The 72,089-nt window shown below is 47.8% G+C and overlaps 1 protein-coding gene across 2 annotated transcripts; it reads left to right on the top strand.

Annotated features, from left to right (window-relative positions):
- The first annotated feature begins 13,392 nt into the window (after positions 1-13,392).
- On the top strand, positions 13,393-55,398 carry LOC138295251 (zinc finger protein 420-like). 2 transcript variants are annotated; one of them, XM_069233443.1, is made up of 2 exons: positions 13,393-13,563; positions 51,688-55,398. In XM_069233443.1, exon 2 carries the CDS (start codon positions 52,109-52,111, stop codon positions 53,825-53,827), a length of 1,719 nt encoding a protein of 572 aa, XP_069089544.1. In that variant the 5' UTR covers positions 13,393-13,563; positions 51,688-52,108; the 3' UTR covers positions 53,828-55,398. The 2 variants fall into 2 exon arrangements, with proteins under 2 accessions (XP_069089544.1, XP_069089543.1); XM_069233442.1 differs by lacking the exon at positions 13,393-13,563 and adding an exon at positions 13,889-14,301.
- Positions 55,399-72,089: the final 16,691 nt, after the last annotated feature.

Genomic DNA, 72,089 nt, shown 5'->3' with positions numbered 1-72,089 from the left:
CGCTGATCCTGCCACCTTCTCGAATGTTTTCCTGGTGGTGCATGCTGTGGGGGTAGTCTGCCTCCTCTCTGCACTAGAAGCTCTGAAGAAATCTCCCGTGGGACGACGGAATCCTCCCCCTGCAACCGCAGGCACCAAAAGAACTGCATCACCGGTCCTCTGGGTCCCCTCTCAGCACGACGAGCATGGTCCCTGGAACTCAGCAGCTCTGTCCAAGTGACTCCCACAGTCCAGTGACTCTTCAGTCCAAGTTTGGTGGAGGTAAGTCCTTGCCTCCCCACGCTTGACTGCATTGCTGGGTACCGCATGATTTGCAGCTGCTCCGGCTCCTGTGCACTCTTCCAGGATTTCATTGTGCACAGCCAAGCCTGGGTCCCCGACACTTTAACCTGCAGTGCACAACCTCCTGAGTTGTCCTCCGGCGTCGTGGGATCTCCTTTTGTGACTTCGGGTGAGCTCCGGTTCACTCTTCTTCGTAGTGCCTGTTCCGGCACTTCTGCGGGTGCTGCCTGCTTCTGTGAGGGCTCCCTATCTTGCTGGGTGCCCCCTCTGTCTCCTCACGCAATTGGCGACATCCTGGTCCCTCCTGGGCCACAGCAGCATCCAAAAATCCTACCCACCACCCTTGCAGCTAGCAAGGCTTGTTTGCGGTCTTTCTGCGTGGGAACACCTCTGCAAACTTCTTCACGATGTGGGACATCCATCCTCCAAAGGGGAAGTTTCTAGCCCTCTTCGTTCTTGCATAATCCGCAGCTTCTACCATCCGGTGGCAGGTTCTTTGCATCCTCAGCTGGCCTTTCCTGGGCATCTGCCCAATCTCGACTTTGTCGTGACTCTTGGACTTGGTCCCCTTGTTCCACAGGTACTCTTGTCTGGAAATCCACCTTTGTTGCATTGCTGGTGTTGGTCTTCCTTGCAGAATTCCCCTATCACGACTTCTGTGCTCTCTGGGGAATATAGGGGCACTTTACACCTACTTTTCAGGGTCTTGGGGTGGGCTATTTTTCTAACCCTCACTCTTTTCTTACAGTCCCTGCGACCCTCCACTTTTGGAGTATATGGTTTGTGTTGCCCCTATACCTATGTGCTCCTATTGCAATCTAATGTGACTGTACATTGCTTGCATTACTTCCTTTTGCTATTACTGCATATTTTTGGTATTGTGTACATATATCTTGTGTATATTTGCTATCCTCATACTGAGGGTACTCACTGAGATACTTTGGCATATTGTCATAAAAATAAAGTACCTTTATTTTTAGTATATCTGTGTATTGTGTTTTCTTATGATATTGTGCATATGACACCAGTGGTATAGTAGGAGCTTTGCATGTCTCCTAGTTCAGCCTAAGCTGCTCAGCTATAACTACCTTCTATCAGCCTAAGCTGCTAGAAACACCTCTTCTACACTAATAAGCGATAACTGGACCTGGTGCAGAGTGTAAGTACCCCTTGGTACCCACTACAAACCAGGCCAGCCTCCTACATTGGTGGCAGAGGTGGGATTGTCAGAGCTCCCTATGGGTGGCAAAAGAAATGCTGCAGCCCATAGGGATCTCCTGGAACCCCAATACCCTGGGTACCTCAGTACCATATACTAGGGAATTATAAGGGTGTTCCAGTATGCCAATGCGAATTGGTGAAATTGGTCACTAGCCTGTTAGTGACAATTTGGAAAACAAAGAGAGAGCATAACCACTGAGGTTCTGGTTAGCAGAGCCTCAGTGAGACAGTTAGTCATCACAGAGGGAACACATACAGGGCACACTTATGAGCACTGAGGCCCTGGCTGGCAGGGTCCCAGTGACACATTCAACTAAAACAACATATATACAGTGAAATATGGGGGTAACATGCCAGGCAAGATGGTACTTTCCTACAGACTACTAGTGACATTGTAGCACCTAATCCTGACAGCTTTCTCGACCGTTTCCTTGTGGTGCATGCTTTGGGGGCTGTCTGCCTTCATCCTGCACTGGAAGCCATGAAGAAACCTCCCGTGGGTTGACGGAATCTTCCCCCTGCTCCAGCAGGCATCAAACTTCAACATCACCGGTACTCTGGGACCCCTCTCATCCCTGGAACACAGGTGGTGGACCCAAGTGACCCAGAATGTCCAGTGGTCCAACTGTCCAAATTTGGAGGAGGTAAGTCCTTGCCTTCCCTCTCTAGACAGTAATCCTGAGCACCGCGTGAACTGCAGCTGCTAGGGCATCTGTGCACTTTTGCAAGGAATCGTTCGTGCACAGCCTAGCCCAGGTCCACCGCACTTTGTCTTGCATTGCTCAACTCCCTGAGTTGACCTCCAGCTTCGTGGGACCCTCTTTTGTAGTGTTGAGATGACCACAGAGTTCAGTCTTCTTGAACCTGTGTTCAAGGACTTGTGCGGGTGCTACCTTCTTTTGCATAGGCTCTCTGTGTTGCTGAGGGCCCCCTCTGTCTCCTCTCCCATGTGGCAACATCCTGGTCCTTACCGGGACCAAGTAGCACCCTTTTTCTTCAACCGCGACCTTTGCAGCTAGCAAGGCTTGTTTGCGGTCTTTTTCCAAAGCTGCATCCTCCAGCACTCTGTGGGACATCTTCTGCACGAAGGAGAAGTTCCTAGCACCTTTCGTTGTTGCAGAATCTTCAGCTTCTTCCATTCAGAGGCAGCAATTTTGCACCTTCATCCGGGGTTTAGGGGGCTCCTGCCCCCCCGGACACTTTCACGACTCTTAGACTTGGTCCCCTTCCTTTGCAGGTCCTCAGGTCCAGGATTCCGTCTTCAGTGCTTTGCAGTCTGTTGTGGTCTTTGCAGAATCCTCTATCAAGAGTTTAGTGTGTTTCTGGGGAAATAGTAGTACTTTACTCCTACTTTTCAGGGTCATGGGGTGGGGTATCTTGGACACCCTTAGTGTTTTCTGACACTCTCAGGGACCCTCTACATGCTACACTACCCTAGGGGTCCATTTGTGGTTCGCATTCCACTTTCTTAGTATATGGTTTGTGTTACCCCTAGGCCTATTATATCCTATTGTATTCTAGTGTTTGCACCACTTTCTGACTGTTTTACTTACCTGATTTTGGTTTGTGTGTATGTTTTGTGTATTTTACTTACCTCCTAAGGGAGTATATCCTCTGAGATATTTTTGGCACATTGTCACTAAAATAAAGTACCTGTGTCAGAGAATTCCCAAGCCTCCCACCCTGAAGACAACACCCTCAACAGGGAACTCAGAAAGCTGAGGTTGGAAGAGGCCAGACTGAAGCTGAGATAGCAGCAGTTGGCCTTTGACAGGGAATCTCTAGATGTAGAGAGGGAAAGACAGACGTTGGGGTTAGTTCCCCATGATGGCAGCAGCAGTGTTCTTGATAGTCATCCTGTAAGAGAAACAGATTCAAGAAACCCGACATAATTGTCCCCCCTTACAAGGAGGGGGATGACATAAACAAGTGATTTGCTGCACTTGAGAGGGCTTGTATGGTACAGATGGTCCCTCAAAGGCAGCGGGCTGCTATCTTGTGGCTATCTTTCACTGGCAAAGGTAGGGATGGGCTCCTTACTGTCAGAGAGAGTGATGCCAACAACTACAAAGTTTTCAAAGATGCTCTCTTAGATGGATTTGGCTTAACCGCTGATCAATACAGGATAAAGTTCAGAGATACCAGAAAAGAGTCCTCTCAAGACTGGAGAGACTTTGTAGACTGTTCAGTGAAGGCGTTGGAGGGATGGTTACATGGCAGTAAGGTGAATCACTATGAAAGCCTATAGAATCTTATTTTGAGAGAGCATATTTTGAATAATTGTGTGTCTGTATTGTTACATCAGTACTTGGTAGACTCAGATCTGACCTCTCCCCAAGAATTGGGAAAGAAGGCAGACAAATGGGTCAGAACAAGAGTGAACAGAAAAGCTCCTACAGGTGGTGACGAGGATGGCAAGAAGAAGGATAGTAAGTCTTCTGACAAGGGTGTGGACAAAGATAAAAAGCGTTCTGAGTCTTCATCAGGCCCACAAAAATCCTCTGGGGGAGGAGGGTCCGAATCCTCTTCTAACAATCAAAAGAAGCCATGGTGTTATTTATGTAAAAGTAAAGGCCATTGGGCAAGTGATTCCACTTGTCCAAAGAAAAACACCAAGGCTCCCACTACCACAACCCCAACTGCGTCCTCTAGGGCCCTAGTAATAGCAGTGGTGGTTGGAAGTCTACTTCAAATAGCCAATCAAAGGGTGTAGCTGGGCTCACCATTGGTAATGTAGTTGGTCTTGTTAGGGAGACCACAGAGGTTGTTTTAGTCTCTGATGGTGGTATTGACTTTGCCACCTTGGTTGCTTGTCTCCTTAATATGGGTAAGTACAAGCAACTTGCTCAATATACTCATGGTACTCAATGAAGTCTTTATTCGATATTTCATCATAAAAGACATGCTACACGTCATAATACATATAAAATTATCAGTACTAACGATAAAACAATAAATACAATATTTCATAAAAACTACTAAGAACGTATTAAATCTACTAATGCTTCTTTTCTTAAATATTTAAACATATTAAAAAGAAAAAAAGGTACATTACTTTGAGGACTCAGTTCTAAAGTTCAAGATAATTTACTTATCTAAAACATGTAGCTGTTTTAATAGTTCAGAACGAATTATCCATGCCCACCCCAGGAATTTGGCCACCCCTATTGCTATAGTAGGTGAAAGATCAGTTTTAAGAATCCTACAAGCAGTCTCAGCCGATTGTGTGCCCAGACTTTTACATAGGGGAACCAACCACTTCTTCCTTGGGGCAGCATATAATGGACAGACAAAGAACAAATGGCTCACATTTTCCCGCATTTCAGTACACAATGGGCATTTATCTGGACCTCCAGTGCCCCAGGTTGAGGTTAGACACCTTAATGGTATTGAGCCCACTCTAACTTGGTGATATAATTTGCGGTCCATAGGTTTTGTAATAACATCCCAGTACTTTTCAATTGCAGAGACGTCTTTCACATGTACAAATGTTGTTGTCAGGGAACTACCTATAAGGGATGAGTGTCTTATGCCTACCACCCATTCCCAATATAGTTGTTTCAGCTCTTTTTTTGAAGGAAAAGTAGCTGAGTCTGGGTTGTGCCAAAGGGCACCTAGACCCATGGCACAAAGAGTGGTTCTAACACCCTTAAACCAACCAATCTTATCGGATCCTAGGGTGTCCCTTACCTCAAGACATGCTTTCGCATATAATAACAGCTCTGGGGTAGACCACAACCTCCGCCAGAAGGCCAAGGGCCGAAATCTGGCTTGGTCTTCCACCGGTTGGAGCCCAAGGTCATAAAGGAGCGGAATACGTGGAGATGACCTCGGAAGACCAACCGCCCCTCTTATAAATCTGTTTTGGGCCAGCATCAGTCGGTCCAGATTACTATAACCCCAAAGCTCAGCCCCATACAAGACTGAGGGAAGAATTTTTGACCCATAGATTTCCATAAGTGGGGACATCGGGCGGGTAAATGATCTTTTATATTCCTTAAGAAGGGCACCACCTAATTGAACATGTTTAAGTGCTTGGATATCTATCTGGGGTTTCCAACTAAAATTATCACTGAAATGCACACCCAGATATGTAAATTCGTTAGTTTGCTCAAGAAAAGCACCACCCATTTTAACCCTTGCCACAATTTGCGTTCGACCTCTTAGTACCATGAATTTTGTTTTAGAAACATTTACTTCTAGCTCATGCTCGGCACAAAATAACTCAAATCTGAGTAGGGCCTGCTGGAGCCCTTGCCTTGTCTTTGATAATAACAAGGTATCATCCACGAACATGAGCAATGGTACTTTCATTCCCGCTATCTGTGGAGCATCCGTGGGATGTGTTGCAAAATATTTGGTAACCCCGTTAATAAACAGGGAAAACAAAGTGGGAGCCAGGACACATCCTTGTCTAACACCTTTCAAAACATGGAACCTATCTGTAACCTCGCCAGGCTTACCCCAGCGGACTTGGGCATAAGTGTATGCATGAAGATTCATTAAGAGTCGCACTAGGGCCCTGGGCATTCCCTGTTCCAGTATGCAATCCCATAATTTGGACCTAGGGACCAAGTCGAATGCAGATCTTAGATCCACAAAAGCTGCATACAACTTGCCCTTACCCAAAAAAACTGTTTTCCAATATAAAAGGGCAAAGCGAAAGGCTTGGTCAAGGGTGCTTACATGAGGTCTAAAACCCGCCTGCAACGGAGTCAAAATATCTGAGTCTGTTAGCCATTCCTGTATCCTCCCTAAAATGAGGCGCGCTATGATTTTTTGGATCGCATCAATAAGGCTGATAGGCCGGTAATTTGAGGGTACTGAGCGATCGCCTTTCTTGTATATAGGAAGGATTTCTGCCCCATACCATGAGTCAGGAATTTTAGCGCCAGCTGCAACTGCAACTGCATTTGCCAGGTGGAATATATAAGGTACCCACAGGTCCTGGTCTTCCAAAAAAATGTCAGCTGGGATACCATCGGGGCCAGGGGCCCTCCCTTTGGGAAGCAACTTGCCCTAATAAATGGTATTGAGGCCTACAGGGATACAGGAGCCAGTGTCACTATGGTGATTGAGAAACTGGTTCACCCTGATCAACACCTACTTGGTCAGCAGTACCAAGTGACTGATGCTCATAACAACACTCTAAGCCACCCCATGGCTGTTGTGAATCTCAACTGGGGGGGTGTTACTGGTCCAAGGAAAGTTGTGGTAACCACTCATTTACCTGTAGACCGCTTACTAGGCAATGGTTTGGAGACATCAGCTTGGGCTGAAGTGGAGTTGGAGGCACATGCAACAATGCTGGGCATTCCAGGGCATATCTTTGCTGTCAAAAGGGCTCAGGGCCAGAAGCAAAGAGGACAGGGAAACTTGGATCCTGGGACAATGGACCAAGTGCTCCCAAAATCTAGGGGTAGAAATGGTAAATCCTTGCCCACTATCCTTCCCTCTCCAGAAGATTCCCCTTTTGAGGAAGAGGAATCCTCTCGCTGTGCAGAAACTACACCAGATGAGCTGGCAGCAGACACTGCTGAACTTTTGTGTGCAGGGGGTCTGCTAGGGAAGAGCTGAGTGTGGCACAGCAGACCTGTCCCACACTAGAGCGTTTAAGACAGCAAGCTGTCAAACAGCAGAATGGGGATATCACTGATAGCCATGAAATCTATTGGGAAGATAACCTCCTCTACACTGACTCAAGGGAACCTAAACCTGGAGCTCCCAGGAGATTGGTCATCCCTTTGCAGTATAGGGAGTTTCTTCTGACTTTGGCACATGATATTCCTTTGGCTGGGCATTTGGGCCAGAGTAAAACTTGGGGCAGACTTGTTCCATTGTCTCACTGGCCTCATATGTCAAAGAACACCAAGGAGTTTTTTCGCTCCTGTGTGACCTTCCAAGTCAGTGGCAAGACTGGTGGCACACCTAAGCCCCCCTTAATTCCACTCCCAGTGGTTGGGGTGCCCTTTGAAAGGGTAGGGGTTGACATAGTTGGCCACCTGGACCCTCCAACAGCTTCAGGCAATAGATTCATCCTTGCGGTGGTAGACCATGCTACTAGATATCCTGAAGCTATTCCCTTAAGGACCACTACAGCTCCTGCAGTGGCAAAAGACCTTCTGGGAATATTTTCCATAGTGGGTTTCCCTAAGGACGTGGTGGTGTCAGACAGAGGTAGTAACTTCATGTCTGCATATTTCAAAGCTATGTGGAAGGAGTGTGGTGTAACTTGCAAGTTCACTACTCCTTATCATCCACAAACAAATGGTCTGGTTGAGAGGTTTAATAAAACTCTCAAGGGCATGATCATGGGACTCCCTGAAAAACTCAGAAGGAGATGGGATGTCCTGTTGCCATGTCTCCCTTTGCTTTTAGGGAGGTACCCCAAAAAGGAGTGGGTTTTAGCCCCTTTGAACTCCTCTTTGGGCACCCTGTAAGAAGTCCCCTTGCTCTTGTGTAGGAGGGTTGGGAACAACCTTTAAATGTTCTCAAACAAGACATTGTGGATTATGTGGTTGGCCTAAGATCCAGAATGGCTGAGTACATGAACAAGGCCAGTAAACACATTCAGGCCAGCCAAGAGTTCTAAAAGCAATGGCATGACTAGAAGGCTGTTCTGACTCAGTACTACCCAGGACAGAAGGTGTGGGTATTTGAGCCTGTGGCCTCAAGAGCACTCCAAGTGGAGTGGACCCCATCTCATAGTAGAAAAGAAAGGTGCAGTCACCTATTTGGTAGACCTGGGCACTGCCAGGAGTCCCCTTAGGGTGCTCCATGTCAATCACCTTAAACCTTACTATGACAGGGCTAACTTAACCCTGCTCATGGCAACTGATGAGGGGCAGGAAAGCGAGAGTGACCCTCTCCCTGACCTCTTCTCCACCACTGAAGCTGATGGCTTAGTGGAGGGAGTTGTGCTTGCAGACTGCCTTACTGCTGAGCAGAAGGACAAATGCCTACATCTCCTAGACCAGTTCTCTGAATTCTTCTCACTGATCCCAGGTACAACTACCTGGTGTGAGCACACAGTCAACACTGGAGACAGTTTGCCTGTCAAAAGTAAGATTTATAGGCAGCCTGACCATGTCAGAGATTGCATAAAACAAGAGGTACAGAAAATGTTAGATCTGGGAGTGATTGAACCTTCTGAAAGCCCACAGGCTAGCCCAGTGGTGCTTGTCCCCAAACCTCATAGTAAAAATGGTAAAAAGGAAATTAGGTTTTGTGTTGACTATAGAGGTTTCAATCAATTAACCAAAACTGATGCTCACCCTATACCCAGGGCAGATGGGTTCATAGATACACTGGCTTCTGCCAAGTATCTAAGCACTTTTGACTTAACTGCAGGGTGTTGGCAGATTAAGTTGTCAGAAGGTGCCAAACCCAAGACAGCATTTTCAACCATTAGAGGGCACTATCAGTTCACTGTTATGCCCTTTGGATTGAAAAATGCTCCTGCCACTTTTCAAAGGGTGGTGAATACATTCCTGCAAGGATTGGAAGCCTTTAGTGCAGCATATCTAGATGATATAGCTGTCTTTAGCACCACCTGGGATGATCACTTGGTCCACCCATGGAAAGTTTTGGAGGCCCTGCAAAAGGCAGGCCTCACTATCAAGGCTTTAAAGTGCCAGATAGGGCAGGGGAAAGTGGTTTATATGTGCCACCTGGTAGGTGGGGAACAGATTGCATCACTGCAGGGGAAGATCCAAACCATTATGGAATGGGCTCACTGTACAACTCAAACCCAGGTGAGAGCCTTCCTATGGGGGGTTGATTAAGAATTATGGCTCCATTGCAGCCCCTCTTAATGACCTCACCCGCAAAAAATATGCCTAAAAGGTATTGTGGACAGCTCGCTGTCACAAGGCTTTTGATGAGCTCAAACAGTCCATGTGCTCTGCATCTGTCCTAAAAAGCCCTTGTTATTCCAAGAAATTCATAGTCCAGACTGAAGCTTCTGAATTAGGGGTAGGGACAGTTTTATCACAGCTTAACACTGAGGGCCAGGATCAACCTGTTGCCTTTATCAGCAAGAGGTTGACCCCTAAAGAAAAGTGTTGGTCTGCCATAGAGAGGGAGGCCTTTGCTGTGGGCCCTGAAAAAGTTGAGACCATACTTGTTTGGTACTCACTTTATTGTTCAGACAGACAACAAACCTCTGTTATGGCTTAAACAAATGAAAGGTGAAACCCCTAAATTGTTGAGGTGGTCCATCTCCCTACGGGGAATGGACCATACAATGGAACATAGACCTGGGAGTACCCACTCCAATGCAGATGCACTCTCCAGATATTTCCATTTAGACAATGAAGACTCATCTGGGCAAGGTTAGCCTTATTGTCCCTTGTTGGGGGGGGGGGGGGTTTGTGTAGGAAAGTACCATTTTGCCTGGCATGTTACCCCCATGTTTACATGTATGTCAGTTGGTTTTTGCCTGTCTCACTGGGATCCTGCTAGCCAGGACCCCAGTGCTCATACTCTGTGGCCTGAATGTGTGTACCTGTGTAGTGACTATCTGTGTCACTGAGGCTCTGCTAATCAGAACCTCAGTGCTTATGCTCTCTCTGCCTTTAAAATTGCCACTATAGGCTAGTGACCATTTTCACCAATTCTAATTGACACACTGGAACACCCTTATAACTCCCTAGTATATGGTACCTAGGTACCCAGGGTATTGGGGTTCCAGGAGATCCCTATGGGCTGCAGCATTTCTTTTGCCACTCATAGGGAGCACAGACAAATCTTACACAGGACTGCCACTCCAGCCTGAGTGAAATAAAGCACACGTTATTTCACAGCCATTTTACACTGCACTTAAGTAAATTATAAGTTTTCTATGTGTCTAACCCTCACTTAGTGAAGGCTAGGTGCAAAGTTACTAAGTGTGAGGGCACCCTTGCACTAGCAAAGGTGCCTCAACATAGTTCAGGGCCATTTCCCTGGAATTTGTGAGTGCTGGGACACCATTACACGTGTGCACTACATATAGGTCAATACCTATATGTAGCTTCACAATAGTAACTCTGAATATGGCCATGTAACATGTCTAAGATCATGGAATTGTCCCCCCATGCAAAATCTGGTATTGGGATGCCAATCCCATGCATCCCCAGGGCTCCACTATGGACCCGAGGAACTGCCAAACCAGCTCTCTGGGGTTTTCTCTGCAGCTACCGCTGCTGCCACCCAACAGACAGGGTTCTGCCCTCCTGGGGTCTGAGCAGCCTAGTCTCAGGAAGGCAGAACAAAGGATTTCCTCTGAGAGAGGGTGTTACACCCTCTCCCTTTGGGACTAGGTGTTAAAGGCTGGGGAGGGGTAGCCTCTCCCAGCCTCTGGAAATGCTTTGAAAGGCACAGATGGTGCCCTCCTTGCATAAGCCAGTCTACACCGGTTCAGGGAACCCCCAGTCCCTGCTCTGGTGCGAAATTGGACAAAGGAAAGGGGAGTGACCACTCCCCTGTCCATCACCACCCCAGGGGTGGTGTCCAGAGCTCCTCCAGTGTGTCCCAGACCACTGCTATCTTGAATCCAGAGGTGTGAGGGCACTCGGGAAGTCTCTGAGTGGCCAGTGCCAGCAGGTGACGTCAGAGACCCCTCCTGATATGTGCTCACCTCACTAGGTGGCCAATCCTCCTCTGAGGGCTATTTAGGGTCTCTCCTGTGGGTTCCTCTTCAGATAATGAATGCAAGAGCTCACCAGAGTTTCTCTGCATCTCTCTCTTTGACTTCTGCCAAGGATTGACCGTTGACTGCTCTAGGACGCCTGCTAAACTGCAACAAAGTAGCAAGAAAACTACCAGCAACATTGTAGCACCTAATCCTGCCGGCTTTCTCGACTGTTTGCTGGTGGTGCATGCTCTGAGAGCTGTCTGTCTTCACCCTGCACTGGAAGCCAAGAAAAAATCTCCCGTGGGTCGACGGAATCTTCCCCCTGCTAACGCAGGCACCAAACTTATGCATCACCGGTCCTCTGGGTCCCCTCTCATCTTAACAAGCGTGGCCCCTGGAACACAGGAGCTGGATCCAAGTGACCCCGACAGTCCAGTGGTCCTTCTGTCCAAATTTGGTGGAGGTAAGTCCTTGCCTGCCCATGCCAGACAGTAATCCTGTGTACTCCGTGAACTGCAGCTGCTAGGGCTTCTGTGCACTTTTGCAAGACTTCCTTCCCGCACAGCACAGCCCAGGTCCCCAGCACTCCGTCATGCATTGCTCAACTCGCTGAGTTGACCACCGGCTTCGTGGGACCCTCTTTTGTTGTGCTGAGACGACTGCTGTGCTCAGATTTCTTGAATGCCTGTTCAAGTGCTTCTGCGGGTGCTGCCTGCTTCTGCGTGGGCTTTCTCTGTTGGTGAGCGCCCCCCACTGTCTCCTCCTCCAAGGGGCGACCTCCTGGTCCTTCCTGGGCCCTGGCAGCACCCATTATCTTCAACCGCGACTCTTGCAGCTAGCAAGGCTTGTTTGTGGTCTTTCTACGTGGAAACAACTCTGCATCATCCAGCACGCTGTGGGACATCTTCTGACCAAAGGAGAAGTTCCTGGCACCTTTCGTTGTTGCAGAATCTTCGGTTTCTTCCACCCGGAGGCAGCCCTTTTGCACCTTCATCTAGGGTTTAGTGGGCTCGTTCCCCCCCCCGGACACTTGCGTTACTCTAAGACTTGGTCCCCTTCGTTTGTAGGTCCTCAGGTCCAGGAAACCGTCTTCAGTGCTTTGCAGTCAGTTGTTGCCTTTGCAGAATCCCCTATATCGGCTTTACTGTCTTTCTGGGGTAGTAGGGTAACTTTACTCCTACTTTTCAGGGTCTTGGGGTGGGGTATCTTGGACACCCTTAGTGTTTTCTTACACTCCCAGTGACCCTCTACACGCTACACTAGCCTAGGGGTCCATTCGTTGTTCGCATTCCACTTTCTTAGTATATGGTTTGTGTTGCCCCTAGGCCTATTGCGTACTATTGTATTCTACAGTGTTTGCACTACTTTCTGACTGTTTTACTTACCTGATTTTGGTTTGTGTGTATATTTTGCATATTTTACTTACTTCCTAAGGGAGTATATCCTCTGAGATAGTTTTGGCACATTTTCACTAAAATAAAGTACCTTTATTTTTAGCAGCTCTGAGTATTGTGATTCTTATGATATAGTGCTATATGATGTAAGTGGTATAGTAGGAGCTTTGCATTTCTCCTAGTTCAGCCTAAACTAGTCTGCTATAGCTACCTCTATCAGCCTAAGCTGGTAGAACACTACTGATCTACTAGTAAATGATAACTGAATCTGGCACAAGGTGTAAGGACCATTAGGTACCCACTATAAGCCAGGCCAGCCTCCTACAGTATTACTTTTCATTTTCAATTTATGTGGCATGAAATGTCCTAATAGCTCTAACTCGAGCAAACGCGAGACCCATTGCATTGCCAATGCTTGTTTGTCTCTTGTCATGAAGCCAATAAAAAACCGCCCATCACATGAACACTCACAGGACAGTGATTACAAACTCAGTGCAGGGCAAGCCAGGAGTTTTGTCTCCACTGGTTTTTATCTGCGGCTGAGTTAGTTTGCTCACAATATCCACATAGATCTGGTATTAAATAAATGCAGCGCATTGTGCAGTGTGCTCTGGGGTTGGAGGCCACATACTCCCCTCTGCCCCCTTTCCCCCCGTCTCTTACGTCCAAGGGAGCCCCCACCCGCAACTCATCACTCCCCATCTTCAGTCAGCCTTCGCTGTCCGTAGGTCTTCAAAAATACACGCACAACACTGTATGATTTGTACTGCACCCTTCACATTTAAAGTTGCATTGTGGGACTTGTAGTTTCATCTACCATTCGTCTATGTGCTTACGAATGGCAGCAACGGAGCCGGGGGTGGTTCCAAGAGACCCCCATGCAGACACGGGTAGCCAGGCCTCAGTGGGGGCTCCTGCCCCCTCCCAGGCCCTCTAGATGGCCCCTCCCACAGCAGAGCGCTGCGAAGCACTACATATGAAGAGAGGAGCCCCTGGGGAACGATAACTATAAAAGCCCCCATCTGAAGCATTCGTGGAGGGGGCAGGAGGGTGAGTCCGCAGGGGGCACGAATGGGGGCGGCCAGAAGAGTTACAGGGATTTTTTTTAATTTATACATTTTTGCACAATCATATAGCGCTGACATTATCCAAAGGTGCTGAAGCGCTTTACAAGAGGAATAGTTCATCAGAGGGGGAGGGTTTACATGGCCGTGGGGCGAGGCTGTGTCAGATTTGGGGGTGACGAGGTCCAGATTTTGGACTGTGCTAAGAGGGAGGGAGGGAGAGAGGGGGAGAAAAGAATAACAGCCCCTCCCGCAGGAATTTGTGGGAGAGGGAGGAGTCTGCAGTGAGGGGGCAGGAAAGAGGCGTCGGGAGAAGGGAAGGACCCAGGGTTGGTGGGCAGAGTTGTCTGTAGTCCGAGGGGTGCAGCCTGGACAGGGGGGGCAAGGACCAGGTGAGGGGGTGCAGCCAGGACAGGGGTGCAAACCCCAGGTGTGGGGGGTCCTTCACTCATCTCTCAGGCTGCACCATAGATCTCACGGGGGTCACATTTATCGTGTAAGGAGAGAGAGAGGATAGCGCCCCATATCCCTCCATCCTTTCACCATCCCTCGGGTGGGGGTGATTGTGGGGTGCTGACCACCCCCACTGGACGAAGCACTTCCGCAGTCCCTCCTAATGGCAGAAGTGAGGGGCCACCACACAAGCCCTGGATGGACACAGACAGTTAATTATTATCACCCAGAAGTGCCGTGTGAAGGGAGCGCGCCGTGTGATCTGCTGCAGGTGAGTGAGTTGTCGCAGTGTGATCTGCTGCAGGTGGGTTGTGGCCGTGTGATGTGCTGCAGGTGAGTGAGTTGTCGCCGTGTGATCTGCTGCAGGTGAGTTGTCGCCGTGTGATCTGCTGCAGGTGAGTGAGTTGTCGCCATGTGATGTGCTGCAGGTGAATGAGTTGTGGCCGTGTGATCTGCTGCAGGTGAGGAAGTTGTGGCTGTGTGATCTGCTGCAGGCGAGTGAGTTGTGGTCCTGTGATCCGCTGCGGGCGAGTGAGTTGTGGCCGTGTGATCTGCACCAGGTGAGTGAGCAGTCGCTGTGTGATCTGCACCAGGTGAGTGAGTTGTCGCCGTGTGATCTGCTGCAGGTGAGTGAGTTGTCGCCGTGTGATCTGCTGCAGGTGAGTGAGTTGTGGTCGTGTGATCTGCTGCGGGTGAGTTGTCGCCGTGTGATCTGCTGCGGGTGAGTTGTCGCCGTGTGATCTGCTGCGGGTGAGTTGTCGCCGTGTGATCTGCTGCGGGTGAGTTGTCGCCGTGTGATCTGCTGCGGGTGAGTGAGTTGTCGCTGTGTGATCTGCTGCAGGTGAGTGAGTTGTCGCCGTGTGATCTGCTGCGGGTGAGTTATCGGGGTGGGAGGGTTGGAGCCGGGAAGTCACTGAGTGAGGGGCTTTGCTCCCTCCTCCTGTTTACAGTGTAATTAGTGGAATAAAAACGGTGAATGGTTTCCTTCTCCCCGACCCCTCCCGGGGGTCTCAGGCCTGTGACCCCTGACACTGGTCTATATTGGTATAAAAGTGACCTCTGTCCTGGGAAGGGGCCAGGTTGGTCCACATCACGCACAGTGGGGCCACATTTTCCCCGGTGTTGTGGATTGGTAAATATTGGTCTGTTTTATAAATGACTTTCTGCTATTTTTAGCATATTGGGCTGGAATTTAGAAATGTGTGTGGGTTACAGGATCAGTCTTTTGTGGGTTGTACCCCTGAGCTCGGAGCCCCTGTAAGGTGAGAAGTGAAGAAACTTTAGAAGTGCAGCCGAGTCACCTGCATTTCAGTCCCCCCTCACCCCACCCCCCCTCCCCCCTCACATCTGCACTTCCAGAAGCTTCCCTAAACAATGGGAGTTTAACAACATAAATCTTTATTATACAGAGCGGGAGATAGCGCCTCGACGCCATTTAAATCCCCTTTGTGGGCGCAGGACCCTGTGATTTGCCTGCATGAAAGCCCTGCTTGTTTAATCCACAGTTTGTTGGACAGTTTCCCAGGTGGGAGGAAGGTAACCGAGTCCATGGAAAGAAATCTCAGCTCCTCACATTATCAATCTCCTTTGACAACTGTCCTGTAATGTGTCCTTGTGTAATGTAACTGGTGTCAAGTAAAGCCCCCCAGTACCCCCGGGTCGAGCTTCAGCTCCCTGAAAATGCCCCCCCCCCATGAGGACTCGGAGAGAAAGTAAGCAGTTAGCAGGAGCAGACATTCTGCGCCCACCCCCTCTGCGGAAGGGTCCGGGCACAAATCTCCATTTACTGCCTGCTTGACTCCGCCCCTGCCCCTCCTTCCTAGGAGTAGCAGCATTGGGCTACATAGGCCCCCGTCCCTATGCCCCTTCTGCTCCCTCTGCCTCCCACTGCCCCCTCTGTTCCCCTCTGCCCCCTCCCTCCCCTCTGTTCTCCTCTGCCTTCCTCTACCACCTTTGCACATTCTGCCCCCTCTCTCCCTCTCTGTTCCCCTCTCTCTCCCCCTCTCTGTTCCCCCCTCTCTCTCTCCCTCTCTGTTCCCCTCTCTCTCTCCCTCTCTGTTCCCCTCTCTCTCCCCCTCTCCCTCTCTGTTCCCCTCCCTCTCTGTTCCCCTCTGCCCCCTTCTCTCCCATCTGTTCCCCTCTGTTCTCTGTTCCCCTCTCTCTCCCTCTCTGTTCCCCTCTGCCCCCTCTCTCCCCTCTCTCACTCTCTGTTCCCCTCTGTCCCCCCCTCTGCCCCCCTCTCTGTTCCCCTCTGCCCCCCTCTCTGTTCCCCTCTGCCCCCTCTCTCCCCTCTGTTCCCCTTTGTCTCTCTCTCGGTTCCCCTCTGTATCCCCCTCCCTCCCCTCTGCCCTCCTCTCTGTTCCCTGTCCCCTCTCTCCCTCTCTGTTCCCCTCTGTCTCCCCCTCTGCCCCCTCTCTCCCCTCTGCCCCCTCTCTCCCCTCTGCCCCCTCTCTCCCCTCTGCCTTCCTCTACCCCCTCTGTCCCTTCTGCTCCCATTTGCCTCCCACTGCTCCCTCTCCCCCTCTGTTCCTCCTGCCCTTCTCTCTCTTCCTCCTCTCCCCCGCACTTCCTCTCATCCATCTCCACGCTTTCCCCCCTCGCTACCCTCTGCCTCCCCCTGTCTCCCTTTGCCCCTTCCTCCCCCTTCTGTTTCCCCCTCTGCCTCCCAATAGCTGATACTACAATACTCACTGCACTCGGGGAAACTCTGCCCATAATACCTTGCAAGGTTACTTTTAGAAACCATTTTTGCCCATAACTCAGCCGGTGGTGGTCCTAGGACAATGGGACCACTCCCAAACCATTCATCACGACCTGGTCTTTCTGTCTCGGTCATCTCTGGGCCTCCACACTAAGTTAGTGGGGAGTCAAAATAATAACCCCTCCCACCATTCTGTGTCTTTTTAAGCTCTCTCATGGCTGGAAGTTTTGTTTTACAGCTGAAAGTAGATTCTGTATTAAGGGTCTTATTCGTAGTATCCTTGCAGTAGGCCTGCTAGCCCTGAAAATGTGTAATGCACTACGCTCTCTAGGGCTAAATATGTGGCTGCTCTGCATTATTTTTTACTATACTGTTTTCATGTGATAATGCCCTCTTTTTTGTTCTTTAGGGGCTGTTCTGAGCATTACAGTCAACATACCATTTTTCATCATATCTCAGCCTGTGATGGGTCTGGGATAATGGGACCACCACCAAAACATTCAGCACAACACACTCTTTCTGTCTAGGTCAACTGTGAGTCCCCACACTAGGTTAGTGGGGACCTCCAAAATAACCCCTCTCACATTCAGTGTTTATTTAAGCTCTCTCATGGCTGGAACTTTTGTTTTACATCTGAGACTCGTTTCTGTATTAAGAGTCTTGTTTGTAATATCATTGCGGTAGGCCTGCAATCCTTGAAAATGTGCAATGTACTATGCCTTCTAGGGGCTAATTATATGGTTCCACTGCCTTCGTTGCTGCCATTCTGTTTTTATGTGGTTATGCTCTCTAGGTGCTAACTGTATGGTAACAGGGCCATCTTTCTTACAAATGCTATTTTTATTATGCTGTCATCTAGCGGCTGTTATAAGCATTATAGTCGCCATACTAAAATATTCACAGCATTCAGAAGCACTTGTTTTTTTTTGTTTTTTTTTAAATGGGGGTAAAGGGATGCAGACAAAAGCTTTTTTTTTTTTTTTTTTCCTGAAAATGGCATTGTAGGAAAATGCCACTGTTGGCATGATTACTCCCTAACCTTTTGCCTTTTGTTGATACCAGTTTGATTGGTAGTGTGCTAGGACCCTGCTAACCAGGCCCCAGCACCAGTGTTCTTTCCCTAAAACTGTACCTTTGTCTCCACACTTTGCATAGCCCTGACACACAGATAAGTCCCTTATAACTGGTACCAAGGGTGCTGTGGCAATGGAAGGTCTCTAAGGGCTGCAGCATGTATTATGCCACCTTGGGGACCCCTCATTCAGCATATGCACACTGCCTCTCAGAGCGCCATGCCCACAACCCACAGCCTGTTGCATAGGTAAGTCACCCCTCTAGCAGGCCTTACAGCCCTAAGGCAGGGTGCACTATATCACAGGTGAGGGCATAGCTGCACGAGCACTATGACCCTACAGTGTCTAAGTCGATTCTTAGACATTGTAAGTGCAGGGTAGCCATACTGAGTATATGGTCTGGGAGTTTGTGAAAAACTAACTCCACATTTCCATAATGGCTACACTGAATGCTGAGAAGTTTGGTATCAAACTTCTTAGCACAATAAACCCACACCGCGTCACAGCAAGGAAAGCGGAGGGGCAGGAGCCCTTTAAATTATCCTCGCGCTCCCGCCGTCGCGGGAAGCGCGTCACAGCAAGGAAAGCGGAGGGGCAGGAGCCCTTTAAATTATCCTCGCGCTCCCGCCGCGCGGGACGCGCCCGGGCGGTGCCCGGGCGAAGGGCGGGCCCGTCCTTGCCCGTCCTTGCCCGTCCTTGCCCGTCCTTGCCCGTCCTTGCCCGTCCTTGCCCGTCATTGCCAGGAAGAGCCAGGGCAGGGCCACCCCCCTGACATTTTTGGAATAGGCAAAGGCTGCCTGAAGGAAGCACCATATGGTGCTGTGGGTGGAGCAAGGTACCCAGAAAGATCTCCAACAGTTCGGAACTACAACGCCCTAAACAGGTTCCACAGATGCAGGACCTGGGCAGTGGCTGACAACTATCTACCCACCCGGACACCTTCCCAAATATAGGTGAACAGCCCTCCATGCCTTTTAGGCATCTTAGCACTCCCTAACATAAACCTCAGCAGAACTAAATAGGGTGAGGAAAAGAGAGGGAGAGTGCTCACAGGAAATAGATTGTTAAACTTTTGGACAGGATCTGAGTGTCTTACCAAAACAAGATGGGTAGACGGAAGGGAGGGATACCTTTGGAAGAAGCAGGCCAAAACAAGACTTTAGACGGCTTCCTCCAAAAAGCGGTAGGGGCTCTAGAAAAAGAAATTGAACTGGTCGAGCGCCGTCTAACTGCTCCCCCATCTTTCCTTTCACCAGCTTCCCAGTCCCCCTCTGCAGAACTACCAGCACCAATCACTCTCACAACTCGAACACTTAACGCAGAGCCCTTGGACAGAACCATATATTCTTCGGGATCTACCCAGCCTATGCCAAACAGGCCTACACCCTCCCCAAATCATAGCACAAAGGGCAAAAGGAAACGGGGGGAGACGAATTTAAAGAATAAACGGGCCCGTGTCCTGGACCCCTCTCTCCATGCCGTGCCTACCAGATCTAAGGATCATGTACCTGCCCAAACTACCAACTGTGGCAATCTGGATATTACTTCTATCATAGACTTTATTAAAGATGAGTTTCTAAAACAACTACATCCTATAACAACCCGTCTATCAGCCATCGAGGAGAAACTCAATGCTCTCATCAAACTCAGCCAGCCAATCCCCCCTTCCCCATCGGGCTTGCACTGCCCGTGACAACACCCTATTTTAGGCCCCCCTGTCAACAATGCCAGTAGTCCTCTTCCCCCACCATCTATGGTTCATAAGCCAAAACCACCTCGCTCTGACCCACTACATCAACCAGCGAAGCTCTCTACACCTAGTCTGGCTAATCTCCCCAAAACGTGGTACCCAAAGAGCGATTCCTTTCACCTAAGGCGGACTGGTGAAATTGCCCCTCCCATAAACACGGGCGCTAAACTCCATAGAACTCACCCAAATATCCCAGAAGATCGGATGCGCAGGGACCCAGGAACTAATATGAGAACTCTACACCTACCACCAGAAGCCTGTCCCTACGTGCTTGTTATTACGAATGTCCCTAAGCTCAAGCCCAACATCCCAGAATCATTCACAGAACTGAAAAACAAGGTTATTCATTGGTTGAATAAACACGCTAGATTTGCATTCCATATGATACCCTCAATACTAATGGTGAGGAGGGTGGGATGGGTGGGTCCACTCAAAAACCCTGGCACTGGGGACTGTATTGTTATTAACTTTGATGCGCCTTCCCTTGTTGAACAGCTTTCCCTAAATGCATGTCATCCCAACCCCCTAGGGGGGGCCACTTCACTTCACAGGCTTCAGGCCTTTTACCCCCATAAAGCTGCACCAGGCTTCAAGGGGGTGACAATGACACCCAGAGATTTTCCTAGGGCACAGATGCCAACTAATCCCCAGCCAAGTTGCAACGCTACCTCGCCCACACTTTCCGAAAACGATTGACTATTATACATGACTTTTCCCAATTCCCGAGGTTCAAGCAACTGGAACAAAAAATATCCTATAGCTGGGAAAAATGAAACTTATGAAGCAGGGCAAAGCAACTGTGGGGCCGAATATACTCCCATTAGCAACACTAGTGAGTCTATTCTAACTCCCGCTCTTGCTCAGTCAGGCCATCTTAAATGTCCTGAAATCCACATTGGGGGAACAGATAAGGAGCGCAGGGTGATTGAGATTAACTTAGCTACAGACTCACTAGATCACAGCAAACCCGCAGACCCACCTCTACTCCAGGTATTTGAATGGCTTAGGCCACCCCCCGACCTAGATGGGGCTGGAAGCATCCCAGACACGACTGAGAAGGGCACAATGCTTCCCCACGGGACCCTAGCTCCAAGAGAGAATTCTGTGGCTGAAGCTCCCCATAACAAACTAGATGGTTTAGATACCATCCTCAGCTGGAACATTGCCGGGTTGGAGAGTAAATTGAACAACCCTGAATGGGGAAAATTTATAGACAAATATAAAATATGTCTCTTCCAAGAAACATGGGCGCTGGAGCCTAAATACAGAATTGGTTACAAAAGCTACTGGGTTCCAGCAAATAAGGCGAATTCAGGGAGACCCTCAGGTGGCCTGTTAATATGGCTTAGCTGTTCTCTCAAATGTCAAATTGAATCAATTGACTTGGGCTGCCCCGATCTAATGGGTTTATCAATACCATCCCTTAGAGAGAAACCACTTTTAATAATTAACATCTATAATAGGAGCCTGGGCAATAAATATGAGTCCAACGCACTGACTATTTTAGACAATTTTCTCACCGATAAATCACCCTCTCATTTTATTCTCATTGCTGGAGATTTTAACACCACTTTTGAACCATACTCGCTGGCCCAGGAATTATATAAAGATGAAGATGCTTACTGGGGCATCCCTCAGCTGGTGTCAAGCAAAAGACCAAAAATCAACAGACTATCACACCAGCTCATGGACATTACATTGGCACACGGCCTCCGGGCTTGCAATGGCCGTTCCCGCTCAGATCTTAACCTCCACCCCACATTTAGGCGTGGGTTGCAGAAGAGCCAGATAGATTACATCTTGCTCGATATCCGCCTTTGGGGCCACATGGTCGATATGAACATCACAGAACATGAGGAAAGCGACCACGGACCACTGATTTTATCTCTTAGGAACTTACTACCCCTACTTGAAGCCTCCTGCCCCAAGTCCTATGGACAGCAGCTCGCACTGACCAACAACAGGCGAAATGTTAGATGGGAATCCCTGAACACTGACACAATCACTTTGGCAAAAGTGTACAGGCAGTTGGCGGATCATATGGAATATATTCTTCAACCAACGAAAGATAGTGGTGGGGTTATAGCAGCCCACACACTGTTTTTTAACTCTCTAAAAATCCTACTTACCAAAGAGTCGGCAACAGAGCCTAAACAAAACTCTAACGCAAGATGGTTCAACACTGCATGCAGAGAAGCACAGCATAAGTTGCTGAGAGCCCTAAGAGGTGGCCAGATGGATTATATAAGGGAAGCTAGAAAAGACTACAAAAAGGAACAAGGTAGAGCCCGTAGGAAATGGGATGAATCAAGATGGGTCCTCCTCCTGGAATCTGCTAAAACAAACGACACCACGAAATTCTGGAAATTGGTAGCTGATGCCAGCAATGAACCACACCGTTCGCCTGGTGCCTCAATACTCCCTGCGGAATGGTCCGACCATTTTTCCCAATTATACCTGGGGACCACCGATGTTGCTTCCCGGGATCTGATTCATATCATGACCACCGAGACCCCCAAAATTGAATTCACTTTGGCAGATACCAAGGCTGCGATTGCCTCAATGAAATGGGGAAAGGCCCCCGGCCTTGATAAAATACCAGGAGATCTTTACAAGACAAATCCAGATGTATGGGCACCATACTTAAACCTCATTTCCAATGAGATAGCTGCTGGAGCACCTGTCCCGAGCTCCTCGTTGGGAGCAGAGATAGTCCCCATTTTTAAGAAAGGCGACCCCTCTAACCCTGCCAACTATCGTCCAAGCTCCTTACTCGACAACTTCCAAAAAATCTTTGCAAAGCAAATTTTGTCCTGTCTAGAAGACTGGATTTTAGAAACAAATGCCATCTCTGATCTACAAGCAGGGTTCAGACCAGCAGTCAGTACTATAGATCAGGTGCTAAGATTTTTAACAATAAAATGGAAAACTGTAGAAATAGGAAGGGGTAACCTTTATGTAGTTTTTATCGATCTCAGAGCCGCGTTCGACCTGGTCCCCAGAAACCAGTTATGGCTGACGCTAGCCAATATGGGTGTCCCACATGGCCTTCTGAAACTCATTACCCGTCTACATGAAAATACCTACGCCCAAATCAGGAATGGCAAGAAGGGCGATCTCACAGAACCAGTGGCCATTGAGAGGGGAGTTAGACAGGGGTACGTCCTGGCCCCAACTCTTTTTCTATTATACATAAACAACTGTATCAAGTATTTAGTAAACTGCACAAATGATTCTCCCAAGCAGGCTGGAACCAAAGTCCCCTGCCTACTTTACGCAGATGACACTATTCTTTTGTCTAAATCACCCATGGGAATTCAAAACTTGGTAAACCAGTTCGGTGTATATGGGTTAGACATAAACCATAAGAAAACTAAACTCATGATATACAGCGCCCCGAACAAGAAGCTCAGCGCAAACATAAAGATGGACCTAACTCCCCTGGAGAGAGTAATGGAATATGACTACTTGGGCATTAGACTATCTGACAAGGGCAGCTGGGAGCCAGCTATAAGGAAAGGGGCATTAACAATTAGCCAAAGATGTGGAGTTATAGGACGCAAAGCTAGTACTGCCACAAGCCCCCCTCTGATCCTTATCTCTGAAATATATAAAGCACAAATCCGTGCTGCGGCCCTATATGGAGCAGAACTTTGGGGATTACACAGACAGATGGACACTCTTCAAACTAAAGAAAATAACTTCCTTAGACACATATCTAGACTAGGGAGGGGCACGCCAATGCTCCCCCTTAGACTGGACCTGGGCTTAAATAGTATCAAAGACACAGCATATCTAAGACCACTCCTGTATTGGGTCAGATTATGGAAAACAGATGAACTCGAACCCTACAGGGCAGCAGTCAAAGAACTATTACCACCTCATCACGGATGGGAAAAAGTACGGTGGCTTAGGGAGATGAAAGCGGCATGGGCCAAATTGAGTCTATCCCGGTACTGGGAGAACCCCGAGATGATTCCTGGCAGTGCTAAACGCCTGATCAAAGACCATTATTGGGCAAAAATCAACGAGGAATCTCTCGGTTCAAATGGGTCAGGTCGGCTGACAGCAGAATTCCTGCTGGTCAAACACGTTCCCTTCCCTGAAAGCTCCCTGGATCTACCTATACCAGCCCGTGCTCGCTCTCTATTACTCCAGTTCAGGTACGGGACATTGGCGGTCAATAGCTACACGGCTGGTTGGTCGACTAACAGTTCCCCATCGGACAAATGCATAAATTGCCACCTATGCAAGGAAACTGCTGAACACGTCCTATTTTTCTGCCCTCTGTACAAAGGTCCCCGAGGGAAGTGGATTACTCCCTTGTGCAGAACACTGCTACCACTATCCCGCAACAGTCTATTCAGAATATGTAAATACGACACTTCCATACTGATAGTCAGCGCTGTTTCTAAATATCTGGCATCAGCATGGAAAATTCGTAATAGGATTATTTTAGATCTTAACCCACTGTTTGAAGAGCTGTCTAGAAAATAGTAAATTAACATCCTGTTATATTAGCCTTGGGCCCTAATTGTAAACCGCGACTTATTGAGCACAAAAGACTGTATCTCTGAACAAGTGCTACATTGAGTTACTTTAACTAAAGTGTCTTATAATTTAAATCCATACATAATTTTATAATTGCCAAGATGCAATTTTTTGGATTAATTAATCCAAAAGAATTAATTAATCTAGAGCATCATCTACCACTGTCTGACTTCTTAAATTTTTAATCGGTTTTATTGTCTGGAGTTTTAATGTCTGATTTTATATAGAGACTTGCTACACAACAGTTTTTACGTTATTATTATTTTAGTGTTTAGTGTTATGTATAGGGTAAGATCCAGAGACTATTTCGAGCATCTCCTTCCCCCCACCTATTTATGAAATCTTTTTCAGGCAGCTAATGGACCCCTACTTTTTTACTATTGTTCTTTTTACTGTGGAATGGCTTATGGTTTCTATTTTTCTGTATGTATGTACATATTTTTAACTTTTTAAATGGCCCAAATTTGGACCGAATAAACTATTGATTGATTGAATAAACCCACACTGATGCCAGTGTGGGATTTATTGAAAAACGCACACAGAGGGCATCTTAGAGATGCCCCATGAATGTTAGCCAAACTACTAGTACTAGGCTGACCAGTTTCTGCCAACCTGCCACCTCCAGACGGGTTTCTGGCCACATGGGGTGAGTGCCTTTGTGCACTCTGTGACCAGAAACAAAGCCTGCACTGGGTGGAGGTGCTTCACACCTCCCCCTGCAGGAACTGTAACACCTGGCGGTGAGCCTCAAAGGCTCAAGCCTGGTGTTACAGTGACCCAGGGCACTCCAGCTAGTGGAGATGCCCCTCCCCCCGGACACAGCCCCCACGTTTGGTGCCAAGTCTGGGGAGATAATGACAAAAACAAGGAGGAGTCACTCTCTCAGCCAGGTCCACCCCTAAGGTGACCAGAGCTGAAGTGACTCCTGTAGGAGGCTGGACTGGCTTGTAGTGAGTACCAAGGGGTACTTACACCTTGCACCAGGCCCAGGTATCCCTTATTAGTGTAGAGGGTGTCTAGCAGCTTAGGCTGATAGATAATGGTAGCTTAGCAGAGCAGCTTAGGCTGAACTAGGAGACGTGTGAAGCTACTACAGTACCACAAATGATTATGCACAATATCATAAGAAAACACAATACACAGTTATACTAAAAATAAAGGTACTTTATTTTTATGACAATATGCCAAAAGTATCTCAGTGAGTACCCTCAGTATGAGGATAAGAAATATACACAAGATATATGTACACAATACCAAAAATAAGCAGTATAGTCTTAGAAAACAGTGCATACAGTGTAAAATTACAATAGGATGCAAAGGGAGCACATAAGGATAGGGGCAACAAAAACCATATACTCCAAAAGTGGAATGTGAATCACGAATGGACCCCAAACCTATGTGACCTTGTAGAGGGTCGCTAGGACTATTAGAAAATAGCAAGGGTTAGAAAAATACCCCACCCCAAGACCCTGAAAAGTGAGTGCAAAGTGCACTGAAGTTCCCCTAAAGACACAGAAGTCGTGATAGAGGGAAAATGCAAGGAAAACACAAATCAGCAGTGCAACAACGATGGATTCCTGACTGAGGGTACCTGTGGAACAAGGGGACCAAGTCCAAAAGTCACAAGCAAGTCGGAGATGGGCAGATGCCCAAGAAATGCCAGCTGTTGGTGCAAAGAAGCTCTTACTAGGCTGAAGAACTGTGAATACTGCAGCAACGACAAGGGCTAGAGACTTCCCCTTTGGAGGATGGATCCCCCACGCCTTGGAGAGTCGTGCAGAAGTATTTTCCCGCCGGATGGACGCCAACAAGCCTTGCTAGCTGCAAATTGTGCGGTTGGCGTTTTTGGATGCTGCTGTGGCCCAGGATGGACCAGGACGGTGCAAATTGGACCAGGAGGTAGAGGGGACGTCGAGCAAGACAAGGAGCCCTCACAGCAGCAGATAGCACCCGGAGAAGTGCCTGAAACAGGCACTACGAGGATGCATGAAATGGTGCTCACCTGCAGCCACACAAAGGAGTCCCACGTCGCCGGAGAACAACTTAGGAAGTCGTGCAATGCAGGTTAGAGTGCCGGGGATGCCAGCTTCCGGGTGCACAAAGGATTTCCGCCGGAAGTGCACGGGAGCTGGAGAAGTTGCAAAAGTCGCGAAAACCAACAATGCAGTCTGGCGTGGGGAGGCAAGGACTTACCTCCACCAAACTTGGACTGAAGAGTCACTGGACCGTGGGGGTCACTTGGACAGTCTTGCTGGATTCGTGGGACCTCGCTCGTCGTCGTGAGAGGAGACCCAAGGGACTGTGATGCAGCTTTTTGGTGCCTGCTTTAGCAGGGGGAAGATTCCGTCGACCCACGGGAGATTTCTTCGCAGCTTCTGATGCAGAGAGGAGGCAGACTACCCCCACAGGATGCACACCAAGAAAAACAGTCGAGAAGGCAGCAGGAGTGGCGTTACAATGTTGCAGTAGTCGTCTAAACTACTTTGTTGCAGTTTTGCAGGCTTCCAGCGCAATCAGCAGTCGATTTCTTGGCAGAAGGTGAAGAGGGAGATGCAGAGGAACTCTGATGAGCTCTTGCATTCGTTATCTGAGGAATCCCCAAAGAAAGAGACCCTAAATAGCCAGAAAAGAGGGTTTGGCTACTTAGGAGAGAGGATAGGCTAGCAACACCTGCAGGAGCCTATCAAAAGGAGTCTCTGACATCAGCTGAGGGCACTGGCCACTCAGAGCAGTCCAGTGTGCCAGCAGCACCTCTGTTTTCAAGATGGCAGAGGTCTGGAGCACACTGGAGGAGCTCTGGGCACCTCCCAGGGGAGGTGCAGGTCAGGGGAGAGGTCACTCCCCTTTCCTTTGTTCAGTTTCGCGCCCAGGCAGGGGCTGAGGGGTCCCTGAACCGGTGTAAACTGGCTTATGCAGAATTGGGCACCTCTGTGCCCAACAAAGCATTTCCAGAGGCTGGGGGAGGCTACTCCTCCCCTGCCTTCACACCATTTTCCAAAGGGAGAGGGTGTAACACCCCCTCTCTGAGGAAGTCCTTTGTTCTGCCATCCTGGGCCAGGCCTGGCTGGACCCCAGGAGGGCAGAAGCCTGTCTGTGGGGTTGGCAGCAGCAGCAGCTGCAGTGTAACCCCAGAAAAGGCAGTTTGGCAGTACCAGGGTCTGTGCTACAGACCACTGGGAGCATGGAATTGTGCCAACTATGCCAGGATGGTATAGAGGGGGCAATTCCATGATCTTAGACATGTTACATGGCCATATTCGGAGTTACCATTGTGAAGCTACACATAGGTAGTGACCTATGTGTAGTGCACGCATATAATGGTGTCTCCAGCACTCACAAAGTCGGGGAATTTGCCCTGAACAATGTGAGGGCACCTTGGCTAGTGCCAGGGTGCCCACACACTAAGTAACTTTGCACCTAACCTTTACCAGGTAAAGGTTAGACATATAGGTGACTTATAAGTTACTTAAGTGCAGTGAAAATGGCTGTGAAATAATGTGTCCATTATTTCACTCAGGCTGCAGTGGCAGGCCTGTGTAAGAATTGTCAGAGCTCCCTATGGGTGGCAAAAGAAATGCTGCAGCCCATAGGGATCTCCTGGAACCCCAATACCCTGGGTACCTCAGTACCATATACTAGGGAATTATAAGGGTGTTCCAGTAAGCCAATGTGAATTGGTAAAATTGGTCACTAGCCTGTTAGTGACAATTTGAAAGTAATGAGAGAGCATAACCACTGGGGTTCTGGTTAGCAGAGCCTCAGTGAGACAGTTAGGCACCACACAGGGAACACATACATGCACACCTATGAGCACTGGGGCCCTGTGTGACAGGGTCCCAGTGACACATACATATAGGCCACAAACTTATGAGCACTGGGGTCCTGACCAGCAGGGTCCCAGTGACACAAAACAAACACACTGAAAACAGTGTTTTCACTATGAGCACTGGGGCCTAGCCATCAGGATCCCAGTGAGACAGTGAAAACAGTGACAAACACCCTGACATACACTCACAAACAGGCCAAAAGTGGGGGTAACAAGGCTAGAAAGAGGCTACTTTCTCACAACTCCCTTCTCAGAAAATCCTCCATCTTGTTTTGGAGGATTTAGCCCAATAGGGATGTGCTCCCCTCTCAATAGGGAGTGAGCACAAGGAGGGTGTAGCCACCCTCAAGGACAGTAGCCACTGGCTAATGCTCTGTTGCCCTAACACACCCCTAAATTCAGTATTTAGGGGAGACCCTGAACCCAGGAAATCAGATTCCTGATGACCTACAAAGAAGGACTGCCTAGCTGAAAACCCCGCAGAGAAGAATGAAGACAACTGCTTGGGCCCCAGCCCTACCGGCCTGTCTCCTACTTCAGAGAACCTGCACCTGCGATGCATCCTGCGGGCCCAGTGACCTCTGCGACTCAGAGGACTACTCTGCACCCAAGAAGGATCAAGAACTCCTGTGGACAGAGGACCTGTCCAACCAAGAAAGAAGAAACCATCTTTAAGGGGACTCTCACCTCACTCCAGAAGCGTGAGTCCCCATCACTATGCACCCGACGTCCATGGTCCGTTTCCAGAGAAACCAACGACCCAGAGAGGACCCCCAGGTGACTCCGATGTGTCCATCCTGGCCTGACCTCTCTGCACCCCCACGACAACGTCTGTACAACGAATCCCGAGGACCCACCCCGACCGCGACTGCCTGGGACGAAGATATCCAACACCTGGAGAAGCACTGCATCTGCAGCCCCCAGGCCCATGAGAAACCGACCACTGGTGCTGCAGTGACCAGCAGACAGCCCTCACCCTTGCCCAGTTGGTGGCTGGCCCGAGAAGCCCCACTGTGCAATGTCTGAGTGACGCCCGGGTCCCTCTATTAAATTCTTATGCAAACCCGGAGCCCTATTTGCCCACTGCACCCGGCTGCCCTTGTGCGGGTGAGGGTGTGGTTTGTGTGCCTACTTGGGGACCCCTCAGTGCTCTACCAAACCCCCCTGGTCTGCCCCCCGAGGACGCAGGTATTCACCTGCCAGAAGACCAGAACCGGAGCACCTCTCCTGTCTCCATAGGCGCCCATGTTTGACCTCTGCACCTGACCGGCCCTTTGTTGATGGTGGTGGGTGTTTTGGGTTGACTTGAATCCCCATCGGTGGGCTACCTATTCCCTGGAGACTGATCTTGTAAGTGCTTTACTTACTGTAATAACTAAACTGTACCTACCTCCCCCAGGAACTGTTGAAAATTGCAGTGTCCACTTTTAAAATAGCATATTGCCATTTTATGAAAAACGGTGTACATTACTGCTATAGTTCAAAGTTCTAACTATACCTATACGTAGTACCTTTCATCTAATGTACTTACCTGAAATCTGAATCTTGTGGTTCTAGAAATAAATTAACAAAATATATTATTCTATATAAAAACCTATTGGTCTGGAGTTAAGTCTTTGAGTGTGTGTTTTCACTTATTGCTTGTGTGTATGTGTACAACAAATGCTTAACAATATCCTCTGATAAGCCTACTGCTTGACCACACCACTGTTTCAGGGTCAGGAATAAAAGAACAACACAACTCTGTTTGGCAAATAATATGAAGATTTATGAATAACGGCCGGGAGGGCAGCACAGCTCTGTGACTGATACCGCACTCAGCTCTGTCAGTACAAACAGCCTTTTTTATATGTTCACGACACCTTGAAGTCTTATCACTTATCATACATTTTGATTGAAGTTCCTTCTTGGTGCAGGGTGTCTCTACCTACGTTGGCATGAAGCACGTTTATTCTTGAGAAAGCATCTACTTACGCACTTGCAAAAAAGCGAAGGTTACACATCTGCCATGAGCTCGTTTTGTTAATAAACCACACTTTCTTTTATCTTACATTCCGAAGCCTATTGGTACTGTCTCCTTCGACTAATTTCAGACTTGGAAGCATTTCTGTCTTGCCTCCCTTGCACAGCTGCTGCCCTTCAACAGCAAAGCTTATCATGTTCCCTTTCTAGAACCACAATGGTGTATCTTCCCTTGTGAACGTGGATTGGAATGCGTGCCCTCCCTGTGTGTGTGTTATCAGGTTATGACTCAAGCTTTCTATGGCTGTCTACATGCAGCTGCATTCTGAATACATGTTTCTGTTTGTTCTTGGCTTGCCTCCATGCCTCCTGTCCTGAACTCTATTGGGATGCCATGAGCACTCTGGGCCTGTATTCTTCTCTGATCATGTACGACTCTGCACATCTTGCTTCTAATTCATGCATTAGCAAAAGTGGGCCTTCTCCTTTTTCTATATTTTCAGTAACACTCCCCCCTTTAGTTGAACTTTCAACTACTTCTTCACCTTCCCTGCCACATACATTCATTAGTGTATATATATTGTCCTCGTCCTCCTGCACTTTCCTGGCTACCCTAATAGTGAACATCCCACCTAACTTCTGGCTAACCCTCTTGCAGAATCCTACCACTATTTGAAAGATACAAAACATCAATAAGATCACCACAATATCGGGAATAACCCCTTAACCAGTCCTGACAACCAGGATGGCATCCATACAAACCACCCTGAAAACCATTCATCGGGGGCGCCCCCCTTGTCTGCCGTCTTCTTCTGTAGGTTATGTAGAGTCTGTATGGCCTCCGTTATTGTTTCATTGGCTGCACGTATGTGCAACAGGTAGTTCCGATGTTGGCACAAACCCCACCCTCCATTACCGTCATCAAATCTAGCACATACCTATGTTGCATCAGCATCACCCTCACAGCCAGCATCTCTTCCTTGACTGCATTGAACCCATCTTCAGTCGCGTTAATGGTCTTCATCAGATCCCATTAGGTTATTTGCAGCCAGCGGGCAGTTGCCTTTGCTTGGACAAATGGGAAGATGCTTCCGAAGAACAATTGGGCATCTTTGAACAACCTGTACTCTTGTGGAACGTCTTCCCAGGTTGTAGGACCCATATAATCTGCATACCTCTTCTTCTGATGATGTAGCAACGTTGTTGGACGGCTCATGGGGTGTGTAGGAGGCTGGCCTGGCTTGTAGTGGGTACCAAGAGGTACTTACACTCTGTACCAGGTCCAGTTATCCCTTATTAGTGTAGAAGAGGTGTTTCTAGCAGCTTAGGCTGATAGAAGGTATCTATAGCAGAGCAGCTTAGGCTGAGCTAGGAGACATGCAAAGCTCCTACTATACCACTGGTGTCATATGCACAATATCATAAGAAAACACAATACACAGATATACTAAAAATAAAGGTACTTTATTTTTATGACAATATGCCAAAGTATCTCAGTGAGTACCCTCAGTATGAGGATAGCAAATATACACAAGATATATGTACACAATACCAAAAATATGCAGTATAGTATTAGAAAACAGTGCAAACAATGTATAGTTACAATAGGATGCAATGGGGACACATAGGGATAGGGGCAACACAAACCATATACTCCAAAAGTGGAATGCGAACCACGAATGGACCCCAAACCTATGTGACCTTGTAGAGGGTTGCTGGGACTGTAAGAAAACAGTGAGGGTTAGAAAAATAGCCCACCCCAAGACCCTGAAAAGTGAGTGGAAAGTGCACTAAAGTTCCCCAAAGAGCACAGAAGTCGTGATAGGGGAATTCTGCAGGAAAGACCAACACCAGCAATGCAACAACGATGGATTTCCAGACTAGAGTACCTGTGGAACAAGGGGACCAAGTCCAAGAGTCACGATCAAGTCGAGAGTGGGCAGATGCCCAGGAAATGCCAGCTGTGGGTGCAAAGAAGCTGCTACTAGGCAGTAGAAGCTGAGGATTCTGCAGGAACGACAAGGGCTAGAAACTTCCCCTTTGGAGGATGGATGTCCCACGTCGAGAAGAGTCGTGCAGAAGTGTTTTCCTGAAGAAAGACTGCAAACAAGCCTTGCTAGCTGCAAATCGTGCGGTTAGGGTTTTTGAATGCTGCTGTGGCCCAGGAGGGACCAGGATGTCGCCAATTGCGTCAGGGGACAGAGGGGGCGCCCAGCAGGACAAGGAGCCCTCTCATAAGCAAGCAGCATCCGGAGAAGTGCCGGAACAGGCACTACGAAGAGGAGTTAAACGGTGCTCACCCGAAGTTGCACAAAAGAGTCCCACGACGCCGGAGGACAACTTAGGAGGTCGTGCAATGCAGGTTAGAGTGCCGTGGGCCCAGGCTTGGCTGTGCACAAAGGATTTCCGCCGGAAGTGCACAGAAGCCAGAGTAGCTGCAAAAGACGCGGTTCCAAGCAATGCAGTCTGGCGTGGGGAGGCAAGGACTTACCTCCACCAAACTTGGACTGAAGAGTCACTGGACTGTGGGAGTCGAGTTGCTGGATTCAAGGGACCTCGCTCGTCGTGCTGAGAGGAGACCCAGGGGACCGGTGATGCAGTTCTTTGGTGCCTGCGGTTTGCAGGGGGACGATTCCGTCGACCCACGGGAGATTTCTTCGCAGCTTCTAGTGCAGAGAGGAGGCAGACTACCCCAACAGCATGCACCACCAGGAAAACAGTCGAGAAGGCGGCAGGATCAGCGTTAGAGTTGCAGTAGTCGTCTTTGCTACTTTGTTGCAGTTTTGCAGGCTTCCAGCGCGGTCAGCAGTCGATTCCTTGGCAGAAGGTGAAGAGAGAGATGCAGAGGAACTCTGATGAGCTCTTGCATTCGTTATCTAAGGAATTCCCCAAAACAGAGACCCTAAATAGCCAGAAAAGAGGGTTTGGCTACTTAGGAGAGAGGATAGGCTAGCAACACCTGAAGGAGCCTATCAGAAGGAGTCTCTGACGTCACCTGCTGGCCCTGGCCACTCAGAGCAGTCCAGTGTGCCAGCAGCACCTCTGTTTCCAAGATGGCAGAGGTCTGGAGCACACTGGAGGAGATCTGGGCACCTCCCAGGGGAGGTGCAGGTCAGGGGAGTGGTCACTCCCCTTTCCTTTGTCCAGTTTCGCGCCAGAGCAGGGCTGAGGGGTCCCTGAACCGGTGTAGACTGGTTTATGCAGAAATGGGCACCATCTGTGCCCATGAAAGCATTTCCAGAGGCTGGGGGAGGCTACTCCTCCCCTGCCTTAACATCTTTTTCCAAAGGGAGAGGGTGTAACCCCCTCTCTCTGAGGAAGTCCTTTGTTCTGCCTTCCTGGGCCAAGCCTGGCTGGATCCCAGGAGGGCAGAAACCTGTCTGAGGGGTTGGCAGCAGCAGCAGCTGCAGTGAAACCCCTGAAAAGGCAGTTTGGCAGTACCCGGGTCTGTGCTAGAGACCCGTGGGATCATGGGATTGTGCCAACAATGCCAGGATGGCATAGAGGGGGCAATTCCATGATCTTAGACATGTTACATGGCCATGTTCGGAGTTACCATTGTGAAGCTACACATAGGTAGTGACCTATGTGTAGTGCACACGTGTAATGGTGTCCCCGCACTCACAAAGTCCGGGGAATTTGCCCTGAACTATGTGGGGGCACCTTGGCTAGTGCCAGGGTGCCCACACACTAAGTAACTTTCCACCTAACCTTTACCAGGTAAAGGTTAGACATATAGGTGACTTATAAGTTACTTAAGTGCAGTGAAAATGGCTGTGAAATAATGTGTGCATTATTTCACTCAGGCTGCAGTGGCAGGCCTGTGTAAGAATTGTCAGAGCTCCCTATGGGTGGCAAAAGAAATGCTGCAGCCCATAGGGATCTCCTGTAACCCCAATACCCTGGGTACCTTAGTACCATATACTTGGGAATTATAAGGGTGTTCCAGTATGCCAATGTGAATTGGTGAAATTGGTCACTAGTCTGTTAGTGACAATTTGGAAAGAAATGAGAGAGCATAACCACTGAGGTTCTGGATAGCAGAGCCTCAGTGAGACAGTTAGTCATAACACAGGTAACACATTCAGGGCACACTTCTGAGCACTGGGGCCCTGGCTGGCAGGGTCCCAGTGACACGTACAACTAAAACAACATATATACAGTGAAAAATGGGGGTAACATGCCAGGCAAGATGGTACTTTCCTACAGTAACATGCCAGGCAAGATGGTACTTTCCTACAGGGTGGTGATGTAACTTTGAGATATCCACCCCTGGAATCACCAGGGAAGGGGTGTGCACAGTAACTAAGGAACAGAGACCTCTCCATCCGGAAGGAAGTTGCGAGTACAGCCATTCTCCGCATTGCCAATAGTAGTCCATCAGACTGGAGGTGCCCCATTGCACGTCAGCATTGTACTTTGTGGTGATGCAATTGATGTTTCTCCCTACCGGGACTGTTCCATTCCCTCTGAAACATAAAAAGAAACCAATTGGTGTTCTACCTGCTCGAAGAGTGGATGGCGTTTCTACCCAAGTTAATTTAGATATGTTTTCATCCCATATAGCCTGACACTTCTGCTGTGTGCTATTGTCACTCTGATTTCCCATCCATAAAGAGAGAACTCTACACCCAAATGTTGCACCATGGTACAACTGACCATGGACGTATACTGATCCATTTACTCAAAAATATGGCCTTTCCTGACAGTGTGGGGGCATAGGTGTGGCTGAATAGTTTGTACGGAAAAGTTTAGGTTGTGATATTCCCAGGAATCCCTGCTCTAATATTCTATTTTTCAATTTTTTACTCCTGTACATCATTATCCCTGTCTCAGCCATTTTCTCTAACTTCACTATTAACTCCTTGCGATCTGTCAGGACATCTGTTATATCAGCTAACTCCTCCTCATATTGTGTGGTGTTTACTAGGAACGCTCCCTGTCTTGTCCGTAAGGGTTGCATTCGTGCTCTCATTCTGCAAAGATATAAATGTAAGAAACATTGAGTAATATTTGGAGATACCTCTTTTGACGAGTGTAGCCTGTCTGTGTCACTAGCATGCGGAATCAGGGAACAAACAAAACATGATTCATTAGTAGTCTGCATGCCTATCTCTGTCATGTACTGATGCCATATGTTGTCTAGTAACCTAACATGAATATTATGGGATACATTTTCATACTTATATACTTCTCTCTGCAAGCGCTTAGTATACTGACACATTGCCATGCGTGGGCTAAAATACCATTGAAATGTAATTGCTAGCATAACAAAACATGAACAGAAAAACAAAATCGAAATACATAACTGTCCACTAGCAGTGTCGAATAGGAGCTCCTCTGGCCTCCTGAGGAAGGACACTGTCCTTCATCTTTGTCTGTCTTTGTATTCCTCTAAAACTTCCTGTGAAGATAGTGATGTGTGACATGAAGCCGGGTATAAGCGAACGTCTGACAGGTGTATTTATGTCTTTCTGCCCTCCACCTTCACTGCTGTGGGGGTGCTCTGGGTAACTGAGTAGGGGCCCTTGAATTTGCTGTCTCTCCATTGTCGTACAAAATTGCAGATGTACACTTGCTGGCCCACAGAAATTGGACTGGTCTGCTGGGCTGCGGTGGTGCACTTCTCCTGTCTTGCCACCTGTTCAGAGACGAACTTGACAGACTTCAATAACTGAGATAAATAACTACTCATCTCCTGTCCTATAACCTCAGCTGTCTTTTGAGCATCTGTCCTCTGTCGAGCTATTTTTAAAGGAGTTGGCATGGGACGCCCTGTTACTATCTGGTGAGGGGTCAAGTGATCGTCACTTCCTGGTTGGTTCCTGAGTGCATATAAGGCTAGGGGAAGGCAATACAGCTAGTTCTTCTGCATTGTGACACATAATTTACTAATTTTGTTCTTCAACAGGCCGTTAAGGCGTTCCACTATACCATTACTTTGGGGATGATAGACAGATGATAGTTTATGTTTTATGCCTAAAGAGGCGCAGATGTGCTGAAACATTGCATTAACAAAGTGTGTGCCGTTATCTGAGCGGATCGCTTCTGCGATTCCCCACCTAGGTATGACCTCTCTTATCAAAAAGTTGGCTGCTGCTTTGGCATCATTATGTACACATGGTCCTGCCTCGATCCACCTTGAAAGGGGCAGACGACCACGATAAGGTATCTGTAATTATTACATCTCTCAATCATGTCAACAAAATCTATATGTAAATTTTTTAATGGGCCTGTCGGACGTGGTATTGTTGAAGTAATTACTTTTAGTGTGGGCCTAGGGCTGTATTGTTGCCATACTGCGCATTCTGCAATGTACATCGTAATCATTTCAGATAATTGTGGAATGAACCAATCCGTCTGTAAAGTAGCAAGAAGATATTCCTTGGCAGTGTGTGCAGGGAGGTGTAGTTGCTCTAGGGCTGTATACAGCAGGGCTTGTGGCATCACTGGCTTACCTGTGCTTTCTTGCCTATAGATAAAATCTGTTGGTGACTGTATACACCCTCGTTGCTCCCACAGCTCCCTTTCATGAGGTAGTGCTTGTTCTTGCAATTCGTGTAAATGTAATTGTGCTGTCTCTGTGTATGGGGGTGGTAACTCGGTAGCATTCTGTTGTCTGCTTGTCATCATCCCTAACGTGTGTTCATCCTGTTCACTATAATTTGGAGATGTTTTAGCTGCTTCTTTTGCTGCCCAGTCTGCCAAGGCGTTTCCCCTGGAGACAAGGTCTTGCTGATTGGTGTGCGCTGCACATTTTATAACTGCTACTTTAGAGCAGAGTTAAGGCCTTTATCAGTATCGCCAATAGATCTTTATGCATTACAGGGGATCCATCAGATTTGAGAAATCCCCTCCTTTCCCACCTGTGTATGCTAGAATGCACGGTGGTGGTGACATATGCTGAATCTGAATAAATGGTAATCTCTAGTCCTTCAGCGTGTTGCAGCGCTTCAATAATAGCTACTAATTCTGCAGCTTGTGCTGAAAAATGGGATGTAAGTGGTATTTGACTCACTATCTGTAAGGTGTTAGAGGATCCCTGCTGCTCGGCTTTTACAACAGCTGCTCCTGAGTGCCTAATCCCAGTCTCCTGATCTATGAAAGAGGACCCATCGACAAAGAGCAGCATGCTCCCGGGGATGGGATCTTCTCCTATCCCACTCTCTTTCTCGGGGGTGTAAGTGGCACAGTCACGTACTTGTTCATCATCAGAAACTGGGTGCGCAAAGAATGTCACTGGATTAACTGTGTAACACCGTACCACTTGCAACGATGGTATTGACAATATTACTTCATATCCAGATACCCTCTGAGTTGTAAGGGTGCTCTTGCTCTTTTGCAAGATAGCGAATCCCGCATGCTCTACATATAGTGTTAAAGGTGATCCCATCACTATGGTGGTGCTCTTTTGAACTGCAAAAGCTGCTGTAGCCAGAGCTTGCTCACATGGGTAATGCCCTTTCATGACAGGATCTAGCAGCCCCCTGTAGTAGGCAATTGGTTTGTGTCCCATAGATGTCTTTTGAGTTAATACTGCTGTCATCGTTGTTCCACTACAATGACAGAAGAGGTATAATGTTTTATTATAATCAGGTGTACCTAACACTGGAGCATTTGTTATTGCTCTCTTTAGCTCCAGGAAGGCTGTCTCCCTTTCATCAGTCCAGTCTACTTTGTTTGCGTTTGCATGGGACTCTTTTAAAGCAGTTAGAAGTGGTGCAGTCAGAGTGGCGTAGTCAAATACCCACTGCCTCACATAATTGCAGAGTCCTAAAAACTTCTGCATTTGCTTTGTGGTTGTGGGCTTAGACATGTTCCTAATACTCTCTACTCTGTCCGGTGTCACCCTCCTCCCCTCTTTAGGTATTATCTGTCCCAAGTAGTGGACCTCTGTCCGCACGTACTGCAATTTATTCTTGTCCACTTTGTAACCCTTTTCCTTAAGCATGCAGAGGAGACCAGTGGTGTCATCTCTACATATGTCTTCAGTGGCACTGCAAACCAGGATATCATCTACGTATTGGAACAGAGTACTCTTGCAAAAAGAAAAAAGGGAGCACACTGCCTCACACTCCAGCAAAAAGTTAGCCCCAATGCATCATGGTAAATGCAGTCACTTTGTTTTGTGATGAAAAAGTAATCAAAAGTCTTTCACCTAAGTAGGTGCAGCAAGTGCTGTGTATCTCTGGACACGTGTTTCTAGGTTTAGCCCGTCATCAGCAGAGAGCAGCCAAAGTCTGTGGGGTTGCTTGAAATGCCGCCAAAAGTCTTCTCAGGTTTATGTACCACTCACTGGCGCACAGGTGCCTCACCAGAGCTCGTCAGCTCGTTAGCTCAAGGGAGCAGTCAGTGGACAAAAAGAAAAAAGGGAGCACACTGCCTCACACTCCAGCAAAAAGTTAGCCCCAATGCATCATGGTAAATGCAGTCACTTTGTTTTGTGATGAAAAAGTAATCAAAAGTCTTTCACCTACGTAGGTGCAGCAAGTGCTGTGTATCTCTGGACACGTGTTTCTAGGTTTAGCCCGTCATCAGCAGAGAGCAGCCAAAGTCTGTGGGGTTGCTTGAAATGCCGCCAAAAGTCTTCTCAGGTTTATGTACCACTCACTGGCGCACAGGTGCCTCACCAGAGCTCGCCAGCTCGTTAGCTCAAGGGAGCAGTCATTGGACAAAAAGAAAAAAGGGAGCACACTGCCTCACACTCCAGCAAAAAGTTAGCCCCAATGCATCATGGTAAATGCAGTCACTTTGTTTTGTGATGAAAAAGTAATCAAAAGTCTTTCACCTAAGTAGGTGCAGCAAGTGCTGTGTATCTCTGGACACGTGTTTCTAGGTTTAGCCCGTCATCAGCAGAGAGCAGCCAAAGTCTGTGGGGTTGCTTGAAATGCCGCCAAAAGTCTTCTCAGGTTTATGTACCACTCACTGGCGCACAGGTGCCTCACCAGAGCTCGCCAGCTCGTTAGCTCAAGGGAGCAGTCATTGGACAAAAAGAAAAAAGGGAGCACACTGCCTCACACTCCAGCAAAAAGTTAGCCCCAATGCATCATGGTAAATGCAGTCACTTTGTTTTGTGATGAAAAAGTAATCAAAAGCACCTGTGCGCCAGTGAGTGGTACATAAACCTGAGAAGACTTTTGGCGGCATTTCAAGCAACCCCACAGACTTTGGCTGCTCTCTGCTGATGACGGGCTAAACCTAGAAACACGTGTCCAGAGATACACAGCACTTGCTGCACCTACGTAGGTGAAAGACTTTTGATTACTTTTTCATCACAAAACAAAGTGACTGCATTTACCATGATGCATTGGGGCTAACTTTTTGCTGGAGTGTGAGGCAGTGTGCTCCCTTTTTTCTTTTTGTCCAATGACTGCTCCCTTGAGCTAACGAGCTGACGAGCTCTGGTGAGGCACCTGTGCGCCAGTGAGTGGTACATAAACCTGAGAAGACTTTTGGCGGCATTTCAAGCAACCCCACAGACTTTGGCTGCTCTCTGCTGATGACGGGCTAAACCTAGAAACACGTGTCCAGAGATACACAGCACTTGCTGCACCTACTTAGGTGAAAGACTTTTGATTACTTTTTCATCACAAAACAAAGTGACTGCATTTACCATGATGCATTGGGGCTAACTTTTTGCTGGAGTGTGAGGCAGTGTGCTCCCTTTTTTCTTTTTGTCCAGAGTACTCTTGCAGTTTATGTTTGTTAAATCCTTTTTCACTGTTCTGTTAAAAATGCTTGGGGACTCACAGAAGCCTTGAGGAAGATGCCGAGAGCAGAACTGGGTCTGTCTAAACGCGAATCCAGTCAAATATTGGCTGTCAGAATGCAGTGGAATACTGAAAAACGCATTCTTGAGATCGACCACTGAGAAATAAGTGGCTTCTTTAGGAATGTTTATTAGTATGACTGATGGGTCAGGTACCACTGGAAATTCTGGTATCACTACATTGTTAAGGGGTGGAAATCTGAACCATTCTCCAAGTTCCCCCTTTGCCTTGCGTATCGGGAAAATCGGAGTGTTGCACGGTGTCGACCTCTCATATATTACTCCCTGCTCAAGTAATGCTTGTATTGCAGGGAGAATGCCCTCTTCTGCCTCCTTGGACAAGGGTACTAGCGTATCCTGGGCAGAATTGCTCTGGGTTTCAAGGTAATCTTCACAGGCTCAGCCCCTTTGATCAGTCCCACATCGTATGAGCCCTTAGTCCACAACGCCTCTGGGACTTTTGCCAAGTCTCTCTCAGTTATTGTTTGGTCTTGTGCGTGTCTGGACACTGTTCTGTATTGCGGCTGCACTCTAATAGCAATGTCCATCTCAAACGCAACTGTCTCAGTTAGTGGGCAATCATCAAATAGTTCTTTATCTGATATATCTCTTAATTTAACCCCAGGATCTGTGAACATTATTGATGCCCACATCTCCTGTCTTCTGTCAGTTGCCAGCAACACAGCATATGTTGATCTTATTTCAAGGGCGGATATTTCCAATATCATTTCAGGTTCTTTAATAGGATCCACAGGCTCGTAAGGCCTGAACAGCAGTTCCTTTTGTAACTGCACTGTTTACCCTTGTAGTGCTGGTGTGTGTGCTATCAAAGCATATACACAGCGCAAAAAAGCCTCTGTGTCGACAGGAACTGCTCTGACCTGTTGTCATAGCGCCTCATGAGCTATGAGGGACAATATCCTGCTCGATGTGACACCTGGTGTGTAACATACCATTGACCCATCCTCCAAGAAGGAGATGGTCATGTTCAGTTTACTCATTAAATCTCTCCCAAGAAGATTGACTGGTGACTCTGGGGAGTACAGTAATGGTCCTTTAATTTGTTTATCTCCCACAATCATGTTTACTGATTTGGTGAATAGAACCCTGCTCACAGCCCCAGAAAACCCTTGTGTGTCCATTGAGTTGCAAGAAAGTGGTAGTGTTCCTTCCTTAATACACGATTTGGTGGCCCCAGTGTCCATTAAAAACCTATAGGGGCGACCTTCTATGGCTACCGTCACAGTGGGTTCCTCATCTGACCTGCGGGTTACCGATAGTATTGCACACACAGTGGCCATCTGCAGGCTCTGTCATTGGGTATAATTTTGAGTTGGTGTTCCCCCGAACATTTGGGGTGATGCATGGAAGGGGTTGCCTCCTTGCACTGTTACCCCTCCCACCTGTACCTGTGCTTCTCCTCCCGTAGGGTTGTTGATGCATTGGGGCCCGCCTTGCGACATTGGCCCTTGGGGTGCAGCCCACTGGGCTTGGGGGCCCTGTGGGGGTCCCTGCGTTGCTTGCTGCTGGGGCACCCATTGCATTTGTTGAGGCCTCATCTGCCCCTGTGGGGTATTCCAACCTTGCACTCTTTCATCGTTTTTTCTGGCTCTGCATTCTCTTGCAAAATGGCGCATCTTACCACAATAATAACATTGCTGTCCTGCCCTATAGCTTCCCTGTCTTTTCCCTTGTGCTGTCCCTTGCTCTCCTGTAAAACTCCTCTGTCCCTTCCTTGTATCACTTGCGGGTTGTTATCCTGGTGCCTGTACCTGTACTGGCATTGTGACAGACATTGGTGGTGCAGTCACAAGTGCCCCTTCTGTACTCGGCTTCTTAAGTTTTTGTTGCACCAACTTCGCTGCTGCCCTTTCTGCCTGTTCTGTCCTCTCCTTGTCTTTTTCTTGCTTTCGCTTAAAATAATGTATTATGTGGGCCTGTATTTTGGGCCATGGTTTAGCCTCTATTCCCACCACTCTATCTAAATGTGCTTGTATACCAGTGGGAAGGCCTCCTTTAATACATTCTAAAACAAAACTGCATTTCCTCCTGTGTTTTCCCAGTTACATCCTACCTCCTGCACCCATATTTCTTTCATTCTAGTTATGAATTCTGCAATATCCTCAGTTGGCTTTATACTTTCTGCCATAAGGGCTCCAATGTCTGGCCTATCTGGATACGTCCGTCGGAGCGCATCCCAAACATGGCGGCGGACATTGTTAAACGATGACCCATCAGACTGTGTATTTATCAATGTTACTTGAGGGAACCCTGCCCTAACAAAAATTGTGTTTACTCCGTCTTCCACTAAGGAGCTAAGCAGGCTTTTGACATCACCTAGGGCAAGGTTGACCCCGGCAGTGTGTTTTTCAAAACATCCTATCCATTTCCCTGCACCTTCAGACAGCAGGGGTAGTGCTCTTTTTAAATTCTCTTTGTCCATTTGTGGCCATGGTACATATGTTGGCACTTGCCCTCCCTTAAAAATAAGGGGCAGCTGAGTTATTGGCTGAGGTCTTCCTGACCTGAGACTAACATTGGATCTGGTCTAGTACTGCGTGTCACTTTAGTTGGTTTGTCTATGGCATATTTTTCCCAAACTGCAAGGCCTTCTTGCATGTAAGGGTAATTCCAACCTTTTGTCACCCCGTCCCTGCCGTATGCAATCTTCTGCAGTCTCTAAATCAAAGGGTTGAAAAGACCCTTGTTGGGCCATGGCTTCCTTCCTTCTCTTTTAGTCAACCTCGCCAATTCATCTGAGAAGGGGTAACAATAATAGCTACCCTCCTCTTGCTCTAATATCTCCATAGGTGTTAATTCTGACCTTGTTTTGAGGATTGACCGTCTTTTTGTATCTGCGCCATCTCTGGTTGTCATTACTAGTTCTCGTGTAGGGCGCGGACGAAAATTGTATAACCTTCTGTTAACTCCTTGCTCATGCCCACTCCTATTAAACCCATTGTCCTACTCCTCATCATCTTCTGCCCCTGTTACGACCTGTGAGCCAACTTGGGGCTCCTCGTGTTGTGGCGTCTCTACACTTCCCTCCCATTCTTCTTCCTCTTCTATCCACTCCTCTGCTGCCTCTCTCAGTGTGTCTGCAGATGTGTCTCCAAGCCTAAGAATGAATCGCCCTGTAGTCCATTGTCCCCGGAGGGGGGTAAGGCTCCTAGATTGCTCTGCCTGTCTCACTGTGTGTTGCAACTCACTTACTAGCCTGTCTCTCCCGCTCTGTTCTGGGTCAGCTCGAGGAGCTGATGGGACGGGAGCGGGGTTGCCTCAGCGACCTGTGCCTCTAACCTCTCCTCCTTAGGCTCAACCCGCACAGGATCTTGGTACCCTGCAGCTGGCAGGATAGGAAAAAGACCATAAGGTGGGGGGCTCCCCTAATGACTCTCCTGGGGATTCTGTTTGTGTTTGTGCCACTGCCTCTTCAGGCGCAATAGACTTTTCCTTTTGTTTTACATGACAGAATACTCGCCATAGTGACAAAATAGCTTCCCTCTTCTGTCTTTTCTTTTTCTTATATGTTGAGCGAATGTAAGTCAGTGTATGTTCAGCTATGTCATTATCAAATGTCCCTTCTTTTGGCCATGGTTGAACGTGACCCTCGGTGCATTTATGCCACTGCTTACAATATTTTAGTATTCTTTTCTCATCTGAAGGGAACGTTTTTATCATATGGTCCACAGGGGTATCCATGATCCCCACAGGATGGGCGTTTCCTATGCGTATTTATTACAGTCTGACCACTACACTGTGTATCTCTTTTCCGCTTCTTGTCCCTCGTCTTGTGTGTATTTTAGCTTTACCACTGTTACTGACCTATAGCAGTGTTGTGTAGGGACAGTCCTACTCAGTATTGCCTGACTTCACATATATGGTTGTGAGACCGTATTGGTGAACATCAGCCATACTTCTCGCCAGTCTGTGTAACACCTCTTCTGTGGTGATGTCTGGGGCGGGGGAATTTATGGGGGGTCTGAGTGGATTAGTACCTGACGCAGTGCGTGTTATAACGTTGTGATGTATGTAGATAACTACTTGTGGTGCTCTGGGATGTGTTGAGACATTCATTGTTTAAGGCTGTAAAATTATGAATATCTGTGAGAAATGCATCAAGAAGAGCCTCTAATATAAGGAGTGATTGTGTTATTATTTCAAACTGCGGGGTGTTGCACAGGGATGGGGGTTGCCCGTGAGCCCATTTAAATACTAATTGTAACTCATTGGTATCTGCCTCCTGCCACAGAGAATCATCAACCTCACTCATAGGGATTTATTATCAACCTTTACTTACTTTGGGATGGTTTATTCAGGCCCCCCTGTGTTTTATTCACACTAATTATTTCCCACTTACTGGACGCTTTAAGGGTATCTATTGGGATGTCAAAAATATGGCAGAGATCTCGCACCCTCTCCTCCTCACTTGTATCTGACTACGTGACAACTGGTGGGGGTGCCTGCCATTTCTCTATAACCTGACCCTTATGATTGTAAAACACTGTACTATTTGTGTCCTCTTTTTTGCTCATTACTCATGAAATGCATTCACTTGTCCCTATTGCGCTTTGCAGGTTTGCAACCAAGGGTCTGTCTGTGCTCAGACTCCCACTGATATCTCAGCCTTAGTCGCTCTCCCTCAAAGATGAAAAGATCACCGATATCTACTCCTCCTTTCCCGTCATTTCTGGCCACAAAATAGATGGTGACCCGTATATTAGCATCCAGCCTTCACCGGTTCCATTTGCAGTCTTTCAGCCTCTGACAGAGGCGCTTGTTACTAACTATCTCCACAACATAAAATCAGGATCTCCCCTTGACCCTGCTCCTCCCTCTATTCTAGCGCTGGCCTCCAATATAATATCTCCTCCTTTGACAAATATTCTTAACCATTCTTAACGTCAGGATTTATACCCCAATCCCCTAAACATGCCGTGGTCAAACCCTTACTGAAAAAACCTGAGCTCGACCCCACATTGCTAAGCATCTACAGGCCTATTGTTCTTCTTCCGATTCTGGCTAAGATTATGGAAAAGCATGTCAATAATCAGTTGACATGTTTTCTTGAAGACCATGAACTTCTGGACTCTTCTCAAATGGGATTCAGGCCTCAGCACAGCACAGAATCAGCGGTACTAGCAGTCACAGAAAGCACCCGCCAATTGTTAGATCGCGGTGGACACGCAGCCATCATCCTGTCAGATCTCAGTGCTGCATTTGACACTTTAGACCACAACATCCTCTTTCAAAGACTTTCTGCTATAGGATTAGAAGGCACAGTACTGAGCTTGTTTTCCTCAATCCTGAAAGGCAGAACCTTTCAAGTCCTTGACTGTTCGTTTCTGTCTAAAACACTCTCCTTACATGTGGTGTCCCTCAGGGCTCCTCGTTGAGCCCTACACTTTTTAATATCTGTCTCTCTTCTTTAGCCAATGTCGTGGAACTCCACGGCCTTTCTGTGGTCTCATATGCTGATGACTCACAGTTAGTAGTGTCACTCTCTAACGTGTAGGGTCCTTCTTATACGAACCTTTCACTCTGTTTGGCAGATGTAGCCAAGTGGATGACTGAGTCCAAACTTAAACTTAATGATGGAAAGTCATAAGTAATGATTGTGGGTAACTGTGCCCCCTCTAACTTCCCAGCACTACTTCCAGAGGATTTTTATAATCTTCCGCTCCCTAAGGATCATATAAAGAGTTTAGGCCTCTGGCTACATCGTGGCCTTACGATGGAGCAGCAATCTCAAAAGATTGCTTCATCATGCTTTTGCCTCTTAAGAACCTTAAGGAAAATTCTTAATCTCCTGCCTCTTCTTTGCCAGAAGAATTCTTATTCAGGCCCTGATATTGTCAAACTGGACTATGGCATTTCCCTCTTTCTTAGCTCCCCTGGCTATGTGATAAGTAGACTGCAGGTTGTACAAAATGCGGCCTCAAGATTACTCATGAACATACCAAGATATCTATCAGCTAAGCCTGCTTTAGTCTATCTTCACTGGCTACCCATAAGACATCGGATTAACTTTAAGGCCCTATGCATGACACACAAAGCCCTTCATAATAAAGGCCCTACATTTATTAGGCAAAACTCCTCATTTTACGTACCTACAAGGACGCTGAGATCTTCTACTGTCCTGCAGGTAACTCTTTTTTTTTTTTTTGTTAAAGCAGCTCATCTTTGGAATTCCCTTCCCCTAGAACTCCGACAAGAACCTTTTAGAACTAGCTTTTTGTAATAAAATTGAAGACCTTCTTATTTTCATCATAGTTCTTTTTGGGTTTTCTGTTCTGAGCTGTCACTTACCCTTCAGCGCTGTGAGGCCTTCGGGTAGCCATGCGCTTTACAAATTACCCAAACTAAACTAAACTTTCAGGAACAGGCAGAGTTGAATCGGAAAACCTAATTTTTCAACAAGGTTTTGGCATTTTACTGGGATTTACTCCATTTTTAGGTCGAGCGTTAGCTTTCGGCCTGCTGCATACTTTTAAGTATACTATAGAGTGAGTTCCAGTGTTCTCATTTGTTAGTTGCAGTGTCCTTCAAAAATCCTTGCTTGCTAGTGGTCAGTTCTGCCTCTTTGTCCTGCCTTTTTTCAGCTCACCCTCGCCCTCTTCCTTTTGTTATTTTCACTCTGTGTGGCAATAAAAGTCCAGTCAGTAATTAACGCAGGTATGTGAAGCGCACGCTCACTTCCCGTTCTCCCCCATGAAGTTCTGGGCTTCCCCGCACTCCCTGGCTAGCTCCGCTGTTTTCATGACACACGTGCCTGCTCTCCATACTTCCGCTTCGGAAACCCATGTTTAGGAGCCTTGTGAGTCAGGATGTGTAAGGGACGGCAGCATGCGAGCGCAGAATAATCAACACTAGGCACAGTAACTGCATGCCATACCTACAGCCACTGCCATGACTACAGCATTATAAGCCATTCATCGCATATATGCTCCTCACCCTACAAAATAATAAACATGCACAGTGTAAGCCCCGCCCCTGACATGAAACTTTTATTGCACAGCAGATAAAGCCACGGTACAGCTAATGGGCTATTATTCAAAGGTAATTAAATAGCTAATTAAGTATCCAGGGAGAATCCATGACTGTTAAAGTTGCAATGAGGGTCTTCTCACTTGGAAATGCTGGTCCACCACGAACTCTTTTAACATGCCATGTAGTGTTTGATTGCAGTCATATTTTGGGCACAGGATGTATTTTTTGTTCATGGTAGGGCGAAACCTCAATGTATTTATTTTTGCTAAACAAGAATACATATGTTCACCAAAAAACAGTAATGCTGGTGTTTCCCTTCTTGCACTTTTAGCAGTGTTTTTTACCTTTCCCCAATCTGTTTGCTGACTTTTTTCTGTCCTTAAAAAAGTTTGTGCCTCCTTCAGAAGGATTGTGTGAAATGCCCTGTCTGAGTGATGTACTGACTTCTTATTGGGGCGACTGTGTATCAGCCAGAATAGCGTGACCTGTTTCTAATGCTAGGTTAGTTCTAGCGCTTAGTGTTGCTTGGTGCTGCTTCTTGCCACTGGGTCGCGTAGTCTCTCTCCCTCCCTCTCCATGTTGCGATTTCCTCCCCTGCCCCCCCCAGGCGGACGAAGGTGCGGAGTCACAGGACCGGCCGCCCCACGTCAGCCAATCACTCCTTATAGCTAAACATAGCTTAGATGCGTGACGGGCATACTATCGACCTTTTTAGTCTGTGCCCTTTCCATATTGCATCAGAAGTTGTCCGTATCACTTAATGGTCGCATCCTTCACGCAGAACTGGGGTTTCCATTCTGTAGAAACGGCCTGGATCTGCCCTTGTACCCTAGCATCTTGTGCACCCACACTGCTGGTTCGGGATTGCTTGTTAGTATCTTGTTGCAAGACTTCATGTCTGTACCCTATGTGTTTGACTTTTTAAGGTTGCGTGCACAAGCGTTCCGTCCCTGTTGTAATGACTTTTTGGGCTTGTAACTACGCCTGTCACTTTCATTGTTTCACGGGCTTGCCTTTTAAAAATAGATTGCTTTCATTAATGTAAGACATGTTTCGGCATTACTTTCTCTATTTTCCATGCAGTGCAATCCCGCTGCATTTTACATAGCGCCGTTGCTTTTTATTTTATTTTTTTTCTCCAATTTCTGTGGCAAGAAATGTCCGGGTAGGAGTTTACAACGCTAATAGCGCTAACTCAAGCAAGTGCAAGACTTATTGCATTGCAAATGCTTGTTACTATTTTTTGTGCTTCAGCCTCCTTCCTTTGAGTACCTTGGGTTCTTGATTAACCTACAAGACCTATATACCCCCCACAACTAGAAGGGTTCAGCAGACGTAACAGTATATTACTTTTGAAAATCTGCCGTGAAGGATCTACACAACTGACCCCTTGCTGAGTTCAGAATTTTGTCTACTTTTCAGAAATGTTTATCTCTCTGGGATCCAGCATTGGTATCAGACCCATTTCTGTCACTAACTGGAAGGAGGCTAAAAGCACACAAAAATAGTAAAAATGGAGTATGTTCCAGTAAAATGCCAAAATTGTTGAAAAATTGGGTTTTCTGATTCAAGTATGCCTGTTCCTGAAAGCTCGGAAGGTGGTGATTTTTAGCACCACAAACCCTTCATTGATGCCATTTTCAGGGAAAAAAACACAAGTCTTCTTCTGCGGCCCTTTACCCCCAAACAAGTTTTAGCTGTATGTTGGCCAATTTCTTGGTCTCCTCCAAGGGAACCCACAAACTCTGGGCACCTTAACATTCCTAGGATGTCGGGGGGGAAAAAAAAGGACACAAATTTGGTGTGGATAGCTTATGTGGATAAAAGCTTATGAGGGCCTAAGCGCGAACCGTTCCAAACAGCCAAGAAAAGGCTCAGCACTGTGGGGGGGGGGGGGGGGGGGGGGTTGAGGCCTGGCACCTGAGGGAGAAAAGGCCTGGCAGCGAAGGGGTTGAGGTAGTCCCGGTCAAGAAAAAGTAAATAACAATACAACATTAAGGTAGTCAGACAAAAAGTAAATAACAATACAGCATTAAGGTAATGGAGGATTGTGTCGCTGAAAGTTGGATCTTTGGGAAACGTGGATCAGCTTGTGAGCAAGTTGAGTTGTTCAGCAGTAAAAATCTGTTGTCCTGTTTGAAGCAAGAAAAGGGAGGGGTTTCTGCGGAGGTCCTCAGGGAATGAGTTCCAAATCCTCTGAGCATTTCCTGGGAGAGAGAGAGCACGCCTGGGAGGATTCCCTCTTCAGATTTGAAGGTATGAGAAGAAGTGAGTTGGAGCTTTTCAGTCCCGGACTCTTCCGGCTCTCAATAGTTTGGTTTCTTGGTATCTGGGGTTCTTTGTATGAAGCTCTTTGTGGGTGATACACGCTGTCTTTGAGATGCATCTTCCTTCATTGGGGAGCCAATTGAGGTTCTTGAGTGCAGGTGAGATGTTGGACCATTTAATTCCTGTGAGGAATCTGGTACTGGCATTAAGAATTGTTCTTGGATGTGCAAAGTGTCTTCGGGGTTCCAGTGATGATGACGTTGCCGTAGTCACGTTTTGGGAGGACTAGGGATTGTACTACGGTCTTATGATCATCAAGGGGAATAAAAAAAAAAAATTCTTTTTTTTTGAGGTATTTGTATCTTTTTTAGTGTGGAATCAAATGCCTGATGTCTCTGGGTGATGTTACTTTGTAGTAGAGTTGTGTGTCATCCACATACCAGTGATATTTAAGTCCAGGTGGGTGTTTTGCTTCACTAATGACCGAGGTGAAACACTCATGCACTGACAAAAATCTCTGGAATGTGCTTCTTTGTCTAAAGAAGACATCTATTATATCACTATGCAAGATTCATAAGGGAGATTTGCATGCTGAAAGCGCACATTTAAAAATGGTCACAGAAATGAAATGAAAACATGTACAAATGATTCTCCACTGCAATATACATAGCAAATACATGTATCTATATGTATATATATCACAATGCAAAGCAGATAACAAGAATTAAAAAGGTGGAGAGAGATCAATTATCCTCACGGGAAGGATGACAGACCTCAGCGTCCTGAGCATGTCTGAGATCTGAATCACTCTCCCCAGTTCATCTGGTCTCGGCCTCTTATGCTTTGAACAAACAAGAGAGTACAATTCCAGAAACTCCCTCCTCATAAGTTTATTATTAAAAAAATGCTGGTTACTTTAGGCCAGCTTTGAAAAGAACATGTCGGGACTTGGCCAAAATCCCAAGGTGTCCTTAATCAAAACAACCGTCCTAGTACATTCTTCTCAGCCTAAGCCCGTGGTGGGAAAGAACATGCAAACAAGTAGAATAAAAACATGAGCACGTTGTACAATGTGGAAAATTACTTACAGCTTTTAATGGCTAATGCTGAAATAAAGTCAATAGGCAAAATGAAGCTGGTGGTCACTAATGTGACAGTGTGCTGCTAGGCTAAGTGCAACGTGGAGTCAGTGGTAAAAACACAAATATCATTACAGTGGGTCAGAATAACTGTGAGGGTCAGATTAAATGGAGCTGGAGAGAGGTTTAAACCTTGAGGTACTCCATGTGGAACTGGTGCAGGCTTCGAGAGACGGCTGTGGATTTATATTTGTTGAGAATGATCTCAGGATATTTCCATTGATACCAGTGCGGTTATTGAGTGTCTCCAGTAATGCTGGATGGTTGACTGTATTGAATATAATAGTTAAATATCTATATAAGCATGACAAACAAGCAGTGAAAGCAAACTTGTGAGATTTAGCTGGTTTACAAGCACAGCAATAGTCTTCAATTAAAATACATACAGGATTGCAGGTATAAATGTACTTCATTGGGTGCATCCTAAAAAGTGACTTACTTTATAAAGAATAGATGCAAATGGACACCTTCTGATAAACTCTAATATAGTAGCAATTGAATACACAAAGGCAGCTCCAAAAGGAATTTACAGAATCATTATCAGGAGGCAGAAACTGATAAATGTGGAATGTGCCCTGTGCTGTGAAGAGCTGGTAGAAAGCGTCCTGCTATCACACGAGCCTCTAAACACAAAGGCAGCGCTTACGTAATTATTAAGTACAAACCAAAACACTGGCACTGAAGGGAACTACCTCCTTTTGGAAAAGTAAAATGCAGTCACTCAAAGTGAAGTTAGTCAGTGGCTGAAGTAGGCGCACTCAGAACTCCGTGCTGTATTCTGTAGTGGGCGGAAGCAAAATGTAAATGGCACAACAGCAGACCAATGGATGGAGAGCTGAAAGCCACTTTAAGTATGTTGTACATGTAATTTTTACAAAATAAAAGCGCTTGCCTAACATCAGATGAAAAACGGAAAGTGGTGCATGTGTCATTCTGCAGGTGTGCACATTTGTGGAGAAACATCTGCATGCCTACTGAAGGATGCAACAGTATCCACATCAATGCACCTTTTAGTTTTTCTTTTTTCTGATGTTATTTACTTTCCCAATGTGTGCTTAAAATGGTTGTAAACCTCCTTTTCCTTGTGTAGCTTTGCTCCGAGCCTCGGATCTCTGGAGTTACACTATGTAGAAGATGCTCAGATTACCTGCCCGGGTCCTATCCCAGGTTCTCTGATAGTATAAACGGCTCCCTTGCAGCAGTTGCTTATGTTTCCTGCCATTATTGCTCTCTGTTGCATGGTCCATTCACTGAAAAGGCTCCATCTTGTATTATGTGTTAGGCCGTGTGATAATAGGAAGCATTCCATTGATAAGAAGGGAGACATCTTGTCGCTATGGATTTAACATTGTAGCGTGTTGGGGAGAGGGTCTTACTCACTGAAAATTGAACCTTCTTTGGTGTCTTGGTTACTCCTTGAGGCCACACTCCTCGCTAGAAGGAGAACACAAAAGGATCGTATGCCCTTACTCTCTGCCTATTGCATCTTTATATTGAAAGTGTAATCTAGAATTTCTTCAGCGTACTTGTCTATATGGACAATTAAATGTCTCATTAAAAGCTAATACATTTTTGTGGTGGATTCTGCATTTAAGCTTATTCAGTGATTCTTTTTCTTATTTTAACAGGTGAAATAAATAGATTCATAAATGAAAATTTAAAGACATTAAGCTTTACTTATGTAGGAAGTGATGTACAAACAGAATACCTCGAAATCTCTTCCCTTCAAGGCTAATGCCTCGCCAAAGTTGTCTTCCACAGCAGAAAACCCAAACTGTCCAATGAGGTCTGCACTTAGCTCTTAAGCATCAGATGATAGTCGTTGAAGACATAGCACACTGACCTACTGAAGCAAGTCTGATGAGGTGCTCATCACGAAGGAAGAGCTAACCTGGTATCAGAAAGAACACACAGGAGAGAAACCGTATGAATATCTAGAATGTGGCAACACATTTTTTAGTCGGAGAAAGAGCAAGTGCGACATCAGAAACTTCATACTGGAGAAAAAAAACATATTGATGGACTGAGTGTGGAAAGGTGTTCTTTGTAATGAACGACCTAATGCAGCATCAGAGTGTCCACGTAGAGGAGAAACCACATAAATGTACAGAATGTAATAAAGTGTTCGGAAGGAAGCCAATGCTAAAGCTTCATCAACAAATCCACACGGGGGAGAACCCGTACAAATGGACAGAATGCAACAAGGCTTTTACTACCAATCGACAAGTATCGCAACACCAGAAGATCCACACTGGGGAGAAACCCTATGAATGTACTGAGTGTGACAAAGCATTTATCACAAATAAACAGCTAAAGCAACATCGGAAAATCCACACTGGGGAGAGACCATATAAATGCTCTGAATGTGACAAGGCATTTGTAACTAATGGAGAGCTAAAGCGACATGAGAAAATTCACACTGGTGAAAAACCATATCAATGCACAGAATGTGGCAAAGCATTTATTACAAATGAAGCACTAAAGCAACATCAGAAAGTCCACACTGGGGAGAAACCCTATGAATGCTCTGAATGTGACAAGGCATTTGTAACTAATGGAGATCTAAAGAAACATCAGAAAATCCACACTGGGGAGAAACCATATCAATGTACAGAATGTGACAAAGCATTTATAACAAATAGAGAGCTAAAGCAACATGAGAAAATGCACACTGGTGAAAAACCATATCAATGTACAGAATGTGGCAAAGCATTTATTACAAATGGAGGTCTAAAGCGACATCAGAAATTCCACACTGGGGAGAAACCATATCAATGTACAGAATGTGGCAAAGCATTTATTACAAATTGTGAGCTAAAGCAACATCAGAAAGTCCACACTGGGGAGAAACCATATCAATGTACAGAATGTGACAAAGCATTTATTTTAAATGGAAGCCTAAAGCGACATCAGAAATTCCACACTGGGGAGAAACCATATCAATGTACAGAATGTGGCAAAGCATTTATTACAAATTGGGAGCTAAAGAAACATGAGAAAATCCACACTGGGGAGAAACCATATCAATGTACAGAATGTGACAAGGGTTTTATAACAAATGGAGCGATGAAGCAACATCAGAAAATCCACACTGGGGAGAGACCATATCAATGTACAGAATTTGACAAAGCATTTATTATAAATTGGAAGCTAAAGCAGCATCAGAAAATCCACACTGGGGAGAAACCATATCAGTGTACAGAATGTGAGAAAGCATTTTTAACTAATGGAAATCTAAAACGACATCAGAAAATCCACACTGGGGAGAAACAATATCAATGTACAGAATGTGAGAAAGCATTTTCAACTAATGGAAATCTAAAACAACATCAGAAAATCCACACTGGGGAGAAACACTATGAATGTACAGAATGCAACAAAGCATTTATGAGAAACGGAGAGCTAAAACAACATCAGAAAATCCACACTGGGGAGAAACCATATCAATGTACAGAATGTGACAAAGCATTTATTATAAATGGAAATCTAAAACAACATCAGAAAATCCACACTGGGGAGAAACCATATCAATGTACAGAATGTGACAAAGCATTTATTACAAATGGAGGTCTAAAGCGACATCAGAAAATCCACACTGGGGAGAAACCATATCAATGTACAGAATGTGACAAAGCATTTTTTACAAATGGAGGTCTAAAGCAACATCAGAAAATTCACACTGGGAAGAGACCATATCAAGAAGGGATTTATAACAAATGGAATGCTAAAGCGACATCAGAAATTCCACACTATACAGAGACCATTTAACTGCTCTGAATGTGACAAGGCATTTAGAATGAATGGGAACCTAAAACAACATCAGAAACTCCACACCGGGGAGAGACCATATCAATGTATTGAATCTCACAAAATATTTATAACGAATGGAGGGCCAAAGCAACATCAGACAATCCACATGGAGAGGATTCCTAAGTACGCACAGAATGTTATAAAGTCTTCTGCAGGAAATATAAGCTAGTGTAGCATCAAAAAATCCACACTGGGGAGAAACCATTTTAATGTACAGAATGCGACTAGGAATTTTGTACAAAACAAACTTTTAAATGACATAATGCTCACATGGAAGAGAAACTATATAAATGTTCTGAATGTGACTATGCAATCATAAGAAATAGAGTTAATGCAACATCAAAAGTCCAACCTGAAGACTGCACTGACCGAGCAAGGCATTTATTAGCAAGGGAGAGTTAAAACAACATCAGAAAGTCAACATTAGGGAAAATCTATATGAATGTGCAGAATCAGTCAATAGGTATTTATTAAGCATGGCAAGTCACCCGCAAGGGTCTCAAGGCACTGGGGGAGGAGCTGGTATACGGAAGGACTAATGAATTGAACATCCAAGTTTTGAGTCCTTTCCTGAACAGATGCAATGATGAGGTGGGTCCAAGATGCAGGGGAAGTTTGTTACAGATCTTTGTGACCAGGTGGGAGAAGAAGAAGCCACTTGTTATGCCATTAATTGTGTTTGACCACTGACTTTGTGTTTCCCCACTGCGCATATTAGTTGTTCAATGTTCATCAGTAGCACATTACATGTTGTATTCTGTTTAGCTGCCTATTGGCTTTAACGTGGCATTAGACATTACATTTGGTATTTAGGTTAGCTGCCTATTGGCTTTAACTTGGCATTAGACATTACATTCTGTATTCAGTTTAGCTGCCTATTGGCTTTATCATGGAGTTCGACATTGCAGTTGAGACATTGCAGATGAGCTGTGTTTTTCCACATGGTAGACCAAGCTGTGTTTTTCATATTGTGTTCACACCAAACCCTAGCGTGATAATAGAGCATATATTTTGTGTTTTCCTCTCTACTCAGCCTTGGGAAGGAGCGAGGTTTAGGAGATCTGGCCAATCTACGATGGCTTGTTTTCTTCCCAACTCTGCATGTTTTGACTATTAGAGGAAAGGACCTGTTAGCAGGCTTTTTTAATTATAAAACGGTGTCCCTGGGCAGCAGCAAGGGGAAGTTTCCAAGACTTCAGTCATGAGCGGATGTCAGCTGCCTGACCTCCGGTTTGGGTGGAAAATCTCTTTCTCGCAGTTAAACAGGAGTCATCAACTTGCAGGCATGAGAAAGGTGACGATCAGTGATAGGCCCTACGGTGATGAATTTTGACTTTTATTCTTTGCTTTGAAGTTATGCTATAATATAATCACATGTATTTGCTGTGTACATTGCAATTGAGAAGTACTTTGTTATATTTTCCTTTCTTTGCCTTGACTACTTTTAAACGTGTGCTTCCAACTTACTAATCGCGTCTCTCAGAAACCTCGTGCTGAAGTAATAATAAATGTCTTCTTTAAACTAAGAAGTGCATTCCAGAGAAGTTTTGTCAGCTCGGTCATAAGATAAGGAAAGCAAAACACCACTGTGCTTACTGTGTCTGACTCTAGAAGGGTAAGTGAGGAAGAGAGAGGCGCAATGCAGGTGTCTGGTGAAAGAATAAGCATATGTTGATATAGGCCAGTCCTTCCTTGTGGAGTGCCTTGTAACCATGGGTAGTATCTTGGACTTGCATCTCTTCTGAACTGGGAGACAGTGGAGTTTCCTGAGGTGGGGCGTGATGTAGGTCTGCTTCGGGAGGTCGAGGACTAGCCTTGTTGCTGTGTTCTGTTTTGTCTGCAGTCGTCGCTGGAGGTGAGCGGTTAACCCTACGTACAGAGTATTCTTGTAGTCCAACCGGCTGATCACAACCGCCTGGGTGATTAATTGTCTGGTGCTGGCGGGGAGCCATCTGACGATCTTGTGGAGCATGTGCAGTATGAGGAAGCAGGCGGTGGAGATTGTGTTGATTTGCTTCTTAATGGAGAGCTTGTTGTCCAGGACAATGCTGAGGTTACAGGTGTGGTTGATAGGGGTGCGGGAGGGTCCAATTTCTGCCATGTGTCGCTTCAAGGAGAGACATAGTTACCGAAGGTGAAGACTTCCGTCTTGTCTGTGTTCAGTTTGAGGCAGTTGCGCTTCAGCCAATCGGCGACATTGGCCATGCACCTATAGAAGTTGCCTCTGGAGGTGGTGAGGTTTCTGACAAAGAATGAATGAGGTGGGTGTTGTCGGCATAGGCGATGATCTTCAGCCCGGGTGATTTGATGATGTTGGCTGGGGCTGAGGGGTCATGCAAGTGTTGAAGAGGGTGGAGCTGAGGGAGGATCTTTGTGGGATGCCACAGATGATGTTCTTGGGCTTCAAGGAGTAGGGAGGGAATCAGATTTTCTGAATTCTTCCGGTAAGGTAGGAGGTGATCCATTTGAGGGCATCTCCTTTGATTCTGATGTGGTGGGGTCTGTTGATCAGGATCTGGTGGGAGACCGCGTCGAAGGTGGCCGAGAGGTCGAGGAGGATGAGGGCTGCAGTCTCACCAAGGTCCAAGAGGGCTCTGATGTTGTCATCGGCTGCTATCAGGACGGTATCAGTGCTGTGATTGGTTTGAAAGCTGGACTGGGAGGAGTTCAGGAGGTTGTTGTGCTCCAGGTGTCTAGTCAACTGACTGTTGATTGTCGTCTTGAGGACTTTGGCTGGGAACGAGAGCAGATATCGGTCGGTCGTTCCTCAGTTGTTCTGAGTCTGCCAAAGGGTTTTTCAGGAAGGGTTTCACTTCTTTGTGTTTCCACTGTTCCATGAAGGAGGCCATGGCGATGGATGTGGTCAGGAAGTTTGCGAGCATGGTTCGGTGGGTGCCGCAGAGTGCATGGAGTTCATGATGGGGTGGTATCTTTCATGGAGAGGAGGTTCCAGGTAGTGAGTCTGAGATCAGGGTTAGTGTCAGAGTGTGTGAGGCTGTTGAGGCTGTCATTGGCAGAGAGCTGAGGTTCGAAGCCCCTGTAGATGACTATGATCTTGTTGTGAAAGTAGTCAGTGAGTGTGTCGTACAGATCCTGGGAGGGATTGATGATATTCTCAGTGGCCACCTGGTTGCTAAATTCCATAATGATGGCAAAAAGAGCTCCTTGCTGTGGTTTGAGCTTATTCCCTATGTGGCGTGTGAGTGCGCTTTTCTTTGCTTCTTTAAGGAGGAGGTGGTACTGGTTGATCGATGTCCTGAAAGAGGTGTACTGCTTTGGATCCTTACTGTTGTGCCATCTTCTTTCTAGCCAATGACATTCTCATTTAGAGTTCTGAAGTTACGGGGTAAACCAGTTGGCCCTCTTTAAGGTTCTTCTGATCTTGGTCGACTTGGTGGGGTGACCGTCAACGCAGTCTGTGATCCAGTCCGAGGAATTCCTGATGGCCTGTTTCAGGTCAGGAACTATGTTCAGCCGGTTGGCATGGAGTGTGTTGTTTCAGTTATCCTCTGAGACAGTCTTCTAGTTGTGCTGAGGTGCCTTGCGTGGTTTGGCTTTGGTTTTCGTGGCATTGTGCCCTGTGATGATGAGGTGGACGATGGAGTGGTCAGTCCAGGTGAGTTCTGTGATGTGGTGTTAATTATTTCACTGGAGGTGAAGATGGGGTCAAACGTGTGCCTTGTGATGTGTGTTGGGTCAGCAACGAGTTTGTGGAGGCCGATGTTGCTCATGCCTTCTTTAAGGTTGTCAGTGCTGTCGTCTTTAAGGTCGTCCATGTGGAAGTTGAGATCTGCTAAGAATATATAGTGTTCAGAGGCTGTGGCGAGCTGGGCGATGAAGTCCGAGGTGGCATGGCAGAACCTGGGGTGAGCTCCTGTAGAATGGCAAAGTGTATTTAATGAAGTAACCATATGAATGTACAGAAAGTGACAAGGCATTTATAAGAAGGGTACAACTAATGTACTATCGGAAACTCCACCCTGGGGAAGAACCATATAAATGTACTGAATGTGACAATTTATTTATCTGCAAGGCCCTTCTGATACAACAGTAAGCCAAGATAGAGGAGAAAGTCATGATGATGGAGAACGCATATCACTGCACTCAATGTAGCGAGGCATCCTTTGCAACGTTAATACAAACATGGAAAGTCATTACTAGTGGGATATGTGTCCCCCACACAGGAGCGACCCCATAGGAATATACTGAATGTGACAAAGCAATCATTACAAAGGGACTATTAATGCAAAATCTAAAAGTCCACGCTGGGAAGTAACTGATGCAATCAATGTGACCAGGTGCTGATCAGATAGTCATATTGGCAGATACAACCTTTTCCTGCAAAGCATTTTTTTACAGGAGGAACCTAATGTGTCTACATGCATTCCAGGGAGAAACTGTATCTGTCTTCAGTGTGACAAGTCATCCTTTACAAAGAAATAGCTTACTATTGATCCGAAATTATACACCAGGGAGAAGCCATTTCAATATTATAAATGTGAAAGAGCATTTCCTACCAGACACTCTGAGGCATGAAAAGACTACCAGGGTTTAAGATGTACTGATTGGAAAGTCTTTCATTTGAAACAGTCATCAGTTGCTACGTCAACAAAAATCCACACCTGCACACAGATATAGGGGGAATGAAATACCTGAACAAAATGTGAAACAAAGGAACAGAAAGTTCCCAGGACAACTTTTCCCTTTCCAAGGTGACAATGTGCAAACTCCAGAGAGCATGAAACTTCGACAGAATGCAGATGTTACACAAAGCAACAGCCAGATTTCTTTGCCTGTTCTCAGTCTACTGTGGTATAAGGACTATTTTGGCTTCTTAATGATGAGATCTGGCTCTGCCTATTTACTAATTTATGTAGGATTTGTTCTGCAAGACCCTCTAGGGCTCGTATCCACAGTTTTGGGGACATTGGGGGTCATTCTGACCTCAGCGGTAAAATGCGCTTACCGCCGGTCAGAAGACCGGCATAACACCGCCGCAGCCGCGGTAAACCGCCACGGTCATTCTGACCCGCAACTGGCAAACCGCCAAAAACCCGACATCAACAAAAGTCCGCCACACCAACGGCCAGCGGGAAAGTGGCGATGACCAAACCTCCACCGTCACGCCAACAGAAATACGCCCATGCCATTCCGACCCACGAATCCACGCGGCGGTCTTTCAACCGCGGTATTCCATTGGCGGTACACACCGCCGCGGTCGAAATACACACACACTTACAAAACACAACCACATTGGACAATTCGAAATACACACACCTGATACACATACAAACAACACTCCCACACACCCAATACAATATAAAACACACACCCACATCACCCACAAACCCCTACGACCAAAAAAACCGACAGAAAGCCAGAGACAGACAGCACTGCTTAGATAACACCATCACACAGAGGCAAACCACACCATCACCCACACAATATCCACGCACAAAACACCACACATCACCACACTCACCACACTCTACAACACATACACCAACCCACACCTCATCCACACCACCCTATGGCACCCCAAAGACACCCCCGGTTCTCAGACGCCGAACTCCGGGTCATGGTGGAGGAAATAGTTCGGGTAGAGCCCCAGCTCTTCGGGACACAGGTGCAGCACACCAGCATTGCCAGGAAGATGGAGCTATGGCAAAGGATAGTCGACAGGGTCAATGCTGTGGGACAGCATCCACGAAATCGGGATGACATCAGGAAGCAGTGGAACGACCTACGGGGGAAGGTGCGTTCCATGGTATCAAGGCACAACATCGCGGTGCAGAAGACTGGCGGCGGACCCCCACCTACTCCCCCAGAATTTACAGCATGGGAGGAGGAAGTCTTGCACATCCTGCATCCTGAAGGCCTCGCAGGAGTAGGCGGAGGAGTGGACTCTGGTAAGTCAAATCTTAACTACTTCATCCCCCCCCACCCCACCTGCATCCCAAATCATACCCTCACCCCCACCCCATCACACCTACTCCCAGCAAATGTCTCATCATCACAACCCACCCATCCCAACACCTAGCCCTGCATGCGTCCACAAAGCATGGACACCCATCACCAAAGCATGCCCACTGCACATATACATCTCCCCCACAAGCCACCCTCACAAAAGCCCCCACACACGAATGCCAGCCCTGGGGTACACGGGCACCCACCCATTGACCGATATGGCACACACTGAAGCAATAACCATACCTCTATACCCCTGCAGGACCCAAACGCCACCACACCGCCCAGGAGGGTCCAGAAATGTCCATCCCACCCCCAGAAGAGGCCACCAGTGATGACAGCAGCTCTGTCTCCCTGGACCCATATGACCAGCCCGGACCATCGGGGACCTCGGGACAGTCGGTTCCCCTCACACAGCCACTGGCCACAGCAGACCCAACCCCCTCTGGGAACACCAGCACAGCTCCCACCCAGCGGGCCCATGCCTCTGTCTCCAGGACACGTCAATCAGCGGTGTGTCCACCACTACAGGGCACCCAGGTTAACCCACCACCCCAACAACAACAGGGACCTGGGGGCAGTGGTAGTGGGCACACGGTCCAGGGGACAGAGGCCCAGGGAAACAGGGGAACTGGGAGGGCTGCTGTGCGACAGGGGGGGGACAGGCCCAGGGAACCCACTCTCCACGAGGCCCTCACCTCCATCATGGGAGCATACCACCACTCCCAGGAGACGATGGCGACGGTACTGGCCAGGTTCCAGGAGATCCAGGTCATGCAGGAGCAACAGTACATGGGGTTCAGGGAAGAACTTCGAACCATCAGTTCCGCAATGAGCACCATCGTAGGGGCACTCAACCAGATTGTCGCCACATTGCGGGACCATGTGGCACCACAAAGGGCCCCTGTCACTAGCATGGACCAAGAACAGGCAACCACCTCCGCCGGCGCTAGTGGACAGGAGGCCCCCACACAACAACAGGCCACCCGAACCCCACCTCCTGCAGAAGAAGAACCACCCCGCAAGCGGGGCCTGAGATCTCGTAAGAAGACAGAGTAGGATGTCAAGACCCCCGCCAGCAAAGGATACCCCCTGATGTCAACCCACTGTCCCACATTGTCACCCTGTCCAACCTTAAACTGCCCCTGCTCCATCCTTCCACAGGCATATGGACAATGCACCTGTGAGACTGAAAAGCTGGACTCTGCCATGGACATTCCTCCACCATCACCCATCACCGATTTTCAACCATGTCCCTAAATTCAGCACTTTAATAAAAACACTTACTGCACATAAAAAATCTGGAGTCTGCCTGTATTGTGAACAAATGTATTAAACATATTGCTGCCAAAATGTCCAGTTACACAGTGATGAGAACATACCACTGTCACACAGCTGTAGTCCATGGGTAAACAAAGCAGAGGTCACGCAGTGGGGGCCACATCTCTGAAATTTGAAGGGAAAGTCACAACTCAGTTAACATACACTGGGGGAATAGGACAGACAGAAGAGAGGCAGGAGAGTTTAAGTAATTGTAAAATGCCGGTGTTGAATTTTACCTGTGTGTTATTGAAAATACTGTTGTATCACTCTGTCCCTGTTGTCTGTGTCGTCCCCGTCGTCTTCCTCCTCTTCACTCTCCACAGGTTCCACCGCTGCCACAACACCACCATCTGGACCATCCTCCTGCAGGAAAGGCACCTGGCGTCGCAAAGCCAGGTTGTGAAGCATACAGCAGGCCACGATGATATGACACACCTTCTTTGGTGAGTACATTAGGGATCCACCTGTCATATGCAGGCACCTAAACCTGGCCTTCAAGAGGCTGAAGGTCCACTCGATCACCCTCCTAGTACGCCCATGGGCCTCATTGTAGCGTTCCTCTGCCCTTGTCCTGGGATTCCTCACTGGGGTCAATAGCCAGGACAGGTTGGGGTAACCAGAGTCACCAATTAGCCACACACGGTGTCTCTGTAGCTGTTCCATCACATAAGGGATGCTGCTATTTCGCATGATGTACACGTCATGCACTGACCCCGGGTACTTGGCATTTACATGGGAGATGTACTGGTCTGCCATACAGACCACCTGGACATTCATCGAATGATAACTTTTTCTGTTCCTGTACACCTGTTTACTTTCTCTGGGGGGTACCAAAGCCACATGTGTCCCATCAATGGCACCAATGATGTTGGGAATATGTCCAAGGGCATAGAAATCACCCTTCACTGTAGCCAAATCGCCCACCTCAGGGAAAACAATGTAGCTCCGCATGTATTTCATCAGGGCAGACAACACTCTGGACAACACCTTAGAAAACATAGGCTGAGACATCCCAGATGAAATGGCCACTGTTGTTTAGAATGATCCACTTGCCAAAAAATGGAGTACTGACAGAACCTGCACTAGAGGGGGAATCCCTGTGGGTTGGCGGATGGGTGATATCAGGTCTGGCTCCAGCTGGGCACACAGTTCATTAATAGTGGCTCTGTCAAGTCTGTATGTGAGTATGACATGTCGTTCTTCCATTGTCGACAGGTCCACCAGCGGTCTGTCCACAGGAACAGTCCTCCATCTCCTCGCAAGTCCCAGCGGACGGTGCCTAGGAAGGACAACATGGAGCACAGAGTCAAGCAACCCACAGGTACGTTCACACAGCTTGCACAGTACACGATTCTCTATGCATTGAATGGCTTGTATGAGTGGCAATGCAAGGCCTAGGCCTGTGTGACGCAGTAGAAATTAAGCCATGTGGGCCCTTGAAATGGCGGCTGCCTGACCTGTGAAGTGTGACAATGGGATGTGAGGTCAATGCGCTGGTGTGGCACACCGTGGCGGTAGGCGGTCGAAGACCGCGGTGCTAAGCCGCATTGGTTAACATTGAACCCTATGGGTTTCAGGAGCCAATGAGGAAGTGCGCCAGCGGTCGCGGTACGCACCGCTGCGGCCGTGACCGCCATTTTCTATCTGCTTAATCACTCGAGACCTGTTCATCCACAGGAGAGGACCTATACTGCAAGTGCTGCTGTGACCTCGGTCTGGAAGAGAAGGCTGCGACTAGGGAAAGGGCCCCTGCCTTCACTTCTGAAGAGTTGGAGACACTAGTGGATGGGGTCCTCCCCCAGTATGCGCTACTCTACGGTCCTCCAGACCAACAGGTAAGTACACTGGGACCATGTTTTGTGGCCAATGCCTGGGTTGAGTGGGGTGAATGAACGATGGTGGGGAGGGGAGCGAATGAGGCATGCATCGCACGACAGATGAGAGCATGTGCCATATGGCAAGGTTGGGGAGGGGGGGCCACTCACATCGACCATGCAGAAAATGATGATATTTATTTTCCCACCCTGTACATGTCACATAGGTCAGCGCCCATCAGAAGATCGACATTTGGCGTGCCATCGCCAAGGACGTCCAGGCCCTGGGGGTCCACAACAGACGGGGCACCCACTGCCGCAAGAGGTGGGAGGACATCCGCCGCGGAAGCAGAAAGACCGCAGAGGCTCTGCTGGGGATGGCCTCCCAACCTAGGAGGGGTGCCACACGGCAATTGACCCCCCTGATGTCCCGGATCCTGGCGGTGGCCTACCCCGATTTGGATGGGCGCGTGAGGACATCACAGCAGACACAAGGGGGTGAGTATCAGCAAATTCTGCTATATTAGCGGACAGTGGAGGTGTCTGGGTGGGGGAGGAGGGCTGTGGCTATCTCTAGGCCAGGGCGTTTTCTGTAGGCTAGGCCCCTCCGTACGGCATGGCCCTGTGCCCCCGCCCCCCACCTCTGTAGGGTGCTAAGTACAGCTATCCATGGCCCTGGGTCACTTATGTGTGCTTTTGTCATCCATAGACTTGTAGGCTAAGTCACAATAATTGAGTATTGTACACCGAGTGCCCGGCGTAGTGCAGGGGGCTTCTGTGTCTGTCCTCTCCGCCAACGGTGTCGTCAATGCATGCACTCAACATGTCTTTCTTTCTCCCCCGCACCTTTTGTTGGTCTTCCTGTTCATGTGTGCATTAGCATCATCAGGCGGAGGAGAAGTGGCATCGGAGCACGAGGGAGCTGCATCTCACATGGCCCCGGAGGGCCATGCAACTGACTCCGAGTTCACCAGGGAGACGGAGGGCGAGGGGAGCTCCACAACGGGGACCCGTGGAGACGTCAGCGACACAGACATGTCCTCGGAAGGGAGCTCCCTTGTGGTGGCGGCAACATCCGTGCCCACCGCTACAACAGGTACAGCCGCCACCCAGTGCACCAGCTCCGCCCTCCAAGCAGCCCCTCAGCGTTCGCCCCGTGCCCGCTCGACCAGGAAGGTGGGCATCTCCTTCGCCCCAGGCACCTCAGGCCCTGCCCCAGTTACCCCGGCTGCCCTCAGTGAGGAGATCATTGACCTCCTCCAGACGCTCATTGTTGGGCAGTCTACCCTTTTGAATGCCATCCAGGGTGTAGAAAGGGAGGTGCACCGGAGCAATGCATACCTGGAGGGCATTCATTCGGGTCAGGCTGCCCATCAGCGATCGTTCAATGCTCTGGCCTCAGCACTGACGGCAGCCATTGTCCCTGTCTCCTGCCTCCCCCCCTCCAATTTCCTCATCCCAGTCCAACTCCCCTGTTCCTCTGCCTATCCCAGCCACACCTACAGACCAGCCTGCACACACATCAACACCCAAGGGCAGCTCATCCAGACATAAGCACCACACATCCCACAAGCATTCACACAAGCAACATCCACATGCAGACATGCCAACAGCCACTGCCTCCTCTGTGTCCACCTCCTCCTCGTCTCCCTCCTCCCTCCCTGTGACGTCTCCACTCACACCTGCATGCACACCACCATCAGCCAGTACGTCCATCACCAGCACACCGACCAGAACACACCGCACACGTGCAGTCACCACCCCCACTGCCATTTACACGTCCCCTGTGTCCTCTCCCACTGTGTCTGTCACCCCCTCTTCCAAACCACACAAACGCAGGCAGCCATCCACCCCATGACAGCCTCCGTCACAAGCACCTGCACCCAAAGACAGCACACTTGACTCTCCTACAACCACATCCTCTTCCTCCACTCCCATACCCACTGCACCTACCCTTCCCACTGCTCCTAAAAAGTTTTTCCTCTCCAAAATTAACCTCTTTGCATCACCTGACCCACCCCCTCCATCTCGTTAGAGTCCAAACAGCACCTCAGCCACCACAAGCCCTTCACCTACAAGGAGCATAGTCCAGGGCTATTGGAGTCCTTCAGCTCCTAGGGCAGCAACATCGGCCAGCAGCAAGGGGACAACCAGCCCACCCCCTGAGAAAAGAACTAAAAAAGGGAAGGGCCGGCGTGAGAGGCCTGAGACAGCAGCCCCCAAAGACACTACCCTGGCACCGTTACCTGCCACATCCACAAAGGGAGGCAAGGGCCCCAGAGAATCGGCGAAGGAGGGCAAGGGCAGCAGGGCGGACAAGTCCGGCAGCAGGCGAGCTGCCCAGGAGGGCCCCACCAGCCCCATTTCTGGTGTGAAGGAGGACACCCACGGGCCCAGGACTCCAGCACAGGAGGGCCCCGCAAGCGAAAGGTCGGATGGCGACTGAGCGGGAAATATTGGCCCGATCTGGTTCCCTGGGACCACATGTCAAGCACCGCTGAACAGGGCCCTTCAAGACAAGCACCACTGAACAGGGCCCACCGTCTCAAGCACCGCTGAACAGGGCCCCGCCGTCAGAAGCACCGCTGAACAGGGCCCCGCCGTGACAAGCACCGCTGAACTGGGCCTCGCCGTCTCAAGCACCGCTGAACAGGGCCCTTCAAGACAAGCACCGCTGAACTGGGCCCCGCCGTGACAAGCACCGCTCCGCTGGGCCCTTCCTGTCAAGCACCGCTCCGCTGGGCACCCCCGTCTCTGAACTGCTCCGCTGGGCCCTTCATCTCAAGCACCGCTCTGCTGGGCCCTTCCTGTCAAGCACCGCTCCGCTGGGCACTGCCGTCTCTGAACTGCTCTGCTGGGCCCTTCCTGTCAAGCACCGCTCCGCTGGGCACCGCCGTCTCTGAACTGCTCCGCTGGGCCCTTCATCTCAAGCACCGCTCCGCTGGGCACCGCCATCTCTGAACTGCTCCGCTGGGCCCTTCCTGTCAAGCACCGCTCCGCTGGGCCCTTCCTGTCAAGCACCGCTCCGCTGGGCACTGCCGTCTCAGAACTGCTCCGCTGGGCCCTTCCTGTCAAGCACCGCTCCGCTGGGCACCGCCGTCTCCGAACTGCTCCGCTGGGCCCTTCATCTCAAGCACCGCTCCGCTGGGCCCTTCCTGTCAAGCACCGCTCCGCTGGGCACCGCCGTCTCCGAACTGCTCCGCTGGGCCCTTCCTGTCAAACACCGCTCCGCTGGGCCCTTCCTGTCAAACACCGCTCCGCTGGGCTCTTCCTGTCAAACACCGCTCCGCTGGGCCCTTCCTGTCAAGCACCGCTCCGCTGGGCACCGCCGTCTCTGAACTGCTCCACTGGGCCCTTCCTGTCAAGCACCGCTCCGCTGGGCCCTTCATCTCAATCACCGCTGGCCCATTGGCAGGGCCGGATCTGTGTCGGGCAGGGCTTCACGAAGCACTCTGGGCACCAGGCCTCCTCCAGAACCAGTGGAGTCTGTAATCCACTTGAGAGACTGTGACTTTGCACTCCCCAGGATGGTACAGTGGGCAACCCACCCACTGTAGAGACTTGAGGGACTGTGGCTTTGCACTCCCCAGGATGGTACAGTGGCCATGGAGGCCCCTCGTGGATCTGGCGTCGTGGACTCATGTGGCTGAGGTGCCCCCCCTTCCCTTCCCCCTGAGGTGCCGGTAGTTTTACTATCTGATGCCCCTGCAGTGTTCTCTCCAATGGAATCGGGTCTCGTGTGTGGGCTTGGCCCATGTGTTTAGGCCCATTGGCCCACGAACAATGGATGGTAGCCAATATGGGCCGGACTTTTGAGCTATGTATATATTGTTCATGTTGTAATATATTTTATTTATATATTTCATATTTCACTTAACTTCAAATATGCTATAATATACTTCAATTTTAATGATCATTTTATTTTGTCTTTGCATTCTTCCGTGGGGTTTGGGGGGGTCACTCTGACTTGTTGCTCTGCATTGGTGTGTAGGTAGTTGGGGGGGCTGGGGGGGTGGGTGTGTCGCGTATGTGTGTGCCCGTAACCTTTTCTCCTCCCCCCTCCCCTGTGTCGTAGGTGCAGTACTCACCGTTGTCGTCTGCGCCGGCGTTCGTGCTCCTGGTAGAGGAGCAGGTAGACAATAGCTGGTAGGATGTTTAATTCGGGTTCCATGCTGTCCAGATTCCTCGAGGAGTGTGTAGAGGTGAGCGATTTCCCGTTTGTAGTCTGTTTCTGCCGTGTTTTTATCGGCGGGGCTCCCGCCCCGGAAAAGGTGGCGGATTGGTGAGTTGTGATAGGGTGGGCGGTACATTGTCTGCCGCCTGCCTGTTGGCGGTGACCGCCGCGCTGTTTGTTTGTCCCGCCGTGGCGGTCGGAGTGTTAATGTGGCAGTCTCTGTTGGCGGTTCCCGCCAGGGTCAGAATTCCATTTTTTTTACCGCCTGCCTGTTGGCGGGTTGGCCGCCGCTTTAACACCGACCGCCAGGGTTGGAATGACCCCCATTGTGTGTTATCTAGTATCTTATGTTCTTGCTGTCTATCGTTGACATTTTATTTCTTTCATTAACAACACTGTCTGGGGGAGGACAAGTGGAGTTTTGGGGTTGGTTGGAAGTCGGATGCCACTGGCCTTAGAGGATTGTAGCCCCCGAAGCATGTGTGCATCAGGTTTATGGTTTCATGTAGGACAGGATCTGCCACCATTTGTACAGACTTTGCAGGACAGTTTTCTGAACAACCTGTGAATAAGAGGCCTCTACTTTGAGCAGTGATTACAATCTCCAATATCACGTGTAGGCAACAATTGTACTCTTCCTGCTTCTGCACAGTATCTTTTCTTAACGTGCTGATCAGTGATATAATGAATATCTGCTGAAAGTACTGACTGCAATCTTAGTTGTTTGAACACTGTAACCTTTTTTTATACCATACAGTGTAAATAGTTTCTTAAGTTTTTAACGCTCTCTAATGTCCATTCAGGCTATGCCCGCACAGTAGAAACAAAAAAAATAAATAAATCTGTTTTCCTGAATAGGGAAAGACAATGCAAAGGTTTTATCTCTCCACGAGCCTTGCTCCAGAATGATAAACTCTGTGGCCACCATTGGGGAAAAATTGGAGGGGGGTTAATGAGATGGCTCACACAGCAAATGTAAGTTACTAGTAGTATCTTATGTCTGCACTCAGGGCAGAATCTCCACTACGAGTGCAGAGATGCCATTCCGTGCCCGGATTGTACTCTCCTCATCCAGAGTAGAATCTCTGCACTCAGGACTGAATCTCCCCACTTGGGGCTGAAGTCCATTCTGAGTGTGGCTGTAGAGATACTACTCGTAACTTACCTTTGTGAATACCTAAAAGTTGTAAACTTAGACTTCTGGTCTAAACTTGGACCAAAAGTGCAAGTTTACCTTTGTGAATCAGGCCCGCTGCGAGAGAGACACTGTATCAATGTTATCAACTCTATGCCCACGTACTTAGATTGAAGTGGTCCACGATGTCACTGCTGGGTGTGGTGATAGGATAACACATCCAGTGATTTCTCCTTTTTACAAAACTGACTCATGGTCACTGTGCAGCTTGACAAAGCCATTTTCCTGTTTCCTGTTCCAGAGCCAACTATAGTAAACTGTCAAGACAAACAGCACTGTACCACACTCCTGTCCGACCTGGTGTCCAACTGGGCTCCTTCCTAGTAACAATGATAAAAAACATAATATTACGGAACTGAATGGGCCCATCTGGTGACCGGAGAGCCACACTTGGAAGAATACAAAGATGAATCCTCAGGCCATGAATGGACAGAAGAGGCAATTGATAGGTCGTTGTTTCACATTCCTGAAGACATTGATACTTAGATAGAGACTATTAAAAACTGGAAGCTTCTCTTCACTTGTTTATGAAAGGCGAACTGTTATTAATTCTGCAGTGAACAAGGTGTACTCTTGTGCTTTAAAGATTGTAAAAAAGGGGGGCACTCAATGTGTTAGAAAAGGTCCTCCCCCCCATTCAATAGCTACTAATCCTTAAATAACCTTCCACAGTCTCAAGACAAGTTTCATCTCTCATCAAAATGGAGGAAGGACAGACGTCTAACACTGTTGTTATATCTAACACTGTGGAGCGTCACAGGAGTCTGGGCAACAATGTGATTGATGCCAGTTTATCCACCCTGAGGCTAGACTGTAATGCTCTGCTAAGGTTACTCATGTGGGTAGGGGTTTGTTGGAAGGGCTGTTTGGGCAACTGTTACTAGTACACAGGTGGCACAGGGTTTGATGTCAGAAATACTTCTGATCTGACAGGTCAGCTTAGTGGAGAGGGTCAAAACTGCAAATACAGCACATATGGCTGGGGCCGGCCCTGGACGTACGATGAGACTGCTTGCCTGGAACTTGAGAGGGGTGAATGACCACCACAAGGCCCAACTGGTGATTGCATAGCTCAATAGATTTAACATGGATTTTACATTAATTCAGGAGATGCATGCTGTTCTGCGGGAGCTCATCATTTTTCTAAAATCTGGAGCTCGTACCTATGAGGGAGAGGCCTCTTTTTGCATGGTGAGCCCCCAACTTTTTGCCTGGAAAATGATGTGGTTTCAAAATTGTAAGTACCCTGGGCCCCTGCCATACAGGTTCCCAGGACCAGATCTCTTTCCCCAAAGCTGTTATATGTTTTTGCACTTCAGTTCTCCTTGTAAGTCTCTAGTAAATTGTACCCCCGGTGCTCCTGCAAAACTTACACCACCCTGACATGGTTGCTGGCTAGTCCAAACTGGCCTGCCACCACCAGATACGATTCTGGATCCCTGAGGTGAGGGCTTCTGCCCTCTGGGACCAGAACACAAAGCCTTTCCTGGGTGGAGGTGTCACACCTCCTCCCCCAGGAATGTGCCCTGCTCTTGCAGGAAGCTTCAAAGTCCATGCTGCCTTTGAAGCACCATTCCACCCATTTGCTGCTAGCAGCAGATGGTCATCCCCTATCCCAAACCCCACTTTTTACGGGCGGAATGGCAAGAAAACACACAAAGATTAGGGGGAGTGACCACCATCAGATGAGGTGGCCACTCCATTTCATTTTCCTCCATCTTGAATGGCAGGAAAATAGCCAACCAGGGTTAGGGATGTGACTCCTTCCCACAGTGGGTGTAGCCACTAAGAGGTAAGTGGCTCATTGGCCATTACCAGGAACTCTCCCGAACACCCACTAAATATATTAATTTAGTAGGCATCGCTAGACTTGAAAATCAGATTCCATGGACACAAGAAGGCCAGCGACAAAGAAGACCAAGACTTCTCAAGAACAGATGTCCTGTTGCCAGAAGGAAAAGGCACCAAACCCTGCCTGCTGCAACCAGGACTCAACCATTGTTGTTGAGGGGTCGACTGGACATTGGACAGACTCTAAGAAACCCCAGAGGACCTCCATTGTTCTAAAAATTGCCAAGAACCTCCCTTCAAGTGAAGGCATCACTCCCTGCAACCTGCAGGAAAGAAACCAGTGAAGTCAAGTTCACTGACCGGCAACTGAGCAATGAACTCACCATGACAGCCTGACCAACTTCCACCCGACGGACTCTGAGGACAAACCCTGCAATGTGCCAGGTTTGGTGGCACTGCGACCTCCAATGGCAGAGATGTTCCATACCCTTGGGGTACTGGAACCTCAATGCCGGACACCCAGAAGAAAAGTCCACTCTGGACTATCTGGGGACCAGAAGCAAGCACCAAAAGACTTCAGGACACCCAAGAACTACCCACAGAGTGGTCCTGCTGACCTACAATACAACCTCAAAGTGACCTACACCTGGCTCCAAAACTTCCTTGATTCATGACCCTTGGCTGACCTATCTGCTCTGCACCCGGCCTCCCTGGTCCCTGCATCGGAGAACCAGTTGTGCTGAGGTCCCTAACCCCTTGTGACCTCGACCCTCCAAGGGGACCCACTGGACTTACCTCTAAATCCCCCTGTGCAGTCTGTTTCCACATGGTTCCCTTCCCTGTGGCTCACCCACTCCAAGACATTCAGCCGCTGCTCCTGCCAGAACCGGGAACCACCTTAACTTCTCCGGCTGGCCCACAGGACATCTCAATGACCTCGACTGAGAAACAAAAGGTGGCACTTGTGAGAGTATTGCCTGATTTTATATATAATTTTAAAGTTTTCTCTCATTGATTCCTATGGTGCGTAATTACACACAGCAAAAGAACATTTTCTAAACTTTGAAAAATCATAACATAAGAAGTACTTACCTGATTTTGATGATCTTGGTCTTAAAATGTTATAAAAATCTGAAGTATTTTTCAAAATTGGTCTTGATTTATCTCTTCTGAGTGTGTGTCCACATTAATTGATGCTGTGAGTTAAACAATTGATTATAAAATCTCCTGGATTAGCCTAACTGCTTGTCCGAGCTGCCACAAAAATAGAGCATTAGGTGATCTGTTTTTGTCTCTGGATACAAGGGAGTGGTTGCTCTGACTCTCTGCCAGTGTACAATGTTTTTGTATGGTGACTGCACATTTACACGCTGAACCCCCTCAGCTGTGCTAACTCTGGAAAGGTGCAACCTCAAAATTGATTCTCCAAGGTATCAAACAATCATTACATTAATCTCAACTTGATACTCAAGTTGAAATTAATGTAACCAGTTGTGGTGTGCTTTTACCAAGTTGCCATTGTGTTGTTTTTAATCCCATGTGCTTTTTACAGTTGCACATGGGGTCCTGTTGCTGAGATAGCTGTCTCCTCTCCCAGGGAAATGCACTAACACATCCCAGGAAAGAATACAACAGGGGCCTTCACTGGAAGGAGACATTATCTCCCTCCTGCAGAAAGCCACACAGGTGTTGGTCCAAAAGGTGAGCTTCAAAGGAAAATCCACCTTTGAAGGGCAAATGGGAAACACTTAGAAGAGGGGCTACTGTATTGTCTTTGTAGACAGGCTGGCACTAGGCATAGAAAAGGGGAAACCAGTTGGATGGTGATCGCTTCCTTTTTGATTTGCGAGTATCGCTGTTCAGTTAATGTGAGAGACCTGCTGGCATAGGCGACAGGAGCTCATTCTTCTTCATTCTTTTGTTGGAGCAGCCATTCTCCAAGTTCTTTAGCACCAG

This window comes from Pleurodeles waltl, chromosome 5 (assembly GCF_031143425.1).
Source record: "Pleurodeles waltl isolate 20211129_DDA chromosome 5, aPleWal1.hap1.20221129, whole genome shotgun sequence".
Taxonomy (NCBI): domain Eukaryota; kingdom Metazoa; phylum Chordata; class Amphibia; order Caudata; family Salamandridae; genus Pleurodeles; species Pleurodeles waltl.
This window is presented reverse-complemented; position numbering and strand designations above follow the sequence as displayed.

Excerpts from the sequence above, each read along its gene's own strand:
- LOC138295251 (XM_069233443.1), top strand. The coding sequence starts at position 52,109 with ATGAACGACCTAATGCAGCATCAGAGTGTCCACGTAGAGGAGAAACCA.